This window comes from Pinus tabuliformis, chromosome 4_2 (genome assembly GCF_031772625.1).
Source record: "Pinus tabuliformis cultivar Carrire ecotype Pingquan chromosome 4_2, CPIR1, whole genome shotgun sequence".
Lineage (NCBI taxonomy): Eukaryota > Viridiplantae > Streptophyta > Pinopsida > Pinales > Pinaceae > Pinus > Pinus tabuliformis.
In genome coordinates, this window is record NC_142304.1 from 429,167,536 (window position 1) to 429,239,624 (window position 72,089).

The 72,089-nt window shown below is 33.8% G+C and overlaps 1 protein-coding gene and 1 long non-coding RNA gene across 2 annotated transcripts; both read right to left on the minus strand.

Annotated features, from left to right (window-relative positions):
• Positions 1-20,405: 20,405 nt before the first annotated feature.
• LOC149169793 (uncharacterized) lies at positions 20,406-24,024 on the minus strand. Its single transcript, XR_016259408.1, has 2 exons — positions 23,882-24,024; positions 20,406-20,651 (listed from the first exon to the last, which is right to left on the minus strand). It is a non-coding gene; the product is annotated as an uncharacterized LOC149169793 (long non-coding RNA).
• Positions 24,025-25,142: 1,118 nt separating this feature from the next.
• LOC149169794 (uncharacterized) lies at positions 25,143-43,216 on the minus strand. Its single transcript, XM_089425345.1, has 5 exons — positions 43,104-43,216; positions 42,693-42,930; positions 29,726-29,851; positions 29,516-29,593; positions 25,143-25,205 (listed from the first exon to the last, which is right to left on the minus strand). The coding sequence occupies exons 1-5, from the start codon at positions 43,214-43,216 to the stop codon at positions 25,143-25,145; spliced, it is 618 nt and encodes a 205-aa protein (XP_089281471.1).
• Positions 43,217-72,089: the final 28,873 nt, after the last annotated feature.

The window sequence follows — 72,089 nt, forward strand, 5'->3', positions numbered from 1 at the left end:
AGTTGGGTCAAGTATAAGGACAAGAAGACAATCTATCAAAATTTTGGAGCTACTCTCTCTCTGTGTCATGCCCTAATTTGGGAGATCAAAGTCTTGTAAGTGTTGTTGCTTTCAGTTGCTTCCTGATGCCGTAAGTTGTAGCATAGTCAAATTTTTTGCGATGGAAGTTCTGCTGCAAAGGGGTCAAAGATTTAGAAGGTTGACGCGGTGTAGAGGAAAGGTTTGGTATTTGTCTAGGTTGAAAAGTCTCAAAGAATACTATTGAAGGAAGAGAGTTTTTGATGGGGTTTTCCCCTTGAGGGGGTTGTTGTCCTCTGAGATAATTCTAGGTTAGGTAATTATGCTAGAGCATCTAAAATATTTTGGTTGTTTTTAAATTTGTGGAACACCAATGTTTTAAGCTTATGTAAACAGGTATTCTGGATGTTTCTTTACTTCCAAACAGTAATTTAGCTTTAAAATATTTGGAATGAATAATTCAGAGAAAATATGAGTTTTGAGTATTAAGATAGAATATTTAAAATAATCATAATACAAATGTTGGTAAACTATGTTCACTAACCAACAAAAATGAAACCAAATTCTTGGTATCTTTTGCTGAAGAAGGAACATTTTCTAACTTCAACTGAAACTCTACATTGTCTAATGATTGTTGAAGTTTAGATGTTTCCATAGTTGAACTTGTAAGGGAAGAATAGATCATTTTACCAGATTGCTCATGTAGGTCAATCTGGTCAATAGGATGAATCAAATTTGTATCAAAAGTAAAGATAGACTTAGTATAATCATCAACACTCCTAGGATGAGTGACTTTGGGCTCTAGAAAGGTTATTTGCATATTTCCCTTCTCAATGTCAAAGGAAGAAAGTAGCTTGTGTTTTATAGAATCATGATGTCTGCTTCCAAAACTATGTGTAGGTGGAAGCCTTCAAAGCTTCATTCTGTTGCTTGGTTTCTATGTAAACTGTGAAGATACTCTTCTCTTTCCGATTTTGCGGCAATTCTCCTACATGAGATGATGACACATTTGGACTGGATGAAGATAAAGGAGAGCCTAAAACCATTCCTTCACTGCTAGAAGATGATGACGCGAATGGGCCTGTTAGGATAATTGGGCACTCTTGTGTAGTGTATTCTGAATGTGTATCACTTGTACTAGTCGTCTTTTGCCTTTTACTGTATCCACTTTTACTTCTCTTAAAGGAGTTTGTGACAGTGTAGATGTTATAAGTTTTTTCTCTGCTTCCTGAAGTGTGTTTTCTTGCCATTCATCCTTGTTCACAGATTGTTCTATCTCAGGCCTAGGAGTCTAAGCATATGGGGTAGTTTTTTGTTCTACTCTTAGTTTTGAAATTACTCCTAGGGGATCATAAGACCAAGTGAAACTAAGCTTAAATTCCATCTATCTAATGAGATATTCTGATTCATTTCATGCTACTCTAGTATTACAAATAAAAGGCTCTACTTGAGTTTTAATCTTAAACTGAGTCTTTTTATTTGCTACAACAAAATTTAGTTGATCCATGTTGATCATTTTTATGATATACTCTAATGAAAATATATGAATAGGAACAAATTTAGGTAATTTGAATGAGGGAAGCTCACATCCATATATCCTAATCTCTGTATAATTTTGGTATAAATACCAATCTCCCATTCTAGTATGTTCATTGAGATGAAGGATTTTCCTGATCTTAGTCTCAATTGTTGTTTATGTATCACTGTTGAATAAACATGTAGCAACATATAGAATTGATCTATAAAATTACGGAAAGTGAATTGAGTGGTGTTATTCCTCACCAGGGAAGTCTAATGGATGATTGAGTGTGCATTCCCTTGACTGTCCATCTTCTGTAGGGGAAAAGAAAACCTCTCTAACTAATTAGAAAAAACAAGTATACTAAAATAGAGGCATACTTGAGCGCCCCTTCTGTAGGAAATTTCATGAACTGATTAAGAATTGACACGGCTAAGTATCCATTATAATTGAAAATCAGAGAAGGATTTTCATTTGTTGAGAACACTGACAGAAAACCTATAAAGATCTCTTCGACCCACTCATGAGAAAGATAACCTAACAAACATGAGGCAATGGATAAGTTGATGTGATATTGTATTTCTTCACTCCAATATTAACATCATTGATAGTTTTAGTGTCATGCACTAATTTCAACGCTAATAGGTCCATTTGAAATTTTAGTACCATGCTTTGTGTGCCCACTCATGCTTGTGGAAATATTGAATAATTCCACAAGATATCATACATGTATAAAAATCATGAGTCAACAAAACAATAACTATGAATTAAAGGATGCTTATGGGACATTTTTTAGGTTAACGTGATAACATCCTTCCTCACTCGTACCCTTATGAGATACAATATGACACAAATATTCCACTTCTTGAACCTTAAAGGAACACTTCGAAGTATTTACATATAATTGTTGATCGTCCAATAGAGTTAAGACTATGTCCACTTGTCGTACATGCTATTTTCAATATTTTTTGTATATTAGTATGTCATAAAAAATTATTGACACAAATTTTCTAGGGAAGGGTTAGAAAATAGAATTCATCGCGCTTTGAAATGTTGAAGGCACATTAGAATGTCCAAATGGCATAACCAAAAACTCATAGTGACCTTCATGTGTTCTAAAGGGTATTTTGGGGATGTCTTCTTGTATCATTATGATTTTGATGACATATATAATAAAGATACAACTTAGTAAATAAAATTACTCCATGTTCTTTTTCTAATAATTCATGAGTGATAGGAATAGGAAATTTATATCTGATTTTCATTTTGTTGAGATATCTATATTATGGATATATAACCCATGAACCATCCCATTATATAACCAACACCATTGGTCAACGGAGAGCACTATGACTAGGTTGAATGATGTTAATGGTTCATACACTCAATCTCACTCTTTTGTACATGTGGATAACGATAATGCATAATGTTAATTGGGGCACTTCCAAGCTGCAATGAATAATATTTTCATGATCTTAAGAAGGTGGAAGACCCTTAGGCATCCAAATACTAGAATGATTGTTAATAACTTTCTGGAGATCTAGCAGAGTAGAGGATATAGATGTCTGAAAATTTCATGAAGAAAATTGTGTAATTACACCACATGTTTGTTTTTTATTATTTTTTTCATGGTATGAGAGCCTATAAATTTAGAGGATATCCATTGGAAACCTCTAAGTTTAATTTCCTCGCCTTCTGAGGAAAATCTCATAAAAATATATTGAAAATTAATGGACACTATTCCCAATGATTATAAACATCAGACCTCTAATACAACATTAGAAATACCCATTTGGATCACAATCATGGTATTATCCAATAAATACCCCCACACATTCAACTTGATACTGTGGCACTTCCTTGAGCAATTTATGGTACCTCCTTCTGCAATCATTTCTTAACATTTTAATGCTAATTATATAATGCAATTAAGTTTTTAGAATTTGTAATTGATGATGTTATGGGTAGTACCTAAATCAATCAATAATGTCGCCTCTTTATTTTTGATAAATCCTTCTATCTTGAAGCTTTGTGCAGTATTGATGCCAACCAATGCATGGCCAGATATTGTTGGAGTAATCTACTCTAAATCTAAATGTTGCGATGGTTCCAATTATTGATATACTTCCTCTTCAAATTTTATGTTGGATAATTTATTCTCATGGAATTTATTCCCCTTACTATACTCATTATCACAATTGAGACATAGTCTCTTTTATCTTATTTCATACATTTATTGAGGTGTTAGCCTTGTTGGTTGAGTGAGGTTAGGAGAGGGAGCATGGTTTTCTCTGTAGTTGTTATTGACCACTCTTCTAGTAGCCATATTTTTACTTACAAATTTTCTTGCTAGAATAAAAGGTCTGACAAATTATTCTCTAAAATATTCTTTACGCTATGACTAAACTTTTGGAACCATTGAATGTGCTCTCTAGCTAGACCTTTTGAGTCAAAGATTTCCAAAATGAATAAATAATGTATTTCTCTTAATATCCCTATAATGTACTATCAATTCCTCTACAAAAATGGACCAAGATACAAAAAATACTTTTCCATTTCGCAAAGCCATTGATACTGTTAGGCCAATAGGTAACTCCTCTAAATGAATTTCATCTTTTCATTAAGATTTCTCATGGATATATACAAGGATGGAGAGACTCCTAGGCTTCACCTCCCAGTGTCTCTTCATATTCCTATTCTCCATTATTTACTATTTACAGTATTTACATATATTCACCCAATACCAATGATTAGGTGTCAACATTCCCTCCCTTAATTTGAAGGGATGTTGATGAGTCCAAGAATCATTATGAACCTTTCAAAATTTTCTCTTCCAAGCTCTTTGGTGAAGATGTCTACAATCTTCTCATTAGTGGAACAATGGCGTAGATGGATTTTCTTATCCTCAACATGATGTCGAATCAAATGGTATTTTTTATTGATGTGCTTCGTTTGATCATGGAACTTTGGGTTCTTGGTCAACTTTATTACAGAGGTGTTTCTAATCATGAGTGGAGTTGAATGCACTTGTTTCACCTTCAAATTTTCCAGAATTTTCCTGAGCCACACAATTTCCTTTGTTGCTTCAACTGCTGCCACATATTTCGTCTTTGTTGTGGAATCTGCTGGAACTGATTTTTTGTGTGGTCTCTAGGAGTTAACACCTCATTCAAGACTCATATAATAACTTGAAGTAGATACCCCATTTTCTTTGTCTCCATTGAAGTCTGAATCAAAGTATCCAATCAAGATGAATTCGCCCACCTGTGTATACTTTAGTCCAAAGTATTGAGTTCCCTTCAAGTACTTTAGAACTCTTTTTGCAGAAGAACAATGTCCCTCACAAGACTTTTTCATCAACCTAGGGAGGATTCCAATAGCAAATCAAATGTCTGCTCTGGTAGTAGTCAGGTAGTTGAGACTTCCTACAAGCTGTCTATACTTTGTTGCATCCTCAAATTCTTTTCCTTCAATGGATATGAGCTTCAAGTTCTGTTCTATTGGTGTAGTCAAAGGATTTCACTCAACCATGCCAAAAAAATTCAACAGATATCCAATGTACTTCTTCTAAGAGAGGAATATAAACTTCGGATGTTGAGTTACTTCAATACCAAGATAGTATTGAACATAGCCCAAGTCAGTCATTTCAAAACCTTTCCTAAATTCCTTCGTTATGGATGCAATGTAGCTCACATTGTTCCATGTGATCAAAAGATCATATTCATACACCACAAGATATACAATTGTTTTACAAACTTTCTTGACAAACAAAGTTGCATCATCAAGATTATAATGTCTGAAGTTGAGTTTCAGAAGATTCTCAGTTAACTTTTCATACCAGGCTCATAGTGCTTGCTTGAGGACATACAAGGATTTCACAAGCTTGCATACTTTGTGTTCTTGGTCCTTCACAACAAATCCTTCTAGCTAGGACATGAAAACATTCCCTGTTAGATCTCCATTCACGAAAGCAATTTTTACATCCATTTGATGGACTTTCCAACCATTCTGAGATGCCAATGAAAAGAGTGTCTGTATGGTAGCACATTTTGTCATGGGGGTTAAAGACTCCTCATAATCTACCCCTTCCTTCTGTGAGAAACCTTGTGAGTACTTGGATCATACATTTTATATGTTTTTTTATCAGTACAATATCCAATAAAAATGCATTTAATAGCTTTGGCATGTCATTTTCTCGTGTCCTCTTTAGGAATATGAGCAAAGGACGTGCATTCAAATATCTTTAAATGACTAAATTTAGGTTTAAAACCATAAAATGCTTCAAATGGTGTTTTGTGCTCAAGATATTTTGTAGGGCTTCTATTTTTGAGATATACAGCTATATTAATGGCTTCAACCCAAAAACTACTAGAAATTACTTTACTTTTTAATGTACTACAAGCACATTCAACTCATGTTCTATTCTTTCTCTTAGCTACTCCATTTTGCTAAGGTGTATGTGGTACTGTAAATTGTTACATAATTCTATTTTTGTTGCAATATTTGACAAAATCTCCTAAAGTATACTCACCACCTTTATCCAATCAAAGAATTTTAATGCTCTTTCGTGTTTATTTTTCGACCATATTCTTAAATTATTTAAAGTATTCAAACACATCACTTTTATTTCTTATAAAGTACACTCAAGTATCTCTACTGCTATCATTAATAAATATGAGAAAGTAATATGCTCCACCAAGTGACTTAGTTGGCATTGGACCACATACATTAGTATGCACTAGCTCAAGTATTTCACATGTTCTTCTATTTTCATGCATGGTAAATTCTTCCCTATGTTGTTTTCCTAGTGCACAACCTTCACATTGAAAGTGTTCACCCTTAATATTTGGAAGGCCCTGTACCATCAATTTATTTTGTAGTAACATTAGGTCATTATCATTTAAGTGTCCATACATTTGATGCCAAAGCTCTATATTTGACATGCCCATTGATTGCAAATCTTGATTCCCATTCTTCATTACATCCAACTTGTATAATGCTCCAACTCTCATTCATTTTGCAACAACCTTGTAGTTGTCCTGCACATCCTTTACCAAATAATGTGATTTCACAAATTTAACTTTTAAATGTTGATATTTAATAGTAGAGATTGAAATTAAATTCTTCTTTAATCCTGGAACATACATCACATTTTGAATTTATTTTGCTTGTCCATTAGGCATCATAACACTTATATCACCATATCCTTTAATTTCATGTGATATATTATATCCTAAATAGATGTGTGCACTGTTATTAACCTCATCATAAGTTTCAAACCATTCTCTTTTGCATGCCATGTGGATTGATACACCAGAATCTATAAACCAATCATTATCATCATCAGTTTCCACTGATAAAGCAACATTAGACACAAACAAATTAAGATTGCTAAAGTCATAACTAATTGCTTCATCTCTATCAACATAATTTCATGAATTCCTTCTTTGTTTAAATCGATCAATCCTTCTTTTCATACAATTCTTAGCAAAATTATCAGGTTTTCCACAGTAATAACAGACAAGATCTATATATGATTTGTCATTTGCCCTTGGTGAAGGTGTACCTTGAAATGATTTTACCTATGGCCTTTTTCCTTTATTTTTCTCCCACATTTTGCCTTTAAAAGTCTGCTTCCCTTTAGCCATCAATGCTAAATATGAATTGGGAGATTTATGTTTAAGACTTCTTCTCTGCTCTTCTTCCTGCATCAGTATACCTTCCAACCCATCAAAACATAGGAGTCTTCTCTATAGCTGAAAGACCAATGATAAACATTTGATATTCATCAAAAATTCAATTTAACCTAATTTATCCTTTAGATCTTTAATTCTAGAAATAAAATCACTAACACTTTCATTTTCTTCCATATTATTGAAAGAAGTTTACTCTTTAAATACAATATTCGATTCGTAGTCTTCATCTCATAATTTTTTTTGAGAATGTCCAATGTCTCCTTCAATGTTTTCCACTCTCTAATGTGTGGAATACTGTTGTCCTTGACGACATCCGCAAAAGCACCTTCACTTTGTTTTCTTGTTGCCCCCAATCTTGAATTGCAACATTTGTGGCTTGAGAGGGCACTATCTTGACTTCAGCTCTAGACACAATCGTCCATATATTATATCCTTCCATCAAAATATACAGCTTAAACTTCCAATTTGCATAGTTTTCACCAACTAACTTATTAGAATTTGATAGCTAAGACTATGATAATACATTTTCCATAATATTTGAAATTATAAAATAACTCAAATATAAACCCAGCTCAAATAATATGTCTCTCTTCCTTTTTGTTTTCTCCTCCTCTCTTTTTATTACTATTATTATTTTTTATTTATTTTTATTTTTACATTAAGAAAAAAACAAACCCAGATTTCACCACTCCACAACCTTTATGAGTAGGCGACTCATCTATTGCTTAAAAAATAAAGCTCATAAGAAGCATAATGTCAATTAAAATAAACCTAGCCACGTACAACCACCATAAACTATGCAACTTAGAGCTCTTAATTCGAACACATATCATTTAACTGGGAGCAAAACTATTCTTCAAATTTTAAACTTTATCACTCACCAAAAAAAATATGATTTTACCATACAAATCCTATCTTCTAAAATGAAGATGCCCATTTCCATAAACTTACAAAGAAAACAAACCACAATCACCAACGACAACTTATTTTCAAAGCTTTGGATGAATAAACACTAACTCATTCAATAACCACACTCTCGGCAAGAGGCAGGAGCTACAACTACAGACAACCAAGCTCTCGGCAAGAGGCTCCTTTGACTAGCACTTTTGCACAGCAAGCAGCTCCTTTAGGAATCTTCAACTCAGTTTCCCAGACAGCAAACAATTAGCTCCCTCCAAAGAGCCTCACGAACCCCTGATCCTCCTCCACACAACACACTGTTGTGCACAAACAGACTTCTCCACGTGGACTGCAAGTTCACAACTGCTCTACTTGCAAAAAAACTCACACACAACGATGCACTGCACACATACTTCACTGAGACACATCCCTAATTCTCAACGCATCGGTCCCTTAAGAGCTCACACAACAATTTCTGAGACTGATCGCTCACATAAAACCTCGCACAATCAATGCTGAACCTCGCTCTGACACTAAATCAGAGTAACACAGACTAAACACAACTTGAAAATTTGATTTCCAATGAGGGACATTTATACATAGAGAAAAAGCTTTTGGATCACCTAGACTGTCAGTGGCCACTAGATAGACAAAAAAAATAAAAAAAGAGATCGAAAGGGGCCCATAGATTATCTAGTGGGCAAGGTTTCTTCTAGTCTAGGAGCAGCCATGGTTTGCTTATCTGTCTCGGTCAACTCTCACCAGATATGAATGATCCCATGGTAGTATTAGACCGGGTAAACAATTACCAAATTCAAATTTCAAATCTATACTTTTAAGCCCTCCAATATTTCAAATTTTAAATTTGAATTAGATTGGATGGATACATGGATGTGTATGGATGGGTGTCATTGGTAAACGGTGGGAAGCGGAGACACACTGCTGATGGGAAACATAGTGGGTTAACATGACTGCACCCACGGTCCGTCTGTAGGTCGAGATTCTGCCAGAGCAGCTCGATGAGTCGACGTGTAATCCGAAAGGTAAAATGTCATCTTATTAGACTACTCCGCAATCTCTTTCCAAGTTTTAAACTAAAAAGAAAGTATAATACATTGCACTTTGTGCAAGTACACCTTCGAGTCAATAGATTGTTTTCGATCATTTTCTCAAAAGTCGTGAAGGCATGAGAGGAAATGGATGCAATGGGTGGCTGATAATAAACCCAACTTATTTTTATTTTTTTTTAAGATAGGTTGCAACCTATCTTTTTATGTATTTTCTAACTTAGAATCATTTTTTAATGTTACATCATCCCCTACTTATAATAATAAAGACAAGTTATTAATTTTGAGATTGATAAGAATAGGGATATGGCTTATTCATCTCGAGGTTGATAAGAATAGGGATAGGGTATTTTGATATCAAGTAAAGTCAAAGACTTTGTTTTGTAGTGTTAGAGGTTTTTTAATTTTAAATAATTTACAATGGATTAAAGTTTAAGATGGTTAAATTTTAAGATGGCGCCGAGGGAGGAAAGTAATATTTTTTAAGAGACAATAACTTTAATTTGTAAAGATTATAGACTTAATGTATTTTATAAAACTGATTATAGCTGTGTGAATGTAGTGATCTCTAATACTATTTGTATTGCAATGGTGGCAATGGGACAAATAAGCAGAATTAATGGCTTTGCATGGATTGTTACTTTTCTGTACTTTCATGGACATCAGCCCTATCAATGTTTATGGAGACTCTAATTTTATCATTGAACATGTAAAAGGCAATCATCATATAAAAAATGATAATCTTTCAGGATGGCTGGACAGGATAGCTGCACTATGGAAGCCTGATATATTCCCTATTTTCCACATAAAGCGCAAACATAATGATCTGGCGGATAAACTTTCAAAGGAAGGAATGCAAGCTCCATATGGGAAGTGGCACCTCAACATCACTATGGAATCCTGCTCATTTGACATACAGCCTTTCTCTATGCCCGACATTTAAGATCGACAATATTCTGGTATGCTTCAGGCTCTAATTTTTGGATAGATAATAACTCCGACCTACAGGTATATACACAGTTTTGAAAGTCTTTTAATCTTCTATGATGATGAACTATATTTTGCTCAAAATTTTTGTATATGTAAAAATGAAAGATAGATAGATGAAAACTTTTTTTGAAGAGGAGAACATATCTGGGAGCCATATTTTATGTATATTCTGATCTCTTTTTTGAACATAATATATATACTCAATATTGCTTTTTCTTCTGGAAAAAAAAAAGTATCTGATGATTCAATAGTTGTTAGTAAAATGTGTAGTAGTTACAATTTGAAGAATTTGATATTGCATCTTATTTTTCAATAGGATAAGTTGACAAAGATTTTTCTTATAATATTTCTTATTATTATGTCCATAAAAAACTCACTAACACTTATTCAAAGGAAACATCAGAGTATGTAGCTCATTTAAGCTTTTGGATGAAGTATATTAATAGAATATAATAAATGTTTTGCTTGAGTTATAATTTTATTATATGTTAAAGACAACCAAGGGAATATTTATAAAGTAGCATAGACCTTGTCTTTACCACCAATTAATTTATTAAGGCTTTTAGGTACATGCTTCTCATTTTCGTACGTCCTATTGTCATAAATTATTAGTTCGCGAGTCTGCATTGCTTAATGATTAGTACTAGCATTATATTAATGCAGACCATTCAATACTAGGACTATAATAAGAGTATAGTAATGAGACTATAGCATTAATATAATACTATTAATGCTATCATATATTGAATTAATTATCGTAATGCATAATAACTTGCAACTAATATTAATGATTTATTAATTGTTAATTTATTATTAAGCTAATAATTACATTGTTACTAATATTACTATATTTTATTCATATTAAACCATTATTAATTCACTATACTAACAATGATTTTATCATAAATATGAAAACTCACAAAGAGTTTGGCAATATCATTTAAAAACACTAGATTTATACATAGATCAAGTTGGTAAATATACAGAGGAAATTGCTATATACTTCCTACCTAAATTTCATCGACTATTAAATTCCTCGCAGAGTAACACCACTACTCGTTGTCATATGGATAGGTGTGATTATTATTCTAACACCTCCCCTTAATCACAACCTTTACTTTAACTTTCCCAGTGGTTTAAGTCTCAGCTAGGCTTACAACGGTGCATAAAAAATTTGATAACGGTCCATGCTTGTTCATTTGCTGGTGCAATTACATCTTCACCATTTTTGCCATAAGATAATGATGGAGCTTATCCTCTCTTGATTGCAGGTTAAGATTCTTTGTATTCAACATTGCTGCAGGTTCTTGGGACTTGTCCTTAATGCTTGTTATTTCTTCAAGTTTTATTGCTTCTTCCTCACTGTCACTACCTCCACACTTAAAAGAAATGTTATATTTACATAAAAGATCATGAAAAGAACCATTTCCATCCTACTCTTTTAAGAGAGCTTTCCTTTCTTCATCTTTTTCTGTTTTCATAGTTGGTTTTTTCTTGTCTTCAACCTCTTTAATCAACTTTGTCGCTGCAAACATGTTGCCCTGCATTTGATTTGTATATGGAGGTAGACATGTCTTCTCACCAAGCAACAACTCATCAATAAGATGCTTTTCATGCATCAAATTGAACCACTCTTCATGAGATACATAATTCTCATCAAATTTAACTTCATACGTCTTTGCATCACAAGGATTTTCCTCACTATCACATGCTAGGATTTTGCTCACTATCACATGCTACTCTATTGTCAACTACAAACATGCTTCTAGTCTTGATCCCAGTTATGATGTTTTCAAAACAATCACCATTTTCAATAGCATTTTCATCAACTTGAGTTTTTGCACTCCACTTCATGTTGTACTTCATTTCAAGAATATCCCAAAACATTTTTGCATCACATATTTCACCAAATTCATACAAAATGCTAGACAAAATGTTTTCAGTGATAGTTAATATAATAAGAAGAAATTGTACTGCACCTCTACTCTTATCATGGGCATTTATCAAATTTCTTTGAACAAATTTCATAAATCTACCAAATCAAACAATCCCTCCAATTTAATTGCCCAAAGTTTAAAACTTTCACATTGTCGGTAAAATGGACATTAATGGCTTCAATATTACATTGGTGTCTCCAAATTCTCCATTGATCTAGTCCAATTTTGCGTTAGGTATAGATTCTTCTGCCACAAACTTTTCATAGTTGTATGCGGCTTCCATTAGCTATTTCAGTTCTCTCCGGAACTTCCCTTAGCTATTTCAGTTCTCTCCGAAACTGTTTAATTTTCCTTTGTCATCCCATAACTTCTTTGCATGCTACTAGTCAACTCCTACAACTCAACTCAACTCCACTGACAACTCCTAGGCTTTGACGCCTCTCACTTCACATCACAACAGGCAGCAACAACCTAGTTCAATTGACAACACCAAAATCACCTCCCATGCAGCGAAAATCTCGGTAACTTCTGGTTGTTCACTAGCCTCAACGAGCATCTCAATGGATTTTACTCACCACTCAATCACACTTAGACACAAAAATTCGCTTAAATCCACAACAACAAGCACAATAATCATAGACATGAGTCTACGCCACCTCATCAACAGATTCTGTCAGGAAACGACCCCAATGACCACTTCACGCACATTCACGGACTACCTTCAAACAATACAAATGTGTAGGGAGGTGGTCCCTCTCCCTCAAATCTTGATGGATCGAACATTTCAGGGTCGCTGAAATACCTGATAATTCTCCCACACTTCAATTCTTCCAACGCTCATACAACCCGCAACAGCCATACCAACATGACCCTTCACCAATGCGATCATACTAATTGTTGGAATTTTCTGATAAATTCCATAACAAACAGACAAAAAAAAATTTGCTCTGTTTTTGCACTCTGTTTTTTGCACAGAAAAAAACAGAAAATCACTTTGCTGTAACTGGTGTTGCAGCAACGCAGTTTTTTTTCAGTTGTTGTAACATGTATTGCAGCAACACTGTTCATGGTGTTGCAGTAACGTAAATTTTTGACGTCAAGTATTTTTTGAGTTACGGTGTAACAGCAACGGTGATTTGACGTCAACCACTTTTGGTGTAACAGCAACGGGGATTTTTGACGCCATAACTTTTGGTGTAACAGCAACAGGAAAAATTAACTTGTGTTTATTAAAAATAAACTAATTATTACAGATTTGTCTTCCTCATACTGAGGGAATTTCACAACTTCTATTACAAAACAGATTCACCAAGGAACGCTTCTGTTCCACACAAATAAACATCTGTTAAACAAATTTCATTCAAATATCTGCACTGCTGTGCATTTTTCCCTTTCTGCTCTCTGCTGCGCTGTTGCATCTACTCCTGTCGTGCACTGTTGTGCGTTTCACTATCTGGCATGTATTATCTTCACGCTGCTGCGTGCTCCCCTCTGCTCTCTATCAATCTGCTGTTAACCTTAAAACAGAACTGTTGTGTGGTATTTATATACTAAAACATATCTGATTTAAACAATAAAGTATTACAAAATATCTTCTAATGTTTATCTCTGTATTTAATGCAGCAAGGCGGTGATGCTTCTATCAAAAACAAGTCGGCTGTCTGCAGGGGAAATCAATTGAAACTTTAATGCATATTAATGTGCAAAAATATCGGGCTTGACTTTAAGGCATCGAACAGGCTGGAGTATTTACTGCAAATCCAGTTGTTCATTGTTGCAGTTGGAATTAAATTCCAACACTCCCCCTTAATTTCAACTGCTGCATACCCAGGCATTTCCTGAAATGATCAAAACCTTTCTTTGCTAATGGTTTCGTCAAGATGTCAGCTAGCTGATCTTCTGTTCTGCAGTGCTGCAAAACAATCTCACCATCGTTAACCAATTCACGTATGAAGTGAAATTTGGTATCTATGTGCTTTGTTCTTTTATGAAAAACAGAGTTTTTAGACAATGCTATTGCTGAGCTATTGTCATAGTAAATGGTTGTGCCCTTTTCTTGTTCATGACACAAATCTCTGAGAACTCTTCTCAGCCACACTGCTTGGCATGTTGCTACTGTTGCTGCCACATACTCTGCCTCTGCTGTTGACAAAGCCACAACTGGTTGCTTCTTGGAAGCCCATGAGATGGCTCCCGATCCTATATGAAACACATATCCTGATGTGCTTTTCCTATCATCAACACTTCCAGCCCAATCACTGTCAGTGTAACCTGTCAACATCAAACTTTCAGAAGAGGAGTATAAAATACCAAACCCCTTCGTTCCATTCACATACCTTAGAATCCTCTTGGCTGCTTTCCAATGAGTCTCTTTCGGTCTTTCCATAAATCTGGAAATTAAACTCACAGCGTGCATAATGTCCGGCCTAGTTGCAGTCAAGTACATAAGGCTGCCAACTATGCTCTTGTACAGTTTTGGATCAAAATATTTGCTGCTGTCTTCTTTGGTTAATTTCAGCCCCACTACTGTTGGAGTCACAGCATCCTTGCTGTTCTACATGTTAAATGTCTTCAACACAGCTTCTACATATTTATCTTGAGAAATGAAAACACCATTTTCACTTTGGTCTACTTCAATTCCAAGAAAATATCTTAAGAAGCCCAAGTCAGTCATTTCAAATTCACTTTTCATGACTGCTTTAAAATTAGCAATGAAAGAAGCATCATTGCTAGTAAAAATCAGATCATCTACATATAAAACAACAATAATAATCTTACCGTCATTCTGTTTTATGTAGAGTGTGGGTTCACCATCACACTTATCAAACCCATTCTCAATCAGATAAGCATCAGTTCTGTTGTACCATGCTCTTGGAGCTTGCTTCAGCCCATCAAGAGCCTTCTTCAGTTTACAAACTTTATGCTCTTGGCCTTCAACTTCATAGCCCGGAGGTTGATCAACATAAACCTCTTGTTTTAACACTCCATTCAGGAATGCAGATTTAACATCCATCTGATAAATCTTCCATTTGTGTTGTGCTACAATAGACAACACTGTTCTCACTGTTTCCATCCTTGCTACTGGTGCAAAGGTTTCATCATAGTCTTTGCCTTGTTGCTGCTTGTAACCTTTCACAACAAGTCTTTCTTTGTGCCTGTCAATCTTACCTTCAGCATTGCTCTTGGTCTTATAGACCCACTTAACTCCAATGGCATCTTTGCCTTTAGGGAGGTCCACCAACTCCCATGTTTTACTCTTCTCAATTGCACCAATTTCTTCATTCATTGCTTCAATCCATTTATCTTCATTTACAGCATCTTCAAAATGGATTGGGTCATCAATATGACAATACAAAGCGAATAATGAATTCAGACCGATATTGTTACTTACCTCTCCTTGTTCATAAATCTCATTCAGATTTCTGAATCTTGGTCTTCTTGGTGTGCTTGGAGTTCCATCCGAACTTGAGGGTATTTCTGATCCCTGTGGTGTTTCAGCAGCAGCTGTTTGTGGTGTAACAACAACTGTTCTTCCTTGACTTCTCAAGGCTGTTCGAATTCCAGATTGTGGTGTGGTTTGTTGTACTTGTTGTGGTGGAGGAGGAGCCACCAAGGAAGGATTATTTGCTGCTGTCCCTTCCTCTTGTTCTTCATGAGACACAATTGTCTTCACATTCACTGTTTTTTCCAAGCTTCCATCGCAAGCTTCATCTTCAATGAACTGCACATCTCTGCCTACTATTAATTTCTTGGTGGATGGATTATAAAGTTTGTATGCTTTTGACTCATCACAATAGCCAATAAAGACACACTTCTCCCCCTTACTATCAAGCTTTTTCCTTAGCTGATCTGGTACATGTGCATATGCTACACAACCGAATACTCTCATGTGAGTGACAGTTTGTTTGACCACTCCATGCCTCTTCTGGTATTCTGTTCATGACATCTTTAGCTGGGCATCTATTCAAGATGTAAACTGCGCAAGTAATAGCTTTTGCCCAATACTTATGCGGCAAATGTTTTGCCTTCAGCATACTTCTGACCATGTCAAGAATGGTCCTATTCTTTCTTTCAGCAACACCGTTTTGCTGAGGTGTATACCTTGTGGTGAACTGCTTTTGTATGCCATTCTCTCTGCAAAAACGCAGAAAGTCTTAGGAGATGTACTCTCCTCCTCTATCTGTTCTGAGCACTTTGATGTAATGCCCCCACTGCTTTTCAACAAGAGTTTTGAAGTGGCGGAATTTCTCAAACACTTCACTCTTCTGTTTCAGCATATACACCCATGTCTTTCTGGTGTAATCATCAATAAAAGTTAAAACATATTTATTTCTGGAAAATGATGGTATTTGCATCGGTCCACACACATCAGAGTGAACAATTTCCAAGGGTGCTTTTGCCCTTATACTCTTTCCTGCTGGAAAGCTTTCTTTGTGTTGCTTGCCCAAGATGCAGCCTTCACAAAGGCTGTCCGGTTTCTCAATCAACGACAATCCCTTTACCATTCCCTTTCTGTGCAACAGATTCAGGCCTCCAAAATTGAGATGTCCAAATCTCAAATTCCACAACCAATTCACATCTTTCACTTGTTCCTGAAAGACTTCTTGTGTTACAGCCGCAATAGTTCTGCCTTCCTTCAAATCTGCCCTGAGTTTGAGAGGAAACATTCTATTACTGGTCATCTTCACCTGTGCAATGATCTTCTTACTTGGAGGTATGTCTTTGATAGTACACAAATCATCTTTGAAGAACATGTTGTAACCTTTGTCTATGAGCTGTCCAATGCTCAAAAGATTACATTTCAGACCAGGTACATAGTATACCTCTGGCACAATCATCTGTTCTCCATTTTTTGCTCGAATACTGACTCTGCCCTTACCCTTGACAATTATCTTATCATCAGTCCCCGTTGTTACCTCAGATTTCACATTTTCATCCAGATTGGCAAACATTGCAATATTTCCAGTCATGTGATTACTACAACCTGAGTCTAAAAACCAAAAATCTTCTTGTTTGTCTTGTGCTATGTTACATGTTAACAACACGTTCTTTGGGTTCTTATCTTCTTCATTTACAAAATTAGCATTCTGCCTATTATTCATGTCATTTTGTTTTTTCTTGCATTCATTGGCGTAGTGCCCAAATTTTTTACAATAATGACATTGGACTTGGGATTTGTCATACCTTTGTCCATGAGCTTGCTGTTTGCTTGAACCTTCAGCTTGGTTCTGATTACAGCTCCTTCCGCTTGTGCTAGCAGGATAATTTCTGCCTCTGTTTTGGCTTCTTCCACGACCTCTGTTATTTGCTCTGCCTCGGCCTCTTCTTTGGCCAAAAGACATCTGAGTCTTGAATGCTTGCTCAAATGAGGAATCTGTTCCTCTACTCAGTCTGTGTTCATGAGACAAAAGAGAAGCACTCAGCTCATCTACCGTGAACTGTGAGAGATCTTTTGTTTCTTCTATTGCCACCACAATAGATTCAAACCTTGAGGGTAAACATCTCAAGATTTTCTCTACAATCCTTCTATCTTCAAGAATCTCACCATGAGACCTTACCTAGGTTATCAAGCCAATAAACTCAGTGAAGAATGAATCTATTGTATCAGATTCCTTCATGCTGAGATTTTCAAAGTCTCTCCTCAACATCTGCAACTTTGCAGTCTTCACCTTCTCCATGCCTTGATAGGCAGTTTTGAGAATATCCCATGCCTCCTTAGATTTTGTTGCTGTAGCAATCCGCGGAAAAACACTTTCATGTACTGATTGGAAGAGGAAAAAGAGGGCTTTGGCATCCTTCTTTCCGTCGCCCTTCAACTGGTCTCTTTCTGCTATTGTTAAAGCAGCCAGTGCTGTTGCATCTGCAGGTTCAACATAACCAGTTTCAACCAGCTCCCATATTCCTTGAGAAGCAAACAATGCTTTCATTGTTATGGACCAATAACTGTGATTTTTCCCATTAAACTGTGGTAGTTGGGAATTTGTCAAACCTGTTCCAGCATCTGCCATCTTAACCAGTATTGGTAAAGAAAAGATACTGACTGTATTTTGAAAACAAAAAAAAACTTTCTCTGCTGGAAAAATCTGCTCAACAAGCTTCTTACAGCTCCTACAGTGAAAAACAAGCTCTGTTTTTGACTCACTGAGTGCCTAGACCAGCTTTGATACCATGTTGGAATTCTCTGATAAATTCCATAACAGACAGACAAAAAAAAAAAATTGCTCTGTTTTTGCACTCTGTTTTTTGCACAGAAAAAAATAGAAAATCATTTTCCTGTAACTGGTGTTGCAGAAACGTAGTTTTTTTCAGTTGCTGTAACTTGTGTTGCAGCAACGCTGTTCTTGGTGTTGCAGCAATGTAAATTTTTTACGTCAAGTATTTTTTGAGTTACGGTGTAACAGCAACGGTGATTTGACGTCAACCACTTTTGGTGTAACAGCAACTGGGATTTTTGATGCAATAACTTTTGGTGTAACAGCAACAGGAAAAATTAACTTGCGTTTATTAAAAATAAACTGATTGTTACAGATTTGTCTTCCTCATACTGAGGGAATTTCACAACTTCTATTACAAAACAGATTCACCAAGGAACGCTTCTGTTCCACACAAATAAACATCTGTTAAACAAATTTCATTCAAATATCTGGACTGTTGTGCATTTTTCCCTTTCTGCTCTCTGTTGCGCTGTTGCATCTACTCCTACCGTGCACTGCTGTGCGTTTCACTATCTGGCAAGTATTATCTTCACGCTGCTGCGTCCTCTCCTCTACTCTCTATCAATCTGTTGCTAACCTTAAAACGAAACTGCTGTGTGATATTTATATACTAAAACATATCTGATTTAAACAATAAAGTATTACAAAATATCTTCTAATGTTTATCTCTATATTTAATGCAGCAAGGCAGTGATGCTTCTATAAAAAACAAGTCGGTTGTCTGCAGGGGAAATCAATTGAAACTTTAATGCATATTAATGTGCAAAAATATCGGGCTTGACTTTAAGGCATCGAACAGGCTGGAGTATTTACTGCAAATCCAGCTGTTCATTGTTGCAGTTGGAATTAAATTCCAACACTAATGCCCCCCATAACAGCTTCTAAAGCCATGATTGGCTCCTTCAATTCACAAAAAAAATAACGCATGCCAAACATAGGTCTCCTGCCACCATCGAGTAGCTCTCCCTTGGATTTACTCCACACTGGGTTGTCGTCTTCTCACACACAGGTCAAATGTGCTTCTTCAATCAATCAACGAATAACAAGGGCTCTCCAATCCACGCATCGTGCTCAACGTCAAGGCCGCAAACTCCTCCTCACTGTAAAAAAAAACTCAATCATAGGTGCAAATAATTCTTGAAACAACTTGCACAAAAATGCGTCACCACTTATGTTCACAACAACGCTCTGATCCGTGCTCCACACTAGTCTTCACACCAACAGTTAAAAATAAAGACAAACATCCCATAATCGGATAGTGGTTCGACCCACAAGCATCCAAAAACAACACACCGCGAGGACAACCAGACGAGTGCCATCGTGGTTCTTTATTTTCAGTCTCTTGGTGACAGATCAACTCTCAACTCTCTCATATCTGTAGAGTTTATCGTCGGCTTGAACAACTAATCTAGCAGTGTTGCCTTCAAACGTTTCAAATACATAGAAAACTCAAAAATCGAAGGAACAACTCTTCAATGGCTCTTCACACACTAAGCCCTAAGCTCTTCACATCATTGAGCCCACAACCTGCTCAAACCCTTGGCTCAAACTCACAAAACTGATGTAAAAATACATCGGTAGGGGATCATTCCGCCTCAGAGGGAAGCACTGGCGCGAGCAGGTGTGGACGAAGCAGAAGCGAGAATGTCCTCTCCTCACAACTCACCTAAGCTCTATCTCCTCACAACTCACCTGAGTTGTGATACCATATCAGAAATATGAAGACTCATGAATAGCTTATCAATATCATTCACAAACACTGAGATTGTAAATCTATAGAGGTTTCATTGACTGCCTTTTACTTCCTACCTAAATCTGCGGACTATCATTGATTATTAAATTCCCCACATACTAACACCAACTACTCATTGTCATACAAATAAGTGTGATTAATTATTCTAACAAATTTTACACTACGCTAATTGAGAGTGAACGTGGAGAAGTTGATCGTATAGAGAGTGCAGACAATTATGTTTTCTCTATACTGTCACACAATCAGCTTCTTCACGTAAAAAAAAGAACAATTCATGTGCAAATTATACAACACAATCAGCTTCTCCACATAAAAGAAAGAACAATTCATGTGCAAATTATACATAAAACTAAAGAAACAAATTATATATTAAACAAGGATGGCTGCCAAGCAGCAAGTCCAACGAAGGGAACGATTCAGCTTCATCTGCCCGAGTATCATTCATTCTGACATCTCCAGCAACTTTTTGAGCAATGATACCAGCGGACATCTCCAACAACTTCTTGAGCAATGATACCAGCTGCTGCTACCAAAGAATCAGTGAGAGTGGATTTTCCTGCCACACAAAAAAGCACCAAGCTCATAGTCGGACATTTTGAAAAATAAGATGCTACCAAAGAATCAGTGAGTCTGCAAATACAGTGAATTTTCAGGTGCTCAATACAGATCCTATTGCCAATAACTTAATAATTTTTATCATTGGAAATTCAAAAAAAAGAATGCTATAAAAGTACGACTTATCCCTATGTTCCCAGACAATACTAAATCTTTCTACATAAGCAGCCCATAAGAATGATGTGTGTGGGTGTCGTGATCATACAGATCAAAGTAATAGAAATATGTGAAAAGCGTACACAATATATTGTTTGCACTTAATAAGCAGCAAATCATTTCAACAAAAAATTTTAACGCCATATACATTACTTTCAACTCAACGCGGTATTTCCGTCAATCGCAGCTCCATCCAACCAATCTGGAGTAAGTTAAAGGGTTAGTAAATAAACAAGACAATTAACATTATATATTGAAAGTAGTGACTGTGAGGGCTCTAAATCTTCATTAGGTCTACAAGAATGTTTAGCTAGTTGTTTCTGTACATTATATGACTTTTAGAAAGGATCCAATGTCTATGCTTTATTTACTATTTTAAAATTTGTATTACTAATGTATACAGGAAAACCCCGGGACTAGTTTTACAGTGTAGTTTATGTTCTCGGCGAGTCTAGATTGAGAGAAATTCATGCAAAAAAGATGGTAGTCTTGTTGTTAAAACAAATTCACGCAAATACACTAAAATATTGGTTAGAGTGGTGATTTAAATCTTAAGTACTATGCCCAAAATCATGTGACTATCTTTGTCTTTTTTTCATATGATCTATCTGGTTAATGACCATGCTAATGTTTGAACAAACTCTTCTATTAATACGTTATAAATACATTAAGCCTCAAAAGGAAACTAAGCTCTAATGAGTGGAACGCCTGGGATTGGGATTGACTTTTGGTTTACATAAGTGCTGAAGAATATGTTTTCCATATTTGAATGTCCCAGATTCCGCCCTTGGCATGCACGACTCCATGTGAGAAAGGGTGATCTTGCTGCTCCACGCTCCGATGACAGGTGGCAAAGAAGATACCTCATAAAAGTACCACAACCCTCAAAGCACGTTTAAGAAATCACCTTCAACAAATGTCATATATTCAAGAAATCACCTTCAACAAATGTCATATATGGCTTGACACTTAGTCAATAAGCATTCAAATGCCCATGCAGGCTGGCAGCAATGCTTAGTTTTATACTTTTGGTCACGTTTCAAGTCTTTTAGTTTTACATTCATATCTGAGTGGTCTCATAGGAATTAGATAACGGGAATTGCAGGGCCGTGAGATGCACTTCGTAAATATCCAGATATAGTGCTCTGCAAGCCCTCTCGACTACCTGCCTGATGTTTATAGTAAAAGGAATGGCGTAAAGAGGATTGAGAACATAATTCCGTTGTCTTACTCCTATCTCTGTCAAGTTGAAATATTATATCTCTCGCAGGCCTAACTCCCGAACATATGTAATATATAAACAGCTTCTGTAGAGGGAAGCATGGATATTTGGTAGAGAATGTGGTTCCCTCTGCTGTAGTTGGCCGTAAGCTCATTCCATCTATGCTCGTAACCTTGTACTGCCTTTCTTCCAGCCCCTGTAGTTACGGCCGGTTATTGCCATGTTTCTGCCGCCGGAAGGAACCTCTTTAAAAGCAAGGAGAGGACCTTAGGGATCCGAGGCCCTTCTATTGAGTCGGTGAGAAGGCCTGTTCTTGTCCAGCATTAACAACCCAGTTGAGTTTCTCTTGCACAAGGAGGCTGTTAGGGCTCTTGAGATAAATCAAAACGAAGTTGAAATTTCCAATGTGAATAAACATCAGGTTATTGACCAGAAAAGCTGGTTGAGGCGGTGTGTGATGAATTATTTGCATGGACTGGGCTACAATGCAGGCCTCTGCAAATCAAGATGGGAGCACATTGGTGGATTCCCTGCAGGGAATTATGAGTACATAGATGTAATAATTGATGGAGACTATTTCTTTGTGGACATTGATTTCAGAGCACAGTTTGAGATAGCCAGACCCACAACTGTATTCAATGCCTTATTGCAGGGTTTGCCCAATGTATATGTGGGCAAGGCCTAGAGATTGAAGCATGTCATTGAGATCATGTGTGACTCTGCCAAGAAATCCCTCAAGAAGGTGTCACTGTTATTGACAATTTGCAGAGCAATCAAGGGAAGTGTGAGTGATCACTGTGCTTAGAACGCTACCTGCCTAGTGGTGGTCAACAAAAAGGTCCTTGAAGGGTGGAGAGGAGCAGTTCAGTCTTGTGCCTCTGGCTTCCTTCCGTGGCTGAAGGAAGGATTCTGAGCCTTTGGCATGCGGAAGTTTTGTGAAGCTTGAGATTAAGTAGAAGGATCTTTAAAAGTAATTGGAGTATTGTAACTAGTCTAGTGATGTATGATCTCTTCAGCATGTAAGGAGGATTCAAGTTGTTGCGGGGAGGAAAGAAGGGCAGCGCCTATCACTTAGTCTTGACTGCAAATATAGATGAGTAGAGTAGCACCGCACAGCTAGAGCGAAGGTAGAGTAAGCAATATCTGTATATCTTAAAAATTCAAATTATAAATATCTGTATATCTTAAAAAAATTATTTAGAGCTGAATTTATGAAATTTAAATTTTAAAATCAAAAATAAAACCCAATTCATTCATTTTTAATATGGCCTGTCTAGTGAAGCCAAGGAATTACGAGGACAGCGCAGAGTAGCCAGAATCCGGGGAAAAAGTATTTACTATGCGGAGTCAAAAAATGAATTCGGTGGGGTAGGAGAGGAGGGAAGCCTGCCATTCCACTCAAGCAGGCAGGGCTCTATGAAGCTTTGGAATAAACGGCAGCCAGCAGAATTCATATTAGCAGGGGCTACCAAAGGAATGAAATCCTCCTAGTCTCTTCAAGGATTTCTGACAGGTATTTTGCATTCGCTCAGTCTTTTCAAGGTTTCTGTCAGGCATTGTGCATTCGCTCTGTAGTTATCCATAGTCAATTTGTATCCCTGTAGCATCCAGAATAATTTTAGGTTAATTACAAGTGCTATATTTTGTTTAACTTAATTACATGCGCTATATTTCGTTTAACTTGAATTACATAAATATCCATTGTCAGCATTCAGAGTTCAAAGCCGGTTTCCCACTGAATTAGTATCAAAATGAATTTTAACAGCTTTCTCTATTTCATTAATGCTACTTACAATTTCTGTAGACGATTCCTGTCAAAGTCGCCTACAGGTCAAAGTCACCTGGTTCTTCTTCCATCTCTAGACGATGAAGGCTGAACTGGGATTCCTATCAAAGTTGCCTGCGGGAACCGAGCAGCTTCTTCCATTGTGGCATAGCCGAGATAGTCTCAGAGATGGCTTACAAGAGGGAAGAGATCCTAAATAGACAACGATCCCAGCACCCCCATATGGGCATCTTCATGCAAGGCCTCCTCTCGCCACGCCCATGAGCGCTCCTCTCGCCACACTCAACTTCATGCAAGCCACCTGTCTTTCCATCTTCATGCATCTTCCTGCAACAACCAAAGTTTATAAAACCTTTTTATAAAACGTAGGCAATGAAAAAATAATAAACATTAAAAGTTACGGAATTAATGTTAGCATTAATTCAATTGTTAGTTTATGGGAAGTAAACGGGAATAAACTAATGAATATAACCTATGTTTCTGCCTCCCCGCCTCGGGAAGAGGCCAAATAAGATGGTGGAAGAGGTTGCAGTGTAAAATATTATGAGCTTGATTACAAACTTTGGTTATTGCGTATTGTTAAGCAGCTGAACTAATGCTTATGCCCGACATTCGGAGACTAATAAAACCTATAGTGAAAATATTTTGGGCCAAAATAAAAAAAAGCTAAAGTCTATAATATATAATTTTTTTTTCACTGAAAATAAAAAAAAAAGCTAAAGTTTATAATATATATAAAAAAATTTCACTGAAAAATTTGTGCCGAAGTTTCAATGGGCGTAAAGCTTCATACAAGCAAAGCTCCACATTCTAAATAATGCATGCTAGGCCAATGCTCGTTTCATGATGTTGAGAATTGTATAACATGCCGCAACAACGATTTCCAATCAACATCTAAGAAAGACTTGCTCAACTATTCATGTAGCACGCTTCTTCCATGCGAAATAATTAAATAATTTAATACCAGATTTCTCACTTCGAATATATTTTAATGAATTTTGGGCTATTATTTTATTGTAATAATTTAATAGATTAAATGGTTTTCAATAAAATGTTCATGAATTTGGGATATTGTTTTATTGAAATCATTTAATATATTAAATGGTTTGTACCAGCATTTTGTGGATGCAATTTCAAAATATTGATAAGTAATTTCATTGTAAATAAGACAAAATATGTTGACAAAGATTTTTTTCACGAGGAATAACGAGAACATGTCTAACTGCTAAGAATCGGTTTTCCATGAGCAAAAAAACGTTCTCGCTGGCTTAAGAATTATATGCACGTGTGTGTGGAGGAGCAAGTGCAGAGGTATGCGGAGATGCCAAGGTCTGCACAATAAAACATAGCATCACATTCCGCACAATGATAATTATTGTAGAATTCAACCTGATGAAAGAGCTCGATCCATTAATAGCAAGAGTGCCATTATCATGAACACTGCCTGCACGAGCAGCATCGACGTACAGGCAAAAGGTTCTTGGAAAATGGTTGGGGTGTCTAAAAGTAGTAAATATTGCGGAACTTAGGTCAAAATATAGCATTCAACTAAGATATTTAAAGCAAGCCCCTCACCATCAGGAACCTCGATTTCCTCCTAAGCTTGAGATTGACAAAAAAAAAAAAGAGATCGTAAGGGGCCCATAGATTTAGTGGGCAAGATTTCTTCAGTCTAGGAGCAGCCATGGTTTGCTTATCTGTCTCGGTCAACTCTCACCAGATATGAATGATCCCATGGTAGTATTAGACCGGGTAAACAATAACCAAATTCAAATTTCAAATCTATACTTTTAAGCCTTCCAATATTTCAAATTTTAAATTTGAATTAGATTGGATGGATACATGGATGTGTAAATTTCAAATCTATACTTTTAAGCCTTCCAATATTTCAAATTTTAAATTTGAATTAGATTGGATGGATACATGGATGTGTATGGATACATGGATATGTATGGATGGGGAAACTCTTATTTTATAGACCATAGAAAAGTAAATGCTGCCTGACATATAAAGCAGATAGCTTTCACCATTTTAGTGACAGCACGCGAATCCAGATAACAACCTGGAAAGAAAGACGAAAGCTATCTGCCTTGCATGTTAGGCAGCATTTTCTATGTTCTATGCTATGGATAGGTGTCATTGGTAAACGGTGGGAAGCGGAGACACACTGCTGATGGGAAACATAGTGGGTTAACATGACTGCACCCACGGTCCATGGTCGAGATTCTGCGAGAGCAGCTCGCTGGCGATGAGTCGACGTGTAATCCGAAAGGTGAAATGTCATCTCATTAGACTACTCCGCAATCTCTTTCCAAGTTTTAAACTAAAAAGAAGGTATAATACATTGCACTTTGTGCAAGTACACCTTCGAGTCAATAGATTGTTTTCGATCATTTTCTCAAAATTCGTGAAGGCATGAGAGGAAATGGATTCAATGGGTGGCGGATAATAAACCCAACTTATTATTTTTTTTTTTAAAGATAGGTTGCAACCTATTTTTTTTTTTTTTTAATGTATTTTCTAAATTAGAGTCATTTTTCAATGTTACATCATCCCCTACTTATAATAATAAAGACAAGTTATTAATTTTGAGATTGATAAGAATAGGGATATGGCTTATACATCTCGAGGTTGATAAGAATAGGGATAGGGTATTTTGATATCAAGTAAAGTCAAAGTCTTTGTTTTGTAGTGTTAGAGGTTTTTTAATTTTAAATAATTTACAATGGATTAAAGTTTAAGATGGTTAAATTTTAAGATGGTGCCGAGGGAGGAAAGTAATATTTTTTAAGAGACAATAATTTTAATTTCTAAAGATTATAGACTTAATGTATTTTATGAAACTGATTATAGCTATGTGAATGTAGTGATCTTCAATACTATTTGTATTGGAATAGTGGCAATGGGACAAATAACAAAGCAGAAATAATGGCTTTGCATGGATTGCTACTTTTCTATACTTTTATGGACATCAGCCCTATCAATGTTTATGGAGACTCTAATTTTATCATTGAACATGTAAAAGGCAATCATCTTATAAAAAATGATAACTTTTCAGGATGGCTGGACAGGATAGTTGCACTATGGAAGCCTGATATATTCTCTATTTTCCACATAAAGCGCAAACATAATGATCTGGCGGATAAACTCTCAAAGGAAGGAATGCATGATCCATATGGGAAGTGGCACCTCAACATCACTATGGAATCTTGCTCAATTGACATACAGCCTCTCTGCCCGACATTTAAGATCGACAATATTCTAGTATGTTTCAGGCTCAAATTTTTGGATAGATAATAACTCTAACCTATATGTATATACACAGTTTTGAAAAGTCTTTTAATCTTCTATGATGATGAACTATATTCTTCTCAAAATTTTGTATATGTAAAAATGAAAGATGGATAGATGAAAACTCTTTCCAAAGAAGAGAACATATCTTGAACAAAAGCCTGCCATATTTTCTGTATATGCTGATCTCTTTTTTGAACATAATATATATACTCCATATTGCTTTTTCTTCTGAAAAAAAAAATATCTGATGATTCAATAATTGTTGTTAATTAAATGTGTGGTAGTTGCAGTTTGAAGAATTTAATATTACATCTTATTTTTTCAATAAAGTAAGTTGACAATCTCCATAAGAAACTCACTAATACTTATTCAAAAGAAACATCAAAGTATGTAGCTCATTTAAGCTTTTGGATGAAGTATATTAATAGAATATAATAAATGTTTTGCTTGAGTTATAATTTTATTATAGGTTAAAGACAACCAAGGGAATATTTATAAAGTAGCATAGACCTTGTCTTTACCACCAATTAATTTATTAAGGCTTTTGGGTACATGCTTCTCATTTTCGTACGTCCTATTGTCATAAATTATTAGTTCGCGAGTCTGCATTGATTAATGATTAGTACTAGCATTATATTAATGCGGGCCATTCAATACTGGGACTATGATAAGAGTATAGTAATGAGACTATAGCATTAATATAATACTATTAATGCTATAATATATTGAATTAATAATATATTGAATTAATTATCGTAATGCATAATAACTTGCAACTAATATTAATGATTCATTAATTGTTAATTTATTATTAAGCTAATAATTGCATTGTTATTAATATTACTATACTCTATTCATATTAAACAATTATTAATTCACTATACTAACAATGATTTTATCATAAATATGAAAACTCACAAAGAGCTTGGCAATATCATTTACAAACACTAGATTTATACATAGATCAAGTTGGTAAATATACAGAGGAAATTGCTATATACTTCCTATTTAAATTTCACGGACTATTAAATTCCTCGCAGACTAACACCACTACTCGTTGTCATATGGATAGGTGTGATTATTATTCTAACACCTCCCCTTAATCACAATCTATACTTTAACTTTCCCAGTGGTTTAAGTCTCAGCTAGGCTTACAAGGGTGCATAAAAAACTTGATAACGGTCCATGCTTGTTCATTTGCTGGTGCAATTACATCTTCACCTTTTTTGCCATAAGATAATGATGGAGCAGGTTAAGATTCTTGGGACTTATACTTGTCCTTAATGCTTGTCATTTCTTCAAGTTTTATTGCTTCTTCCTCACTGTCACTGTCTCCACACTTAAAAGAAATGTTATATTTACATACAAGATCATAAAAAGAACCATTTCCATCCAGCTCTTTTAAGAGAGCTTTCCTTTCTTCATCTTTCTCTGTTTTCATAGTTGGTTGTTTCTTGTCTTCAACCTCTTTAATCAACTTTGTCGCTGTCCTGCATTTGATTTGTGTATGGAGGTAGACATGTCTTCTCACCAAGCAACAACTCATCAATAAGATGCTTTTCATGCATCAAATTGAACCACTCTTCATGAGATACATAATTCTCATCAAATTTAACTTCATACGTCTTTGCATCACAAGGATTTTCCTCACTATCACATGCTAGGATTTTGCTCACCATCACATGCTACTCTATTGTCAACTACAAACATACTTTAGTCTTGATCCCAGTTATGATGTTTTCAAAACAATCACCATTTTCAATAGCATTTTCATCAACTTGAGTTTTTGCACTCCACTTCATATTGTACTTCATTTCAAGAATATCCCAAAACATTTTTGCATCACATATTTCACCAAATTCATAAAAAATACTAGACAAAATGTTTTCAGTAAGAATTAATATAATAGGAAGAAATTGTACTGCACCTCTACTCTTATCATGAGCATTTATCAAATTTCTTTGAACAAATTTCGTAAATCTGACCAATCAAACAATCCCTCCAATTTAATTGCCGACTTTTACATGACAAATTGGTAAAATGGACATTAATGGCTTCAATATTACATTGGTGTCTCCAAATTCTCCATTGATCTGGTCCAATTTTGCGTTAGGTATAGATTCTTCTGCCACAAACTTTTCATAGTTGTATGCGGCTTCCCTTAGCTATTTCAGTTCTCTCCGAAACTGTTTAATTTTCCTTTGTCATCCCATAACTTCTTTGCATGCTACTAGTCAACTCCTACAACTCAACTCAACTCCTCTGACAACTCCTAGGCTTTGACGCCTCTCACTTCACATCACAACAGGCAGCAACAACCTAGTTCAATTGACAACACCAAAATCACCTCCCATGCAGCGAAAATCTCGGTAACCTCTGGTTGTTCACTAGCCTCAACGAGTCTACGCCGCCTCATCAACAGATTCTGTCAGGAAACGACCCCAATGACCACTTCACGCACATTCACGGACTACCTTCAAACGACACAAATGTGTAGGGAGGTGGTCCCTCTCCCTCAAATCTTGATTTATCGAACATTTCAGGGTCGCTGAAATACCTGATAATTCTCCCACACTTCAATTCTTCCAACGCTCATACAACCCGCAACAGCCATACCAATATGACCCTTCACCAATGCGATCGTACTAATGCCCCCCATAACAGCTTCTAAAGCCACGATTGGCTGCTTCAATTCACAAAAAAAATAACGCATGCCAAACATAGGTCTCCTGCCACCATCGAGTAGCTCTCCCTCGGCTTTATTCCACACTGGATTGTCGTCTTCTCACACACAGGTCAAATGTGCTTCTTCAATCAACGAATAACAAGGGCTCTCCAATCCACGCATCGTGCTCAATGTCGAGGTCGCAAACTCCTCCTCACTGTAACAAAAAAACTCAATCATAGGTGCAAAGAATTCTTGAAACATCTTGCACAAAAATACGTCACCACTTATGTTCACAACAACGCTCTTCACACCAACAGTTCAAAATAAAGACAAACCTCCCATAATTGGATAGTGGTTCTAACTTCTACCCACAAACATCCAAAAACAACACACCGCAGGGACAACCGCACGAGTGCCATCGTGGTTCTTTATTTTCAGTCTCTTGGTGACAGATCAACTCTCAACTCTCTCATATCTGCAGAGTTGACCGTCGGCTTGAACAACTAATCTAGCAGCGTTGCCTTCAAACGTTTCAAATACATAGCAAACTCAAAAATCGAAGAACAACTCTTCAATGGCTCTTCACACACTAAGCCCTAAGCTCTTCACATAATTGAGCCCACAAACTGCTCAAACCCTTGGCTCAAACTCACACAACTGATGTAAAAATACATCGGTAGGGGAGCGTTCCGCCTCAGAGGGAAGCACTGGCGCGAGCAGATGTGGACGAAGCGGAAGCGAGAATGTCCTCTCCTCACAACTCAACTAAGCTCTGTCTCCTCACAACTCACCTGAGTTGTGATACCATATCAGAAATATGAAGACTCATGAATAGCTTATCAATATCATTCACAAACACTGAGATTGTAAATCTACAGAGGTTTCATTGACTGCCTTTTACTTCCTACCTAAATCTGCGGACTATCATTGATTATTAAATTCCCCACATACTAACACCAACTACTCATCGTCATACGAATAAGCGTGATTAATTATTCTAACAAATTTTACACTACGCTAATTGAGAGTGAACGTGGAGAAGTTGATCGTATAGAGAGTGCACACAATTGTGTTTTCTCTATACTCTCACACAAACAGCTTCTTCACGTAAAAAAAAGAACAATTCATGTGCAAATTATACAACACAATCAGCTTCTCCACATGAAAGAAAGAACAATTCATGTGCAAATTATACATAAAACTAAAGAAACAAATTATATATTAAATAAAATTAAAGAAACAAATTATATATTAAATAAAACCTATAGGGAAAATATTTTGGGCGAAAATAAAAAAAGCTAAAGTTTATAATATATAATTTTTTTTTTCACTGAAAAATTTGTGCCGAAGTTTCAATGGGCGTAAAGCTTCATACAAGCAAAGCTCCACATTCTAAATAATGCATGCTAGGCCAATCATGATGTTGAGAATTGTATAACATGCCGCAACAACGATTTCCAATCAACATCTAAGAAAGACTTGCTCAACTATTCATGTAGCACGCTTCTTCCATGCGAAATAATTAAATAATTTAATACCAGATTTCTCACTTCGAATATATTTTAATGAATTTTGGGCTATTATTTTATTGTAATAATTTAATAGATTAAATGGTTTTCAATAAAATGTTCATGAATTTGGGATATTGTTTTATTGAAATCATTTAATATATTAAATGGTTTGTACCAGCATTTTGTGGATGCAATTTCAAGATATTGATAAGTAATTCCATCACTGTAAATAAAACAAAAATACAAAGATGGATGCAATTTCAAAATATTGATAAGTAATTTCATTGTAAATAAGACAAAAAATGTTGACAAAGATTTTTTTCACGAGGAATAACGAGAACATGTCTAACTGCCAAGAATAGGTTTTTCATGAGCAAAAAAACGTTCTCGCTGGCTTAAGAATTATATGCACGTGTGTGTGGAGGAGCCAAGTGCGGAGGTATGCGGAGATGCCAAGGTCTGCACAATAAAACTTAGCAACACATTCCGCACAATGATAATTATTGTAGAATTCAACCTGATGAAAGAGCTCGATCCATTAATAGCGAGAGTGCCATTATCATGAACCCTGCCTGCACGAGCAGCATCGACGGACAGGCAAAAGGTTCTTGGAAAATTGTTGGGGGTGCCTGAAAGTAGTATACATTGCGGAACTTACGCCAAATTGATCAAATAATATATGGTTTTTTAAGTATCATATCACATAGGGCTTTCGCTCCCCCCAGCCGCGATGGAATCCTGCGCCGGTTGGTTGTGGACCCCGCGTATCTGCTGGTTTCGGCCTATGACGGTTATGCCGTCTGCGTTGGTTATCTGTTGGCTTCGGCCTATGTTGGTTATCTGCTGGCTTTGGCCTATGATTTGTAACGGCTATGCCGTAATATTCTGAATTCTGCTGGCTTCGGCCATATGTTGTAAATATCTGCTGGCCTAGGCCATATGTTGATTTTCCCTCTGAATAATATTATGTGGTTTTTAATTGTTTTGCAGAATTTAATCTAAATTGATTAACTAATGTGTAATATTAAATTTTAATTTTAGATTTTTGTGATACATATTAGACCAATTAATGTAGTTCAAATATGGTTCATTTTGAAGATGAACTTTCCAAATATTAATCCAATCTTAAAAATATGATTAATAAAAAAAAATCCTATTATTAATATGTAATTCTTTATATTTATTATATGAGTATTTTGCAGTAAAAGTATTGTTAAATTTTATGTTTAGAATTCTAGAAATTATGTTAAATAACTTTATAAATTTAAGGTGGTAATTATAATATATAAATAATACTTTTCAATGTTGAAATTTTATATTTATAATATATAAATAACGCTTTTTAATGTTGGAATTTTATATTTAGAGTTAAGGATATCATATTAATCAATTATTTGTTTAATTGTTTTAATAAATGATTTTGTATAATTATAATAATAGTTTGAATTTTTTCCTAAACAAATTTTTTTAATATTTTAATGATAAATTATTTTTAAAAGAATATCTTATATTTTATTTTTATTTTTTATTTTGATAATAAAAACAATATAAATAAAGATTGTGGAAACACAAACTTGTAAATTTTTTATTTAATAATAATAATTATATTTTCGTGGTATGGGAGTGTAAACATTTTTTAATATGTTTTATTATTAAACTGGTGACAAAAATTGTAATGTCTTTGTCAGCGCTGGATGGTTTGGCATCTCTACAAATATATCATCCAATGCTTTTGAGCTTCATAATCCAATAACACAACGTTGTAATGGAGGATACTTTACACGTTGTAATTTAACGTTGTAACGTTGTTGAGGAGGGCATAATTTATACGTTGTAATGGATGATGCAAAAAATGCTTTTAGCAAAGGGTGGTAGGATAAAGGGAAAAATGCCATCCTTCCAGATATATGTCAAACTATCCGCATTCCCCATTCCGCACAACGACTCGAATGATTTATTAGATGCAAAACAGTTTAATGCCTTGAGCTTAATTATGTATAGCAAGTACCCGCTTAGGGTATTTATTCTAGTTTATTCTATTAACTAGTTATTCTATTAAGTAGCGTGAGGATGTCAAAGTTTAAGCTTTGCGACGATGAGAACGCAAAGCGGAAGATGGTAATAGTCAAAGTTTAAGCTTTGCCAATGACTGGGGTTACAGAGGACTCCTTCGAAGGAAGACAGATTTTGCATCTTTGTTCAGTTTACCAAAGCGGATATCCTCAACGAGCATAAAGCGTATACCTTATACTCCAACTCAAATCTCCTTATCTTCAATATTCGTAAGGTTGACATTAAAGGACAAAGAATATGGCACAACAATGTGGATCTTCCTTCGTAACAAATTCTCACATTTTGATGCCTCTATGGTGAGTGGAGTTTTGCATTATTAAGGCATATAAGTAATGATGTTTTTAATTGTTAATGTCTCGCATAAATTTGGAAGTTCAGATAATGGTATTGTGCGAGGATGTGAAAGTTGTCCAAAATTAGTTTGTGTGAAGAATTCTAATGAGCGTGATGGTAGTGTGTAGATTTTGTTTTTTTAGAAATGTGTGGAGTTTACTAAAAACCGTTTTTCATAAGAAGAATTATGTACTATAGAGTGTTTTGAATTAATTCAAATTTAGAAATAAGATTTCCAGAAAATTGTAAAATTATATTTGAATTTATAGTAAAATAGAAATATAGAGCATTTTTATGAAACTTTGATTAAAATTATAATAAACCAAGGTAAAATGTTGAGAATCAATGCACGTCAACTCAATAAATTAATAATCTCTAATAAAGGATGCTTTTAAATTTCTACCATTTTCATTTTTATTTATTTACAGAGAAGAAATTGTAATATTTTGAAACATGGAATATATAAAAAAGTCCATAGATTTATGAACTTTTAAATTTTGTTGTTTTTATATAAATTGTATCAATTTGATAAATTCCATCAATTTGATAAATGGAAAATATTCATGCTTCTCTTGGCCAAGATCTACACATTGTTTTTTTTCTTTTTATGAATGTTTTTTTTTATATCATTGAGGGTTGAATATATGACAAAGTTAGTGAATTTATTGAGGGTTGAATATATGACAAAGTTAGTGAATTTATCACACTTTAGGAAGAATATAAATTTTTAAGAATGTTTAAATAAATTTTATATATTTTTTATTTTTTCAAAAAAGAAATATAGATTTTAAAGATGTTTTAATGAGGGAGCATTATATCAAAATATATGTACAAGGAATTGAAGAGTGTGAAAGTCCAAAGGTTCGTGTACGGGTTCGTGTAAAGATTCGTATATTGATCATAGAGAAGAGACTCAACGAGAGCAAGCTTCGCGTCTGAAGCCCTTGCAGAAAATTGGTATCAAAGTGAGTAACATTTGGTTCATTACGGTTAGTACTCAAAATCTATAAGTCTCTAAAATGGATAATTCTAGAAGATCAATCTCTTTCAGAGAGCTTGAAGCTGAAGAACAAGCTGAAGAAAACCCATTAAGAGAGATGTTTTCTTCATCATCTAAAACGGTTATAAATTCTGCAGAACTTGAATATTTTGAAAGTCAGCCTGCACCTAAGTGGTGTCTGCCCAATATCTCCTTGTCAGAAGTGTATGTTGACTTATCTATGTTTCATCTTAAAGTTGTAACTAGAATATCTATCGAAGAAAGTATTAGTCAAATACAAGAGAACTCAGATTTTGTACAAACACTTTCTCTTCTTGACACTAAGAAACTTCAGGCTGAAGCCAAAAGACTGGGAACCAAATATTTGCATCTAGGGTGCATAAGGGTAGGGATCAATCCCTTAGTCCATAGAGGACTGAATACTTTTGTTCTTGTCATAGTCAGAGATCTGACACATAACAAGTATTCAGATTCATTGATAGGAGGAATGGTTGCTCCATTATCAAATGGACCAGTATACTTTGATTGCTATCCCAAATTTTCTATATATACATTTGATGAGCACATCAAGGATATTTTACAACTATAGATTCAAACAACAGGGTTTGATATGAAGAAAAAGAGAAATAATATTGCCATTCAAACTCATGGTTGTTTTAGACACACAAATACACTCTATCCTACAGTTCTCCATGCTCCCAACAAAGAATCCAAATCTAGTGTGGTTGTTCTAACAGATATATAGAATCAAAAGATAGAACATCAGATTATTAAACGGGAGGACCTAAGTTTCCCAGAACATTGGGTTGTTGATAACCTAAAACCTCCAACATTGCAAAAGATTACTGCTGCTGATATACAAGAAGGACTATCATCTGCTGTAGTATCCATTCTTAGAAGATCTACAATAGATCACAAAAGAATTGATTTAGCTTGTAAAGCATCATCCATGTATATTGATCCACAAGTAGTAGATACTGCCAGTTCTTTTACACCATCTGTAAATTGCCCTCATATAGATCTATTGGAATATGCCCATATTGTAAATTTTTCATCCCTGCAAGTCATTTGCCCAAGCTGTAATCAAGAGATAAATCTCAGTAGCCTTGCTGATTCTGTCATACATTAGAACCACCATCCAAGGATAGGAGTATCTTCTCCTACAACTTCTGTCACTCCATGTCCAAATCCTAAGTGTTCTGAAATACGTTTCCCTCATGATACTGATCATGTATTAATGATTCATGAGCTTCCATCTTTGCAAGATGAAGACGCCCGCCTCAAAGAGATGTTTAGCAAAATGCGTCCTACTGGTATGCCTCGCTATGGTCTAGGATATCTGAAACAACTTGATTAAATAATCCCTCAATCCAGATTTGACAACTTTGTGCCTTCTAATTGTAAAAAGTCGTCAAAACCAGAAATGCACAAGTTCTTTTTGGTTATGGAAGGATGTAGGAAGCATACAATTGATCATCAATGGATGAAAAATATGCTTAATTGGGATTTATACACTCATCGTGAGGCTGAAAGTTTTGACCTTACCACTCCATACCCAGAAAAAATCAGATTATCCCATGAATGGAAAACATACATGCAGAAGAACAATGTCTTGTTATCTTTTCATGAATGGAAGAGGAAGCAAGAAAATACAGATGTACAAATGGAAGATGTTGAATCATCCTGAGTAAAACATTCTTGGACTACCATAGATGATAGTCAAATTGAAACTCCTACCACCTTCCCTCCTTACAAAGGCATTGTATTAAGAGAAGCACAGAACAGTGCTAAAGCCATTCCACTGGTCATAAAAGATGACAGTGCCCTCGACATTGATGGTAGGATACAGAAAGCTAGTGAATATATAAACTGGACAAATACAACAGTTAAAGGGCTAGAAATGAATTGTGCAAAGTCTATTGAAGTTAAAAAAGATTTTGATAGTATAAAAGTCTCTGTAAATAGTATTAACAGAACTCTGAATGATGTGAACTATTCCACTACTGTATTGAAAGGTTTTGTTAAGGAATCCTTAACAAGGATAGAAGATGTTGAAAGGAGAGTAGATATGGGAAAACAATCTACTCAGGAATCTATTAAAGAACTATCTGAAAAATTTGATAAACTTCATAAAGCCCCCAAAAATAAACCGATTCATGTTTTTTCTCTATTCAAGAGATATGTAAATATTCAGCATCCTGTTAAGCATGTTGATAGATTTCCTTCTCTCTTCCCTAAAGAAATGGCCGAAGAAAAATTTGAGCCAATGACTATCTCCTCACTGTTTAAGGAAGTAGGGAAACCTGAAATCTCAGAACCACATATGTTCCCCATCTATGAGCCTCTCCAAAGTCAATCTACCAGGGATCCAACACCTAATCTCAATGGAAAAGGGAAACTTCTAGAAACACATAACTTCCATCCTAAATCACACAAAGAATGGAATATTGACAATCTGAGTGTTGCTCAGATTCGACAAATGATAGATCTTATGTTTATAGAATACAAGATCATGTGACTGAGGGGAAAAAATGAAATAGAAGCTTGTAAATCTATTGTTCAGTGCTTTACTGGAACTATTGAGATGGTGGGAAACAGAGTCATCACCAGCAATAGTGGACAAAATGGAAAATGAAATCTTGAAAGATGGAGTGGGAGATATCATTCATAATGTTGATGGAGATCCACAAAGCAATATGATTGGGGCACTAACTTCATTCATTTTATAACATTGGTGTGGAGGAGAACTTGAACTTGCCAATAAGCATGAGATAATTCTCATGAATATTAATGTAATAAAATGTCTCATTATGAAGATTTTCATAGAGACTCGATTCAGAGAATATATGAGGTTAAAGATAACAAAAATATCTTGTGGAAACAAATCTACTTAGTAGCCTTGCCTTCAAAATTTGTAGATTATCTAAGACAACAAGATGCTTTTTAGTTGCCTTTTGAATCCTTTACTTGGGGAGAAATATACAACATCATAACAAAAGTTTTGGTAAGTTTATAAACTATTATGAAAGTTAATAAATCTCTACAGAAGATGTCAAGATTACCTGACAACAAATCTATCTGTAACAAGTATTGTCTTGCTATAGATGACCCCATAGTAAAAAGAAGAAAAGCTAAAAAGAGGGCCAAGAAAGAAAAAAAGACAAGAATACAGAAAATATCCACAGAGGAAAAGAAAAGGGACCAAGAAATGATACTATAGATATGTGCCAAAAACACATTACTATGAACCCAAGGATATTCATTTGCAGATACATAAGAAAGATTAGTGGAATAAATTGATTTTTTGGCTCTATGGCCAAACTCGACATACCTCCAGTCACTGTCCTTTATCAGAAGAATCGAAGAGAAATAAAGGAAAGAAATCCTTTGAAGCTACAAAGAAGAAAATTAAAGTAAAAACAAAAGTCATGGTTCCAACCCTATGTTATAAATGTGGTTCTAAGAATCACAAATCTGATAATTGTCCAAACATATCATTTAGAGAACAGATACAACAACAACAACTCTCTTCAACATCTGAATCCTCTGAAAGTTCTTCTTCAAAATGCTCTGATGAAGAATTAAACATGCACATGAATGAATGTGACTGCACTGATTTAGACAATTGTCAATGTGAATCAAGCATTGAATCAGAAATCTCATCTGATGAAGACCATGTTTCTCAGCCAATGGAGAAGGTTCTCGTGGCACAAACCATGGACGATGCAGAAACAAAGCTACTTGCCTAGATCAAAACATTGTAAGAAGGAGAAATGAAGGAAAAGTTACTAAAAACTTTTCTAAGCACAATGCACAAAAATCAGGGGAACTATAGCAAGACTGCCTCTAAAACTGAACCAAAGGAATTATTCATTGATGCCTCATTTGGAAGAAATACAATATCTTTCGAAAGAAGCCAACAGAAATCTAAGACCAGAGCCCTCACATTAGGAGAAGTCAACCAAGAGATTCATCATCTCAAAAAAGAGATTGTCTCTCTAAAAGCACAGGTCTATGAGTTAGAAAAAGGGAAGAAAATTGAGGATGCATATGATGTATACTACACTAACCCAAACATTGAAATATTTGAAGGAAGAAAAGATGAAACTATAGGATTCACCGACATGAGAGTAATGTCTATCAAGTATCAGCAACATCATGTTATGCTAGATATCTGTATAAATGGTGAAATGTTTTCCCTAAGAACACTTATTGACTCCAGGGCAGATGTGAATACTCTGAATTCAAAAATAGTGCCTGCAAAGTATTGGATAAAATCCTTTAGACAAGTGATTGAGTTAGGAAACAAAGATCTACTATATGAAGTCCCTTGGACCTCTATTTGCTTTAAAGAGCATTGTATCAAATTAAAATTTGTTGCTGCAGACATTCCAGTTGACTGTATTTTGGGGAATGTATTTTTAGCAGCTGTGGAGCCACATGGATCAGCAATATTGAAAAATGGCAAGACTGGTTATTTTATATATGTACCAAGATCAAATGGAAAATTACAAACGATCAAGTTACCTTTTGTCTCTACTCCCAGAGCCTCTACTATGGTACAAGCAATGTAGCAGATCGAAAAGACAAAAAATAAAATTGAAGAGCTCAAGGAGCTAAAAACCACCATAAAGATAGGAGACTATTTTCAGACTCCTCTAATTAAAAAAAGGGTCTCAACTCTGAGATCACAGATAGAAAAAAATGTTGTGTTGAAGAACCAAATGCGTTTTGGCATAGAAAACAACACTGTGTAAAATTTCCCTACAAAGATAAGTATGAAGGGAAACCTTGCAAGAGCAGAGAAATCCCTATGAACAAAGAATATAGAGATCTCTATCAAAAAGAGATACAAATCCTCTTGGAAAGAAGATTGACTAGAGAATCCAATAGTCCTTGGAACTGTTATGGTTTTTATGTTAATAAACATTCAAAACAGTTAAAAGGTACCCCAAGACTGGTCATAAACTATAAAACTCTGAATATTTTCTTATCAAATGATACTTACCCCATTCCTCACAAAGGAAATCTTTTCGCAAGAATATTAGCGACTAAAGTATTTTCTAAATTTGATAGGAAATCAGGATATTGGCAGGTGGAAATTAATGAAGATGATATGTTTAAGACTACTTTCAGTGTCCCAACAGGACACTATGAATGGAACATCATGCCTTTCGGACTAAAGCATGCCCCCTCCAAATTCCAAAAGGTTATGGATAATATTTTTAGGCCATATTTTGATTGGTTACTAGTATACATTGATGATATACTTATATTTTCTAAAAACGTCCATGATCACTTTAAACATATCCATAAATTTATACAACTTGTCAAAACCAATGGATTGGTTCTTAGCAAGAAAAAGATTGGATTATTTCAGACAAGTATCAAGTTTCTTGGCCATACAATAAAAAATGGGCAGATCACTCTGCAAAATACATGCTCTGGAATTTGCTAATAAATTTCTAGATATTATCACTGACAAAACTCAATTACAGAGATTACTGGGATGTTTAAACTATGCAAGCAGCTTTTACAAAGATTGCACCAAAGATAGATTATTACTCAACAAAAGACTGCAAAAACATCCAAAATCTTGGTCTCAGGCCCACACTGAAGTTGTCAGAATAATTTAAATGAAGGTAAAAACTCTTCCTATTCTTCATATCGTTGATGAGGATTCTTTCAAAATTGTTGAAACAGATCCCAGCAATGAAGGGTGGGCAGGAATTTTGAAGCAAATGAAAGAAGGAAAAGAACAAATAGTTCAGTTTGTCTCGGGGAATTGGAGCCCACCTGAGAAAAACTATTCTACTATAGAAAAAGAGGTCAAAGTAGCATGGAACTGCATTGATAAATTTGATATCCACCTGATACACAAAAAGTTTCTCTTAAGAACAGATGCCTTTGCATTAAAGAAAGTCCTTAGTAAAGCTATAAAGAAAGCAGGAGAAGCTAAGTTCGTAAGGTGGTAGGCTCTATTTTCAAAATTTGACTTTGAAGTCGAACACATCAAAGGCGAAAAGAATTGTCTGCCTAATGTTTTAAGTAGGGAATATTTAAATCAGAAAGACACTGCCATGGTGATAGTAATAGAATGGGACCCTTCCCAACATACAGAGACTTTGAGAAGTATTTCTAAAGCAAAGAACTAGGAAGAATATTGTTCCAAATGGAAACCAACATGCCAGCTAAGAAACACAAAAATGCTCGATGCAAATTTGCAACCTCATTCAGATATTTAGCATTTAGTACATGAAAGGAAAGTCTACCCCAAAGGTAGCAAATGGATATACGACATGGTGTATTAGAGGAGTATGATGGCCGCACATTTGGCTGAAGAATAATTAAGTGAAAATTTTAGAGATATCGCTGTGATCTGGAGAGAAGGAAGCAATTAGAGGAGAATCTTCCAAAAATGTGGCCAGAAATGTGGCCACAGGGTAATCCAAGAATTATCTCCCTGATACTATTTACAACTTTTTAGACTACAAAAAGTTGTGGTGAGACATCATGATTGTAGATGGAAAAAATGAAACTAACTACACGAGTGAAATTTGGGGCCACAGGGACCACACAAAGAGAACGACAAGGGGAATGGCTTCAACAATGGTGGAACGATTTCAACCTCAACAAGACTGCTATGGATCCTCTTTTCTTCCAACATGACTTTTGATATGAATGTGACACTTGTGGATTTTTAACTGAATGCTAGCATTCTCCATGTAAAACTGTTGGAGATATCAATAATTATCAAGATAGTCAAATTCTTGGTTATTTTATGAAATGAAACCATGAATGGCTAGTCATGACTAAGATTAAACACCAAATCGTCTTAAGAATGCCTATGATTGTACAAATAATTTATACAAAGGCTTTGGATTCTTGTAGATATTCTCAGATAAGATTTCCAGGGGCCACACCCCTGGGGGACTAATAATTCTTGTGGGCTTGTCCTTAAAGCTTCCATAGTGTAATAATGATGTCTAGTCACAAGAATGAATGTGACTAGTTTTCTCGTGGGTTTTTTTTTAAATATCCACTATGTAAAAGTTATTTACAGTACAATGTTTTTTGTGGGATTTGTTCAAATCTTCCATAGTGTAACTTAGTACGAAGATTCTTCAGTCACGAGGCTCAGAGAACTTTTCTGACTTTTGGTGAGCTTTGAGCCACATCTCTTCGACTGACGAAAGATAGTAATGGATCTGTCTCTTTGACTGTCAGATGTTTGTCCCCTCATTTTCCTATATAAGGAAGGAGTAAGGCTCATTCTGGGCATTCGGAGTGAGAGTGTGATTTTGGTTATGTTTTTGAGTTTTTGAGTCTGAGGAGGAAGTTCTTACTTCCATCTCTTTAGAGTCAGATCTGAGAAGCTTGTGCATCAGAGTGGGAGCTCTCGTGAGAACCTAAAGTGACGAAATTCTTAGGTTTTTGAAGTCTGTATCTTTTCAGAAGAATTCAAGTTCTGAGATAGAGTCTGTGAAAGGCCAGGAAGCCTTTAGATAGCTTCTTGTTTGACAAGTCGCAACATCTAATAAATGCCTAAATAGTATATCTTTGGAAAGGAGCTTAAGAAATTCTCTCTGAATTTGTAAAAAAACTTCTGCATAAATATATGACTATCCATTTTCTGAGCATGATACATTCCGCTTCAGTACAATTTTTTTTCATGTGTTAAAACTGTCTATTGAGGTAGTACCTGTGAGACGAGGTTCGCTTGAGGTTCATCGATGTATGAGGAACACCAATAAGTTAAAGGCAAAAGGCCATGTGAAAAACACTGGAGTGTGAAAGTCCAAATGTTCGTATATGGGTTCCTCTAAAAGTTCGTGTATATATATATATATTTGCTTGTAATATTGCTAAATACTTATTAATAACCCTAATTGTAAGTAAGTTGAAAATGGAAGCCGTTGTATAAAAATATAAGCTATACCGCATGGCTGAGTAGAGTGAGAATCCAGGCTGTCATGGCAGCTGATGCAGCAGCGGCCAAACTCTGCTCTGACCATAACCTCATATGATGCATCCCCGAAATGCAAGAGGCCGCTCCCACCACGCTTGCTACCAGCGCAAAGATGACGAGGAAGCCCGTAGCAGCGTTTCCCATTGGAAAATACACCGCCCACACGGGGTTGGGTAACGGAATTCCAACGCCTACGTGACCACCATTACATTATTCTCATTTGTTTTAGCGGTTAGCTTTCGTTGTATTAATAGAAACCAGATGCATTTTACAATCGAGAAATGCGACATAAACTATTTTACAATTTACACAACGTAATCTATTCTACAATTTACAGAAAATGTGATGCGATGAATATGCATTCCGGTAGTAATGTCATTTTCAATTGCTTCGTTAATGGCCCATCCCGCGGTTCCACAAACGATTGCATACATACAGAAATTCAATACCAACAGAAGCCCTGCAATTGGGTTGGCTCCTTCTACCTTACCCATAATTAATTGATTAACCCACAAACACAGAGAGATATAGATGTGAAAACTAACTTCAACTCAACTCGTAGTCTACGAAGAGAATGAATGGAAGACAAACCCGTTCAAATTGTAATGAAAATTGAAGGGGAAACTGCACTACTTAAAGAGGCCATGCAAGCAGGGAAAGGGAATGGAATATCTGACCATTCAAGAAAACGAATGAGCAGACGTGGCGTCGACGTAAGGATAAATGGACGCTTTTGCTTTCTTTTTGGATTCAGATATTTCATATAAAACGTCATCATGTGATATTCTTAAATGTGGGGCAAAGGAAAATGACATTGGAGGGCCATCCAACCTCAACACAATTTCACAGAGCTGGTGTCACATCCGCTAAACTAAATTATCACCCCATGTTCGAATTTTCGAACTTTCTACACTGCAGGTTTCGAAAAGTACTAAATATAGTATATCATCTCTTGAAAATTATAATATTTAAAAGTTTGGAATAAAGTAGAACCATCATAATAGGTGTTCTTAAAATTCAGATGACAGGACGTAGGCGGTCCTTTGAAAAACTGTTGAAAATTCGATTGTTTACTTTATTTCATATTATATTGTATTACGCCGAAATTTTAACTTAAAAACTAAGCTCATTCTTATTCATCATATTCGAGAATATTTAAGAAACCTGCAATTGAGATGAAGATGATACTTGTTGAATACCGATTGAAGAAACCTGCAATTGAGATGAAGATGATACTTGTTGAATACCGATTGAAGAAACCTGCAATTGAGATAAAGACAAGACGATACTCTGACTCATCCCAAACTCTGACCACCGCACGTCGGAAATGAAATGTGGGCCGGGCGTGCGAAAGTTGTGATTCACATGCTAACAAACGAAAATGAAAGGTATAACGTTATAAACTTCTGTAACTGCCCTTCGCTGCGGGATTCCATTTGAGGAATTAAACCTTTTGTGGAATCCAAAGGATTTGTATTTAAAAGGAACAGGATTTTCCAAGACTATAATGTCAGTACAAGGAAGTTTAAATGTACCATAAATAGCCATGAGTTTAAAATGGATTTAAATTTATTGATATCCATGAGTTCCTTTATTTTTCAAAGAGAACGTGTAATATAGCTGAATGAAATTTCCTGGATATGTTTATTTTATATTAGAGATGAAGTAGTTATGAGATATCTTTATTTTATAGAGAAAATAGTTTCTATAAAATAGTTTGTAATAAGAAATATTGTGATTTTTGTTGTTATGTTTATTTTATATTAGAGATAATTTACTGAATATGTTTATTTTATATTAGAGATGAAGTAGCTATGAGATACCTTTATTTTATAGAGAAAATAGTTTCTATAAAATAGTTTGTAATAAGAAATATTGTGATTTTTTTTTGTTGTTGTTTAAGATATATTTTTGAATGTATAGATTTACCATGAAAAATCTAGTGCAATTGAATTAAACAATTTTAATTCAAATTTTCTAAAATGCCATGTACTTAGAATACAATGTTTATTTGTAATATTATTGAAATTTATTGGATATTTTTATTTTTATTTCTATCATAAAATAAATATTAAGAATCACTATATGTATAATACCTTTTGTATAATCATTAATGCATATATATATATATATATATATATATATATATATATATATATATATATAGATATATAGATATAAGTTTAATAATGGGTGAATAAGTGTATTTATAATATTTTTTGTATAATCATTAATTCAAAAATTTTATATATATCAATTTATACCAGTTTAATTCTCTCTTTCAATAAGTTAGATTTCACATGAATATCATGTTTCAATATTATGGATTCTCATAAAAGTGGAGCTTAGATTCCCCATGAATATCATGGTTCAATATTATGGATTCTCATAAAAGTGGAGCTAAAAAATGAGGGGTAAAGTCTAACCTAATTTATTAACAAAATAATATAATAGAATTTTTATGGGGTCTCCAACATAGTATGGTAGAGATATTGTAATATCCTTTAAATATTTTTAAGTGGTATGTAAAAATAAAAACAACTTGCAACTAAAATAATAAAAATAACATTATTATTATTATTATTTTTTGTTTAGAAGTTAAAGTAAATTTGACTTGACTTGGTCAAGTTTACTGTATGAGAAGCCTTGGTATTCATGTAGAATATAACTTGTTTAAAAGAAAAATTAAACTAACCTAGATTCATATTAAGACATAATCTACAAGTGGAGAGGGATCAAATCTTTTGAAATTACTGTATGAGAAGCCTTGGTATTCATGTAGAATATAACTTGTTTAAAAGAAAAATTAAACTAACCTAGATTCATATTAAGACATAATCTACAAGTGGAGAGGGATCAAATCTTTTGAAATGCAAACATTTTTTAGAGTGAAAAGAGAATCGTTTAGAGCGAAAAGAGATTTGATCCCTCTAGGTGCTTGGTAGATCTGAAATTAAGATAGAGCTAGACTACTTTTAACATAGTGTTATTTTTATTTATTTATTTTTTTTGATATTTTTTTTAGTTTTTCATATTAAAATATTATGTCACTTAGTAATTTAATATATTTTATTTATTTTTTCTTTATTACTAACATTTATCTGGTTTTTATTTTTTATTTTTTTCCATATTTATTAGATTAAAATGAATATTGATTTTCTATTTTTTTCATATTGATTGTATTAAAATGAATATTGATTTATAAGTTTAGTATTAATTGTTATTTTTTAATATTATTTATCTTACATTTTATTTTGTATTATTTATCTTTGTAATAAGTAAAATAAAATATTTAAGTAATATGTCTAGTAACCTCATATGAAAATGTATGGAGTTAATTTTTTTTACAACATTTACCCTTCTGAATTACTTACCATATTGCTTCAATGACCATTAAATAAACCATCATCATTACAAAGAGTAATATTTAGTAAATGAATAATAAGTTACACAATCATTAATTGTGATTGTTGTATATTAACTCAAATTTCCATATAACCTTGAATAAATTGCATGTTTCTTTTAACTCAATTATTAATTGCATACTTGATAATATAAATGTCATTTCATGGAATGAAGTAACATCATAAAAATAACACAATAGGCAACCACATCATTACAAAACCCCATAGGGTGAAAACCGACAAATGTTTAATTTTATTATTAAACATTTGTGAGGGTGTTCACCCCTCGCTCAATGGATTGTAAAGGAGTCCATTCCTTATCAATTTTCATAAAATATTACATAGAAATATTATCTCAAAACAACATGTTTAGCTAGAATTTATTACAGTCATCATGATCCTATTTACCACAAATCCTCAAACATTATATCTTTGGTGTCTCTTTCTTCCAATCATTCAATTCTCCTACAACTAACATTCCTTCAATATGTATAGGCCACTAGTTCATTTCCTCCAACATGTTAAACATATATAATCTATCATTTTCATAAGTCACCATCTTCCCTTGCCATTGTTGTCATCAACAAACTTTATCATCATGATTAGATAAAGTATTAATCAACCAATCTTTATTAGTGATTCTTCAACATATATTCACGTGAATATATCAAACATAAACACATACCATGACATGATTTTTTGCCAACATTGCACATGCATTAATAGAAACATATAATTATCAAGCATGTCATATAACTATTATTCCCCTTGCATAAGCGCACATTTTTCCCAAAGAAAACCACATCAACTTTCCTTATTCATTTATAGAAATACTAACACATGAGCTATGGTCTTTCATGCTTGTTTCATGATAATTGTTAATCTTTTCTCAAAAGGAAGTTAACATAATCTTGCATGCAAATGCATGATTTTCAAGAGGAACACTAACATAATCTTGTATGTAAATGCATAATATTATCAAAGATAGACTGACATATATATTATATCTTTATGCTTGCAATGCATAACAATATTTCAATAAAACTAGTCCATCAACCATAATCTCAATGAATGTAAACCAATACCCTTTCAAAAAAGAAAAACTAGTGTCATAGTTAATGCATGCAATTATGTAAGATTTGTCTAAAAGAAACTAACCCTTAAATGTTTCTTTTTATATACCATTATGTAATATTTCCCAAAAGAATTAATACAATAGGTGTTATTGTCATACATGAAATTGCATGACCTTTTCCCAAAAAATTAACATAACAAAATCTTTTCCCAAAATGATTTAACATGATATCTATTCTTTTCATGTATGCAAACTACATTTCTTCCCAAAAAAATATATCTCAATATTTTTCCTTTCTATGCATTTAAAATTCATTTTTTCCAAGAAATCTATCTCAATCAACTGTTATTTCATGCATGCAAAACATGTTTCTTACTCTAGAAACTTGCCACAATTAGTTGTTCTTTTTATGTAAACAAATGCATACTTCCTTTTCTAGAGGGAATTAACACAATAACTATTGTTTCGATGCATAAGGATTCTTATTCCTCTTTCAAAATAGTTATATTTTCCCATGCATAAAGAGATTGATTACAATCAACTAATGCATAAAGAGATTGATTACAATCAACTAATCTTTTGTGCATATAAATACACATTACTTTTACCAAAGATCTAGAAAAATAGTTATTCCTTTGTTGTACAAGTTTCACATGTAACCCTTTTCAAGGAATGACTTAGATAATTTAATTCTCTTCCACACAAAAGCCATGAAATATTTTCCAAGAATTGTATAACAAATCTTTTCAAGAAAATTAATATATTTAACCTATGCTCAAGCACACAAGAACCGTGGCAGTTTTCCAAGAAATTCTAACACAATTAAAATGTGAAAACACACATTTCCTTTTCAAGAGTTAATAAATGAGTTATTATTTATGTGCACAATTCCTTCCCAAGAAACTAATACAATGGTTATTAGTTATGTGCACAAATTCATGTACTTTCCAAGAAATTTGACCAATAGCTAGTTTTTCATAACTTTTTTATCTTCTTGTATTCAGGGTTTAATATATTCTTTTCAAGAACTAAAATACATAGTAGCTATTTCTCTTACATGCAAACTTGTATTTTTATTTTTCTATAAAATTCAATGCACAACAACTATTTCTTTGCATGTGAGGATGTACTTCTTTTTCCAAAAGAAAACTAACTCACTAACTAATATTTATGCATGCATATATCTGATCTTTTGTTTCAAGAAAATCCAACTTGAAATTCCCATCATTTCACACACATTTTTTTGCAATATTTTCAATGAAATAATATGATTTCTTTATCTTTTACAATACAAATTTCTTTAAAGAAAGTAATATGCTCTATCTATCTTTTACTAAATAATTTTCTTTCACTAAAATAATCTGATTTCTTTATATTTTATACACAATGCCAGTGAAAAGAATGGTTACTTATTATTTGTATGAAATACCCTTTAAATATTTTCAAGAATAGTAATATACAGACACATAGCTGAAATTATGACTAACCTCTCATTGGTTCTCATTGGTTATCCTTGGAAGTGCACAAAATCTACAAGATTACGGCATCCCTCTATGAAATTTCCCATTGTAATGTAACGCCCCCTCAAACATTCGCCTCAATGACTCTAATTCTCCTCCTACCATTGCTTGAAATATTTTTTCTTGCATGTCATAGGACACGCTCCACACGACATCCAAAAGCAATAATATATAATGTGGCTCCCCTTGGCAGCTTGAGGGTTGATATTATAATCCTTCCAATGGATATTGCGAGTTCATTAACCATTACAACTTACGAAACACCAATTTCTGTCAAGAGTTTGATTAGCCATAACACATCAAGGGTAATGAATTTTTGTTCGTTAATGCATGTGGATACTCCAATCCATGCATAGGATCTTTTCAAACCATGAGGAAACGTTCGTGTGCTTCCAAATCCTATTCTATAATCATTTTAGTTTTCACGGATGTTAAAATGAGTTGTACCTAATTCTTGATAGATTGGCTAAACAAATCAACAAAATTCCACCATAATAATTCCAAGTTAGTAAAACTATTACCCAAGGGTGTATTACAATTTATAAGTAATTGTCTTGTTGAATATTAATTGTTATTTTTTAATATTATTTATCTTACTTTTACTTTTGTTTTATTTATCTTTGTAATATAATTCACTTCTTTTTAAACTTTTAATAATATAAAAATAAAATAAGTAAATGAGTTTAATTTTTTGTTTTTGTTGGACACCCGAGGGTTTGTGTGGTGGTTATAATTGCGTTGAGAAGACAACCCAATATAAGTGAGATGTATAGGTGTAATGTAAGAAATTTTGTCAAAAATTTTTACATGTCAAGCAAAATATGTATAGAGAAAAAAAAATATAGGTTTGATATGTTCAAATTAAAACATATATCAATATAAAATGTAAATGTAAATGAATGTCAAATAATTCCAAGTGACAATAATCTATATCAATTATCTTAATTTATAAAATAAAATTTAATAAACAAAAATTAATAAGTTGGATAAATATAAAGTACAAAACCACGAGCTATAACAAAACTATGGACAAAAACTAATAGATTAAATAAATATAAGTACAAAACCATCAGCGATAACCAAACCATGAATGATAAAACTTTTATAAAAATGTACTTTAACACAATAAAATCTAGCAACTAAGTTATAGACTCAAATGATATTTATATATGATATTTAATTTAATAGAAAAAAAAATCATAATTTAATAATATTTTTAAAATCAGTTAAGATTATCAAAAAATAACAAATATTAATGCACGATAGTTAAATTTGACCATAACAATTTAACATAGTAATAAATTTATTATATAATAATTATGTGTGTTGTCCATTAAAATAATTAATATAAAATATAACTATATACTAATTATTTAAAAGATGAAAATACAAAATGTGTGTGTGTCTTTCTCAATTTATAACTGAAATTCAAAAATTATAAATAAATGAATCAAGAATTAAACACTATAATTTATAAATGGATTAATAATTAAAGGTTATAACAATTTTTTATCAAGATTATGAATTAATTTCAAGTGGTCTAATTAATAGATGAAATGGTCCTTTTCATAGCATTTGTATTGGGCAATTTATTCGAAAATCTAGTATACATTTTTTAAAATAAGATGTTTAAGTTGATTAATTTGCAATGATCAAGTGTCTAGGGGATTTTCTAGGGTGAAAAATCCATTTACACATTCAAAAGTATATTTTAAACAACAAAAATCACAATCTTGCTATAAATTATATTGTTGGATTTAGGCCAAAAAGTCATTTCATCTATTAGTTAAGTACAATTGAGACATGAAATAAATACAATAAATTATATTATTTTAAAATAATTAAAATTTTGCCCCAATTCAATTGGCGATCATAATGTTACAAAGTATTTTGTGTCGAGAGGTGGTTGCCACCCCAATATGGTAGAGACGTTGCAATGTAAAGTAATGTCTTGTATTATATAAAAAAATAGAAAAAATATATATAATCAATAATTATAATTATAAATAAAAAAATTTGACAGAGTTAAATTGCATAAAAATAATATATATATATATATATAATAATTCAACCAACCTAGATTTGTCTTAACTCTAGATGTACCGAGTGTCGAGAGGGATTGAATCTCTCAAGATTCAAGCTTTTTTTAAGTGAAAAGAGTTTTGATCCCTCTCAATATTTGGTAGATAAATAGTTAAGATATATATATATATATATATATATATATATATATAGATTGATTGATTGATTGATTTACGATTATAATTAAACTAATTATAATTAATAATTCAACCAACCTAGATTCGTCTTAACTCTAGATGCACTAAGTGTTGAGAGAGATCGAATCTCTTAATATGCAAGCCTTTTTTAAAGTGAAAAAAGTTTTAATTCCTCTCAGTATTTGGTAGATCCATAGTTAGGATGGATCTAAGATGATAGTTATTGAAGTCCAAGAAACCTCTTGGAAGTTGAAAACCAAGGGTCATAATCACATATATTAATATGTACATCTTGGTAATAAAATGTATCTCACATTGATATAATTTCCTTCCAGATGTGTGGGTGCTTTATTTTCCATAATTTCATCAGTTCTGTCAATTCTGGGATTGAAATGTTCTAGCCCATCAATTCTTGCAGCAGGAGCATGATACAAGTTCTCGAGGCATAATACTGCCATTGAATTATCTTTGTAGTTCACATCCCAAATGCAATCGTATTATTCCAACTATTAGAGAATTCTATTACATCGATGATTACGTGGTTATTGTTGACAATAGTTTCATCCATTTTGTGCCTATCAAATTTGTGCTTCTATGGTTTGTTATTTTCTGAACGAACACCTATAGTTGCCTGGGGTTTTTGGCCAAATTATTTGTTCAAATTACGCACGTTGTACACCCTTTCTACCGAGTCCACTCTAAAAGTCTTGTTGTTGCATTTTCTCTCTAAGGATGTGTTTTGATTGTTTCCATGTATAAATTTCCTCTACGTGAGCAATTTATTACTTTCCTTGAATTTTTGAATTTTTTTCAATATAGAAATGCAATGTCACTTGTGAGTCCTTATATCAATGATATTATAGTAATTCATATACATGGGAATCCATGAATTTATCTTTTGGGAAGCACGGAAGACGTGACCTAAAGCATTCGTTCCTAGTTTTTCCTCATTAAACGAAAACTAAAACAACTCCTTGTTGGCATCAAAATTGGTAAAATTCCTTACATATTTTCTCGCTATGGACTTATTTATCGATGAGATTGATTTTTTTTGTTTCTCATTTTCAATTTTGATGAACTACGACGAGCTATGTTTTGGATCCATTATAACATCCCAAGTAAACCTCGTGTAAAAATAGATAGGATTATATTATTTTTTTAACAAAATTTACTAGCATGTAACATTTTTTAATCACTTATTCCATAATTCTTAACTGATCATTAGATAACATCATTTTCATTACATAAAATAACTTTAGAAACATAATAGTAGTCCACATAATGTAATAACCATTTATGAAACATATTAACATAAAGCTCCCGTTTGTAATGTTACGACATTATCATTGTTCATCTACTTATGCTAGTTAATCACATATTTGATGATGTAAGCGTAAATTTCCATGTAAAGAAGAAATATCATTAGAATGAGACAATATGAAAACAAATCAATGGACACCAATATACCCTGGGAAAAACCAACAAATGTTTAATTTTATTAAACGTTTCGTGAGGGTGTTCACCCCTCACTCAATAGATATAAGGGAGTTCATCCCTTGACCATTGTTATAAAATATTACAAAGAAATATCATCTTAAGTACAATATATATAGCGAGAAGTTATTACATTAATCATGATATCATTTACCCCACAATTCCTTGAAAATTCTGTCTTTTTGGCATGGTTGTTCCATATGGTAGATTATCTTGTAGTTGACATTTCTTCAATCTACATGGACCATTAGTTCAATGTCTTCCATAATGTTAAGTATAATCTATCATTCATATAAGTCACAATCCTTTCCTGCAATTGCTACCATAAACAACTTTGATATCATGAATTATATAAAATTCTTATCAAATCAATAATAAATATTTACTAATGATGCCTCAAACATATTTTCAAGTGCATAAATAAAATTTGTACAAAGTATTGAGACATGCCTATTTTATTGACATTGAACATGCATTAATTACAAACACATAACTACCAAACATGTTTGTTTTCCTTGACATGTGTATGGTTAGGAAACATATCTATCCATTTAATTCTCAAATGTATAAAGTAACATACATAAATAATACCAAGGCATGCTCATTATCACTACTTCACATGTATCATGAGAAAAGGAAATAGTTACATTCTACTTTTACCCACAAGTACATGGTAATATTTAAAAGCACCACCATAGTTATCACCATTTGTTAACACAGGAAGAGGAAAATATTTTCAAAAATAAACACCACACTAACTATAATTTACAAGACACATTCTTTTTCAGAGGAACAACCACTATAACTACCTATATTCAAAAAAAAAAATTAACAGGTTAGCTATTATCATGGTGCATTCAATTACATGAATTTTATACAAAAGAAACTAGCCCCTCAACTTTTATCTTTGTGCACCCAAATATGTATTCTTTTTCCAAAATAATGTTGTGTTGTGTTATATTCTTTCCACGACTAGCCCACGTAGTTAATCGGGGGGTTAGAAGGGAGGCGGAGCCCCCCTTTGTTGCGTCGATTGAATAACAGGGGGAGTCATAGGGGGTTTGAGGGGTGTAGGTAACCCCACTCTATGGGGTCCAGGGCACCACCCCGAAAAATTTTGGTGCGGACGTACCTATAATTTTGTCCATGTTTTTTGCACATGGTTTTGGAAGTGATGGTTTTGGATCCATGGTTTTGGACGCGATGGTTTTTGGTCCATGGTATTGGATCCTTCGACATGTATAAATATGTATTGTAACATTGAAAGGAACATAATGTAAAATCAAGCTGGTAGTCCCAATTTTGGGATCTAGTGTTTTATGTGTTATGCTCTCACATTATTTATTTTCTATGTTTTAGAATTTGTATGCAGGTAATTTCTGTACAGGGTTAAAACCCACATTTGGTATCAGAGTTGTTGTGGCTTCAAAAGGATGCCTTTGTTGCCGAGGGGTTTTTCTCAGGCCTGTAGTAGACCCTATTCAGTAGGAGATCTACGAGCTCGATTCTCGTGGTGTAAGAATATGGCGAGCAATGGAAAGATAAAGATCAAGAAATTTAATGGTCAAAGTTTTGAGTTATGGAAACTCAAGATGGAGGATCTGTTGGTGGATAAAGATTAGTGGATTGTCGTAGATCCAAGTACTAAACTAATGGGAGTGTCCGATGAAGAATGGAAGAAGTTGGATCGGAAGGCACATAGCACAATGATTGTGTGTCTAAGATTTCGTATTGCTGAATGTATTAGGGGAAGCTATGGTGAAGGCTTTGTGGAACAAGTTAGGGACTTTGTACCAATCTAAGTCTCTAGTGAATAAATTGTTCCTATGGAAATAGTTGTATAACCTGAGGATGAAAAATGGATACTCAGTGACTGAGCATCTGAACGCATTTAATACTGTGGTAATTCAGTTATTATCTATTGATATTAGAATTTCAGATGAAGATAAGTGCATTAGCTTGTTGTGTTCTCTACCAGATTCGTGGGAGAGTCTAGTTATTGCAATAGGTAGCAATACAACTACCTTGTAGTTTGATGAAATAGTCTCATCCTTGCTGATGGAGGAGATGAGACGAAAAAAATATGGAGAGCCAGAATGGTGATGCCTTTTCTGTACGAGGACGGTCCCAAAATATAAACAAAAATAAGTCATTGAGTGGGAGATCTAAATCTCCAGGAAAACCTATAAAGGTGGTTTGCGGAAATGTGGAAAGGAAGGGCACTACAAAAGGGGCTGTAAATCTAAATCTCCTTATAAAGGAAAGGGATCTGATGATGTTCCTTCTACACAAGCGAAAGCCACCTTAGATGAAGGTGGGGATGTGTACTTGGCTTCTTCAAGTACACATGTAGATCATGAGGCATGGTTGATTGACTCAGGTGCATCCTTTCACTTCACTCCCCATAGATAGTGGTTATACGAGTATGAGAAATATGATGGTGGTGATGTCTTCTTGGGGGATGATAGGAAGGCTAGAATCATTGGTCATGGAAAAGTAAAGTTGAAGTTGAAGGGTGGAAGAGTTGGAACACTTCCGAGTGTTCTACATTTTCTGCATTAGCCAGAAATCTAATTTATGTAAGCAAGCTGGATGATGCAGGTGTAAAAATAGTTTTCGAGAAAGATACTTGCAAGATGGTTCGGGAGGCACTAGTATTGATGTTGGGAGTTCGAATTGGAACTCTGTACAAGCTGTAAGGTAGCACTGTTGTTGATGGGTGCAATAGTTCTATGGTTCCTGAAAGTGGAGCAGAAAATCTAGTGATCTCTGGAGAGAAGACCATGTTGTGGCATCAAAGGCTTGGACATATTGGAGCGAAGGGCCTTCGAATACTTCATGGTAAAGGTATGGTAGAAGGTATGAGTAATAACTCTCTGGATTTTGATTTTTACAAAAATTGTGTATATGGGAAGCAGAATCGGGTGAGTTTCCCCTCTTGTGGTAAGAGGGCGAAATAAATATTAGAGCTTGTGCACAGTGATGTGTTTGGACCTATGAAGGTTCCATCACTGGGTAAGTCTGTGTACTATGTATCATTTATAGATGGCTTCTCAAGAAATACATGGATATATTTCCTTAAGAAGAAATCTAAAGTCTTTGACAGGTTTAAAGAATTTAAGGCTGGTGGAGAATCAGACAAAGAAGAAGATAAAGGTGCTGAGGATAGATAATGGTGGAGAGTTTTGCACTAAGGAATTTGAAGAATTCTATAAGAAGTGTAGTATAGCACGATAGAAGACTACTCCATATACACCTCAGAAAAGTGGAGTTGCAGAAAGAATGAACAAGATGTTGATGGAAAGGGCAAGAAGAATGCTCAATGGTTCCGGGTTAGGACAAGAATTCTGGGTAGAGGTAGTGGAGACAGCATGTTACTTGGTCAACAGATCACCTTCATCAGCGTTGGAGGATAAGATTCCACAAGAGGTATGGACTGGTAAGAAACCCTCTCTTTCACATCTGAGGGTATTTGGATGTGATGCATATGTACATATTCCAAAGGAGAAACAAACTAAGTTGGATAGTAAATCTGAAAAGTTCATCTTTATTGGGTATAAGGATGGTTTAAAGGGTTAGAAGCTTTGGAACCCAGTAACAAGGAAGGTTGTGTACAACCGAGATGTGGTGTTCAGAGGGGTAAAAGATGTTATTAAACATGAATTCCAACTAAAGGAACCTGAGAAGATAGAGTTTGAGCTAAAGGAGGAAGAATTAGACTCTACAACAGAGGAGGAATCAGAAGATGAAGAGCCACAAACTTCGCTCTGAGAAGATCAGTTCAAGAAAGAAGGCAGCTAGAAAGGTATAGTCCTTTTGCTTTCTGTTGAAATTTTTCTTTATCTATTATTGATGATGATCCCAAAACTGTGAAGGAAGTGGTAGATTTAGAGGATGGAAAACTCTGGAAAGAGGCCATGGTTGATGAAATGGCATCTTTGCACAAAAATGGGGCTTGGGATCTGATGGAGTTTCCAGCTGGAAGGAAACCCATTGGTAGGAAATGGGTGTTCAAGAAGAAGACAAATGTAGAAGGAAAGGTGGAGAAATAAAAAGCTCGGTTGGTAGAAAAAGGTTATTCCCAGGTGTCGGGAACTGATTTTGGTGATATTTTTTCTCCTGTTTCCAAGGTAGCATCTATTAGATTAATTTTATCTGTTGCTGCTGCTTTTGATTTTGAGGTAGAACAGATGGATCTGAAGATAACTTCTATTAGATTAATTTTATCTGTTGTTGTTGCTTTTGATTTTGAGGTAGAACAGATGGATCTGAAGACAACATTTCTTCATGGGGATCTGGAAGAGGAGATGTACATGAAGAAACCTGGAGGCTTTGCGGTGAAGGGTAAGGAAGAACTGGTATGCAAGTTAAAGAAGTCTCTATATGGGTTAAAACAATCACCAAGGATGTGGTATCAGAAATATGATACATTTATACGGGGACTTGGCTTCACGAGAAGCAAAGCAGACCACTGTGTGTATTTTAAATTAATTGGTGACCGTGTTATTTATCTGCTCTTGTATGTGGATGATATGTTGCTGGTTGGAAATGACAAAGAAATTATCCAGGATTTGAAGACCCATTTGTCCTCCAAATTCGACATGAAAGATCTTGGTACTGAAATCTATATTTTGGGCATGGAAATTAAAAGAGATTGGACAAAGAGGAAGCTCTAGTTAAACCAAAGGAAGTATGTCGAGAAGATATTGCAAAGGTTTAATATGCAAGATAGTAATCCGATGAAGGTTCCTATTCCTGTAGGTGTAAAGTTATCTATTGAATAGTGTCCCAAGACACAAGAAGAAGAAGAGGACGTGTCTCGTGTTCCATATGCAAGTGTAGTCGGTAGCCTAATGTATGCAATGGTCTGTACTAGACCAGGCATTGCACATGCAGTGGGAGTATTGATCAGGTTTATGTCAAAACTAGGGAAGGAGCACTAGACAGTAGTGAAGTGGGTTGTCGGGAATTTGAGTGGCACTAGTGATTATGGTTTGTGCTACCAAGGAAGACCAGGATTGGACAGAGTGTTGGATATTCATGGCTTTGTTGATGCAGACCTGGCTAGAGATCTGGATCAGAGGAGATCTACAAGTGGGTATGTGTTCAACCTATTTGGAGGTGTAGTCATTTGAATGAGTAAGAAACAATCTGTAGTGGCACTATCAACTACAAAGGCAGAGTACATGGTAGCCACTCATGCAAGCAAGGAAGCAGTTTGGTTGTAGAGATTGTGGTCAAGTATGGGGTTAGTATAGGGGGCTATAAGGATAGACTGTGATGGCCAAAGTGCAATTTTCTTGGCAAAGAACCCTACATATCATTCAAAGAAAAAGCACATTGATGTTCAGTATCACTTTGTGAGGGATATGATAGAAGAAAAAAAGGTGTTGCTAGTAAAGGTGGACACTTTGAAGATGCATTGACAAAATCTATGAGCTTTGAGAAGTTCCCTTGATGTAGAGAAACAATGGGCATTGCAAGGCTAGATAAATGACTAAGCTCTCTTGTGGTCCCTTATGGAAAGAAAACAAAAAGTGGGAGAATGTTGGGTTGTGTTATATTCTTTCCATGACTAGCCCATCTAGTTAACCAGGGGGTTAGAAGGGGGTGGAGCCCCCACTTCATTGCACCAATTGCGTAGCAAGGGGATTCACAGGGGGTTTGAGGGGTGGAGGTAACTCAACTCTATGGGGTCCGGGGCACCGCCCTAAAAAATTTTGGTGCGGACCTACATATGGTTTTGTGATTGTTTTTCGCACATGGTTTTGGACGCGATGGTTTTCGGTCCATGGTTTTGGACACAATAGTTTTTGGTCCATGATATTGGATGTTTCGGCATCTATAAATATGTATTGTAACATTGAAAGGAACATAATGAAAAATCAAGCTGGTTATCCCAGTTTTGGGATACAGAGGAATATCTCTGTGTATATGTGTTTTATGTGTTATGCTCTGGCATTGTTTGTTTTCTATGTTTTAGAATTTGTATGAAGGTAATTTTTGTACAGGGTTAAAACCTACAAAGAACCTAACATAATAGCTATCATTCTTACATGCAAATAAGTAATATTTTGCAAAAGGAAGCTATCATAATAGTTATTATTCTTGCATGCAAATACATAATCTTTTCCAAAAGGAATCTGTCACAATAGTTATTATTCTTGCATGAAAATACATAATATTTTCTAAAAGGAAGCTATCACTATATTTATTATTTATATGAAGATATTCTTTTCCAAGAAAAACTATACAATAATTATTATTCATGTGCACAAATTATTTTCTAAGAAACTATTATAATAGCTATTATCTAGGAGTACAAGAATGTTATTTATTCTTTTCCAAGAAAGACCTATATCTTATAATTTCAAAAGGGAAGCACATAAGTTAATTATCTTTACACATAACTAAACATTCCTTTCCAAAAGAAATCCAACAACTTATAATCCCTCCGCGCGACAAATTGTGGAAAAAAAAAAAAAGAAACAAAAACCTTCAACATGTTAAACTCATTTTACCTACATCCCTATGCCTAATAACTGATAAATTGTTTTTCCAAAAAACATTAACTAGTCCCTACTCATCAAAATTTCATGGTATTTTTTCAAGGAAATAATTCTATGCACAAGATTTCATGCATTCTTTTTCAAGAATATAATTACGAAAATAAATCCATGCATTGGGTTTGTATGCATGCTTTTCCAAGAATATAATTAAATAAATAAATGTACGTGCAGGTTTGCATGCATGTTTTTCCAATAATATAATTATGGAAATAAAACTATGCTCAAGGTTTCACGCATGATTTTCCAAGAAAGTAATTAATGCATACCTTAAATGTATTCTTCAACTAACCTCTTCACTTCCTTGTTTTGTGGTTCCTCGTGGCAGTTTTCAATTACAATCCTCCTAGTTCTACAATGGATACACCACCAATTTTGATGCTTGCATGCTTACAATTCATTTTGTTTATTCACACTACAGATGTCTTCTATCTTTCTTCAGAAACACATTATTAGACCAACGTCATTCTCCTCTTATAATATGTTCATAATATTGTTCTCTGCAACATTGATTTGTGCAAGCATTATGTCATTAATGAGGTAACATAACAATATGTGAGTTATTGATCCACAAATCTTGACATTAGCATCCAAACTATGATCTGCCTTTTTTTCTTCAGTATCCATCTAGATAGTCGAATGCATACTATTCCCCTAAGTAAATTGTGCAAAAGGTGCATATAAAACCATTACCATACATGCAGATTCTTCTTGGTTTGTAGTTACCAATTAATTACAAGAGTTCTTGATTTCCAACTGTTTCATCGTATGTTAAGCATGGTAATTAAATTAGAATCTTTCCAATAAAATTGTAAATTCCAATGGTTTATAGGGATATTACATACTCCCCCCCTTAAATATAGCATCTTCCTTGGCCTTCATCATCACAATCCTACTTCATTTATGACATAACAAATAAACCAACCAAAAGGGAATCCTTCGCCTTCAAATTGAAGGATTTTATTTCCTAGGGATACCAATAAGTAAAATCAATAATGTTTTGAAAATAATCATAAATATTTATTGCTACAAAAATATTCAATTTCTAGTTTCAATCACTTAGCCATTATTCGGTTTCATAGAAACAAAAACAAAGTCTCTCTATCGACTTATTGTTACCTCCCAATTATTCTTGGAAATCATGGTCACTTTACACAATAATTTCAATTATAGGTGCTTTATCAGTTGTGACAAGCACTCCAAGAGTGGTTTATCACCCTCACAACAAGCGGTTAAGGTGGTTTAACAACCTCCATGGAAAGAACCCAATAGTGTATCACCAACAAATCCAATATAATTACATTAATCCCAACATTTTCAATCAGATAATATTCATAATACTTTAACTGCCAATCATTATCATAACACTTCTACAAGTACTCAGAGAGCACCTAGCTCTCTAATCATCAAAATGATCAATAACTACTCTAAGTCCATACTCTCTTAGACGCTATCAAATACATCCATAAGATTCGTAATGCAATATAGGAACTATACTTCCAATAATTCATTTCCGAGCACTAGGTTCCTTTCTTGTCAAGATGTACATGAAATTATTACACAATCATATAGAAAATTAATTTTTAGCACATCACTTACTTGGTTATTTAACTTATTCTTCTATGAAAACCATAGTGGCTAAAATAATTCTCCTCCCAACTAAGGGAAACTAGTTTCCACAACCAAATTTAACCAATGTCACATATAAGACAATTTCCTAACAATGATTGTACTTGGTCCAACATAGGATTCCTCTTGGAAGCATCCTACCTATTCTTCATATAATTTCCTATTATCAGGAATTTAGAGCTTGACAAATCACTCTTTTGGACCTCCTCTAACGGGCTCTAAAACCAACAAGGTTGCCTCACACTTTTCTCATCTTACCATCTTGTCCAACCCTTTTCCCTTATTGAGATCGTCTCTCTCTAGGGAGAGGAAATCCAGGTAGGAAGCTGCCTTTGCCCAAGGCCCTCCTAGGAATTTCCAATTGTCCTATAATTGCCTGGGATGTGAAATTCTCTTTTAGCACATTTTCCCATTGTAATTTACATAAATGACCATATGCACATTAACATTAAAGCAAAAGGAAAATTATGTACATTATGCATTCATATTTGACCCTCAACACGGGTCCCATAATTTGTAAAAGTAAATTGACAGGAAATCATGAATGACATCACATGTCATATAGGTGTTATTCATTTCAAATTTTCCACATAATAACCACCACACAATTTAGAAAGAAAAATGTTACCATATGTTGCATATCATATCATTATAACTTCTCATTTGAAGTTGCAAATCACATGCGACAATGTTTTACCTTTCACAGGCTCTTATGATCCATGTCACTGGAACGTCACTATGCTGCACTTAAGCTACCCCTACTTAAATAAACTAGCAACATTAGTCACAAAACATCTTTTCAAATATATTCAATATGTATTTCACTTTCACATGCATCAATGTTCTCAATATTTCAACAATGTAGAAAGGTATAAACCATTTCCATGCATTAAAAGTAAACATAACAAATAAGGATACATCTTCCGTAAGGATACATCTTCCGTATGCTACATCCAAAGAAATTTAAACCAATGTTTCCATGAAGTTGTTTTCCAACAACAATAAAAAAAATAGGACCTTCAAAATGACACTAATTCATGCAAAATGGCACTTCTTTTATGCATATATATCTAATCAATAGTCATGAGCATTAATAAATTAAATTCAATCACACAAAATTTTCTTGATTAAATAAATTAGTAATTCCAATAGATTCAAAATTCCATCCATATCTTTGTTTAGTGACATCAACAAAGACACCACATGTCCATAACACAATGGACTTAACTAATTACATTTAACATGTAATGTCACCACAACATTGACATCCACTGGATGGATTTTTAAAGTATGAAATTAACATATTTTTTAGATGTAGTATGGATACCAACTAACATCATCATTGAATCATCAATTTGTAATGTTTTAAAGTTTGAACATGTTATCACAATTTTAGTTGTTAGTTTTTAAAAGCGTTGACAACTTCAATCCCAACGTCGATTTGTAATAAACAGGGTTCAAGTGCTGACAATGGGAGTGTCATCATTATTATGTGTTTGGAAATTAAAAAAAAAGGAAAATGTATTGACAATGGGAGTAACAAGGTATTTTTGTAAAAATGGTCTGTTAAAATTGTGTTTTCTCCTTTACAATAAAATAATGTCGGGCATGTTTTTCAAACAAATGAGAACAATTTTTCCAAAATCGAAAGAGGTTTTTGTCCATGACAAACATATTTAAAAAAAACTCTCTCTTTTCTCTAACAACTATCATGGCTTTGGAGTTTCAAAGGGATCACTGGACCCTTTCTTTCAGGAATTCGTGAGGTAAATGCTCATTGACAGTTGTTGACTTGGATGCCACCTCATCAAATTTGACTTGGTGATCCTTATCTCCATCCATGACTCTAGCAACAACATGATATTTAGATGCATATAGGGTTGTAAATATGCTTATGTGCATGCATTTGAGAGATACACTTTATCTCTTTTATTTTAGCAATTCGTAATTATGTATGAAGAAGAAACTTATTTTTGTTTGTAATTTTCTTATAAAGAAAGGCTATGTAATGTAACAGAGGTTGGGTTATGAAGAATTTGGGGCCTCGTATTCTTCATATTTTAATTAATTGAGAATGTAAGATGATAATTACTTATTCTTTGATGCAAATATTCTTTTGCCAATAATTTCTTGTATGTTATTATTTTTCCTTTCTTACTTAATTCCTTTAATGCTTTAGCTTTAGTATTTGAGTAGAGATCAATGAATTAGAATTATTCACTGCTCTGTTTCAATAATACTTAGATATTTGTCACCATTTTTCTCTAAAGTTTCTTTTGGATTCATCTTGTATGCCCAACTATAGTGGATTGTTTCCTTCCTTCAAACTTTGGCTACAATGATAAATTGATGTCTAAGAAATTGTTGTCTACCTTGCCTTTTTCAATCATTGACCATATAATCAACATCTCGCAGATCTTGGTTATGTCATGTGCCTGAATCCATCACCCAATGGATTGTCTTTATTTCCCAACTGAACTCTTTTTTTCAAAACCCCTCACTCTACATATGATCTAGCCATCGAGCTCATCCAATAACCAGTCAGTTTTGGCTGAGTTATAGAAGGTATCCCCCTTCAAATTGAAAGGGATAACTTTCAATTCAAGAGATTGGTTAGAGGTTACCTTAAATTTTTTTCCCGTAGCCACGGTTATTTTCTAAGTGATAATAGTTTGGATTCATTTCCAAAGATATGAAAGCTTCAAACAAATATCCCAGATGAAAAAAAATGATCAGATTTGACTTCTTATGGTGAATAGATGTCAAACACAAAGTAGTTGTGCACCATTCACCTACCAACTCCATTGTCAAACAATATAGAGTTCATGACGACTCCACTTTTCGAAGAATTTGAAGCTTTAAGAATGTATTGATGAGCCCACTACTTCAATATGGATCACAAATCTGTAAGAGATGTTCTAATAAATCACTCTCACATTCCTGGTTTTCCAAATCATATTCCTTGAATATATTGGCAGACATATTTGCCAATATTTAAAGATGAAGAAGGAAATGATGTTGCTCTACATCTGATTAAATTTCATATACATACACAAAAGCTTGGGGTTGAATTGCATGAATATTGACTCATGAAGATGTTTATGGTCACCCTACATGGAGAAGCAAGATCATGGTATGAAAAATTACCATCTTCTAGTTTAATCTCTTTAAAGGATTTTCATATAGTATTTTATGAAAATTATAGAGAATGTTATCCATGTTTATTGTAGGTTGAAATTTTTTGTGAAGATTTTGAAAGTTTCATTGAATACTAGAAAATATTTATGGTGATTAAAAGCTTATGGATGAAAAAAAAATAGATTCCTTTTGTGAAAAACATCTTTAAAAACAAGAAGAAATAGTAGAGGATAATTTCCATCATATTCAGCAAGATCTCCAATAGAACATAGTGTCTTCCTTGATTGTAAATGAATAAAAACAAGACCTTAGTATTCAAATTTTATCCACTGAGAATGATGAAACTTTTCAACAGTCCCTTCAAACCTTAATTGATCAACAAAAGAAAATGGATAGTCACCAAGTTTATTCATCTTCTAGGTCAGCGATTGAAAAAGAAAGGATCATAAATTATTTTGAAAACTCTTATTCTCAACAACATGAGGATGTATTTCGAGACAATAATAATGAAAATGAATGTGACAAATAATTCCATCTTGATTTTCCAGTTGTTGATGAATTTATTAAGGATAATCTTTTTCAAATACCTATTGAATTTGCTCCTCAAGAAATTCTCAATTCGTGTTCACATAAAAGGTTACTTGTGCACCCATTGTTTAAATATGATGTACATGATGTTTTGGATTTTTAGGATCTTATGCTACAAGCTCAATAAATCATCCCTTATTTGCAACAAAATGACCATCATAAATTGCAAGAAAATATTGATAAAGAAATTGTTTTAGACCCTTATGGTTTTTCTATTGAATTATGTGAAGGGTTCCCTTTAGAAACTCCATTTTTAAATGATGTGGTTGTTGCATTTGAATATTTTAAGGAATGTGCAAATCTTTTCTCTAATATGAATGAAATGTTTCTTAAGGATCAACCAAACAAAATACTTCTTGACATAGAACAACCAATAGTGAAAGATGAAGGATATTCTTATCCTTTTGTTGATCAATAAGATAAAGAAATAGTCCATGTTTTTGAAGACCCTTTTTCAAGTATGTTCTAATCATCAGGAAAAGATAATTTTGTGGAATTTTTGGAAAAAGTTAGTGGAAGTTTTTCTAAATGGATGAATCTTGCAGATGGCTTTATTTCTAATGTTGAGTTGTCATTTTTTTTTATTTTTTCTTTCTAACTGGGGACAGTCCAAACATGTTGCAATCAAATGGTCATTTACTTGACTAGTTTCACTGGAAATTTGAGATCACTTGACCCGGCGGTTGAGTAGTTTGAATAGGGTATGAAGTTGTACATGAATAAGCTCACAAGTTTGAGCATTATTTCATTTTGGAATTTCAACTTTTAGTTTTGAGTAGTTGGTGTAGGTTGATACAAAAGTTTGAGTGTGGATTTGATTGTAGTAAACAATTTTCAACTTTCACATTGCAGTAAAGGCTTCAGTTGGTTTGGTTCAGTTTCAGTTGAGGATTGGACTGGGTTAAAGAGAAGGTCACAAAGTAGGATACATGTTGAAATGTATATATTTTGAGTTGGGACCAACCCAATGGATCAGGCCTCTAGTATATGGGGGTTCTTGTTTCCATCTATAATTGACAACATCCATGTCAAGTCAGTTGCTATCAAAATTTTAGTTTTTATTTTTTAAAATCACTAATAATTTTAGTGTCAACGTTGATTTGTAATAAATAGGGTTAAAGCACTGAAAATGGGAGTGTTAGCATTATTGTTTGCTTGAATAAAAAAAGGAAAATGTGGGAGTAGCAGTGAGTTTTTGTAAAATTGGTTATTTAAAACTCTATTTTCCTATACAACACAGTAATTTCGGGCACTCTTTCCAAACAAATGAGAAGAAAGTTTTCATAAGAAAAACATGTTTTGTTTGTAATCAACCCATTTAAAAAATTGTCTCTCGGTTTGCTATCATCTATCACTATTTTGGAGTTTAGGAGGGATCAATGGACCCTATTTTTCAGGAAATCATGAGGAAAAAACTCATGGACAACTATTGACTTGGATTCCACCTCATCAAATTCGACTTGGTGATCCTTATCTCCTTCCATTACTCCAGTAACAACATGATATTTAGATGGAGATAGCATTGGAAAGATTTTTATATGCATGTTTTTGATAGATATGCTTTATCTCTTTTATTTTAGCAATTTGTAATTAAGTATGAAGGAGAAAATTGTATCAGTTTGTAACTTTATTACAAAAAAAGGCTATGTAATGTAAGAGGGGGCTGGGTTATGAATAATTTAGGGCCTTTTATTCTTCATATTTTGATTAATTCAGATTGTAAGATCATAAGTACTTATTCTTTGATGCAAATATTCCTCTGCCAGCAAATTCCTATATGTTTTTTCTTCTCTATGATTGTTTTCCCTTTCTCAGTTAATTGATTTAATATTTTAGCTTCAGTATTTGAGTATAGATAAATGAATAAAATTTATACACTGCTCTATTTCAATAGTACTTAGATATTTATCACCCTTTTCCTCTAAAGATGATTTTAGATTCATCTTGTATGCCCAACTGTAGTGGATTGTTTCCTTCCCTCAACCTTCAGCTACAATGATAAATTGATGTCTAAGAAATTATTGTCTACCTTGCCTTTTCCAATCATTGACCATATAACCATAATCTTATAGATATTTGTTTTTTCATGTTCCTGACTCCATCGCCCAATGGATTTTCTTTATTATCCAACCAAAATCCTTTTTTCAAAACCCTTACTCTACATATGATATAGCCATCGAACTCATCAAATAGCTAGTTAGTTTTGGCTGAGTTATAGATGGGATCCCCCTTCATACTGAAAGGGTTAGCTTTCAATTCAAGAGATTGGTTAGAGGTTAACCTAGAGCTTTTACCGCAGCAGGGGTTTTCTCTAAGTGATAACAAAAGAAACAACATAATCAATAACATCTGATTACCACTAGTTCTATTATTAAGCTACTAGAACATGCATAATATATGTCATGCACTTCAGTATATTATAATACTATCAAATATCATTGCCTACTCTCATCCTGCCAATGCTTATTTATGTATATTCATACACAACCCTAAAATCCTTGACATAGAAATGCATTTATATTAAAGCAGTCACTTTAATGACATCATTGTATCATGATGTAAGTTCTTTGTAGCCTTCAAGAACATGCAATCATATTTATGCATTTCTATACAAGTATCCACTTTCACAATAATTATAGTTTCTTGCATACAATATTGTTATGCGTAAAATACTATGCAACCTTTATTGATACAAAAAACTAATTTATCATTAATGTGTAAGTGTTGATAACAATTATGGTAATAATCCAATAAATCCCAAATTCAACAGTGTGTAACATGAAGTGAACTACCACAATCACTTTGTTTACAACTTGTAATAATATTCAATAAAAACCAATTGATGCATATAAGTTTAATAGTTAGTCTTGCAATACTAATTAATTAATGCTACCAACCATCTTACATTTAATCAAAATCAACCACTAGACTCAATTTTCAATTAGAAATTACAGTCAAATCCTACCACTTGACTCATTGTTTATGTTTAACATTTAAAGGGGTCCTTCCAATGTATTTTAAAACATTCTATTGTTCTCGTCAAGGAAAACCCCCACCTTCTACATATTTTCATTATCATACAAAACAATACATGCATTCATTCTTTTCATATAAGCAGTGCATTGTAACTTGAATAATTTTTCTTTAAATGAACCATTAACATTGTTATAAGAGTATGCATGCAAAATTTGGAAATTAACCCACACTATTACTAATGAGTGCTTGGGATTGTCCATAATCATAATTAAATGCAACATAATTGCAAAATATATTTTATAAAGACTCAAATTCCATGACTAAGTTATTCTTTAAAGCTTACATTAACACTTATCATTCTTGAATGTAGTCATTAACATTCTCATGCATTTCATATAAAATGTAGTCTACTACATATATATTCATTTAATCTCATTAGAGTCATACCTGAGCTTATATCTAAAATGATTATACCTACACTTCTTCTCTGCTTAACAAATCCCAAAACGTGTTAGTGTTGCGAACGCTTGGTTGGGTACCACTTGTAACATCCCCCAGTAAACATTGTGTAAAAGGATATAGGATTAGAAAAAAAATATGGAATTTACCAGCATGTAACATTTTTGAATCACTTATTCCATAATACTTAACTAACCATTAGATGAAATCATCGTCATTACATAAAATAACTTTATAAATGTAATAGTAGGTCACATAACGTAATAATCACTGATGCAACATATTAACATAAATATCCTTGTTGTAATATTATATCATTATTGCCATTCATTTTGTTAGGCTAGTTAATAACATATTTGATGATGTAAGTGTTAATTGCCATTCAAGGAAGCAACATCAATAGAGTGGCACAATAGGAAAAAACACCAATGCACACCGATATACTCTGGAAACTACGTGGGGAAAAACCAAGAAATGTTTAATTTAATTAAACGTATTATAAGGGTATTCACCCCTCACTCAATGGTTGTAAGGGAGTTCATCGCTTTACCATTTTCATAAAATATTACAAACAAATATCATATTAAATATACCATATTTAGCTAGAAAATATTACTTTAATCATGATATCATTTTCCCCAATATTCCTCGAACATTATGTCTCTCTGGCCTGTTTTTTCCCTACAATATATTATTATGCAATTGAAATTTATTCAATCTACATGGACCATTAGTTCAATGCTTGCCATAATGTTAAATTTAATCTGTCATTCACATAAGTCACAATCCTTTCCTGCAATTGTTACCATCAACAACTTTTATATCATGAATCATATAAAATAATTATCAAACCAATAATAAATATTTACTAGTGATGCTTCAAACATATTTTCACGTGCATAAATAAAATGTATACAAAGTATTGAGACATGCCTTTTTTATTGACACCGCATATGCATTAATTAAAATCACATAAATACCAAACATGTTTGTTTATCTTTACATGTTTATGGTTAGGACACATATCTATCCATTCAATTCTCACATTCATAAAGTAAAACATATAAATATTATCAAGGTATGCTTATTATCCTTTCCTCACATGGATCATGGTAAAGGGAAATAGTTATGTTCTACTTCTACCCACAAGAACACAATAATACTTAAAAGAACCTCCATGGTTATCACCATTTTTTCACACAAAAAGAGGGAAATGTTTCCAAAAATAAACACTACAGTAGCTATTATTTACAAGACACATTATTTTCGATAAGAAAAACCACCACCATTACCCATATTTTTAAAAGAAACTGATACATTAGCTATTGTCTTGGTGCATGCAATTACATAAAGTTTATCCAAAATAAACTAGCCCCTCGGCTATTATATTTGTGCACACAAATATGTATTCTTTTTCCAAAAGAACCTAAAAAACTAGCTATCATTCTTGCATGCAAATAAATAATGTTTTCCAAAAGGAAGCTATCACAATAGTTCTTATTATTTGCATGCGAATACATAATATTTTCCAAAAGGAATCCATCACAATAGTTATTATTCTTACATGAAAATACATAATCTTTTCCGAAAGGAAGGTATCACAACGGTTATTATTTGTGTACATATTCTTTCCAAGGAAAACTATATGATAATTATTATTCATGTGCACAAATTATTTTCCAAGAAATTATTATAATAGCTATTATCTATGAGCACAAGAACATTACTTATTATTTTACAAGAAATACCTATATCTTATAGTTTCAAAAGGGAAACACATAAGTTAATTGTATTTGCACATAACTAAACATTCATTTCCAAAAGAAAGTCCCACAACTTATAATATATGCACATGGGAATTCCTGGAAAATCTTTCCAAGAAATATAAATAGATAGGACAAGAAATAGAAAAAAAAAAACCTTCAATGATGTAACCTCATTTTAGCTATGTCCGTGTGCCCAATAACTCATAAACGTTTTTTTCCCAAAAACACTAACTAGTCTCTAGTCATAGGAATTTCATGAAATATTTTGAAGGAAATAACCTTACGCATAGGAATTCTTGCATGATTTTCCAAAAATATAATTATAGAAATAAACCTTCACACATGGTTTCATGCATCCTTTTCCAATAATATAATTACATAAATAAACCTATACACAGGGTTTCATACATGATTTTCCAAGAATATAATTATGGAAATAAACCTACGCACAAGGTTTCATGCATATTTTTTCAAAAAATAATTAACGCATACTTTAGACATATGTTTCGAATATCCTCTTCATTTCCTTGTCCTGTGAAATTGGGGCAGTTTTCAATTACAATCCTCTCGATTCTGCAATGGCTACACCACCAATTACAATGTTTTCATGCTTATATTTCCTTTTTTATATTGACACCATAGATGTCTTATATCTCACTTTAGAAATATGGAATTAGACTGACATTCTTCTTCTCTTTTAATATGCTCATAATACAATTCTCTACAACATTGGTTTGCACAAGAATTATGTCGTAAATGTGGCAAAAGAGCAGTATGTGAGCTTTTGATCCACAAATCTTGAGCCTGACATCCAAACCATGATGTGCCTTTTTTTGGTTCAAGGTCCATGCACACAGTCGAATGTACATTATTCCCCAAAGGTAGCAGTGCAAAGGGTTCATATCAAACCCTTACCATACAAGAAATATTTTCTTGGTTTAATTCTATTTAGTTACCAAATATTCACAATGGTTCTTGATGGCTAATTATTTCATTAGACATTAAGCATGATAATCAAATAAGAATGTTTCCAATAAAATTGTAAATTTCAGTTCTTTACAGTGATATTACATCAATACTCAAACATAATGTTGGCATTACAGAAGGCCAACATATTTGGGCTCTTGATAAGATTATTCCAACACTATCTACAGAGAAATAGACATGGGAAGAATTTTTGAGCATGTGCAATAAGCTATGAATATGGGGATCTTGGACTACTTTGAGACCAAACTCGATGATAGTAGGAAATCATGCCCAGTTTATTTGTTCTCACCATTCTCCATCATCGCTTTACATATTTTTTTCCTGACATGTGATCTGGTCTGAGAATGCTTTGATAACACTAGGTAAATTTATCTTTATGAGCTTATATTTGACATTTGATTGAAAATTCAAGTGGTACAAGTAGTTTTTTATGACATTGTAAATATGTTTTTTTAATTAAAAAAAGAGAAAATTTTATGTGTGTTATTATTCTTCAAAACATATTAAAGGTTATCAAGTGAGAGATTATACTTCTAACTCCCAAAAAACAATTGGAATTAGCTATTCCCATGAAGGGCAGAAACAAAGGAAGAAGAAATTCTTTTTTGCCAAGTAGTGGAATAGTTGGCTGAAGCATACCACCAAAGATTTCATGGCTTTAGATAAATGTCATCGACGGAAATTTGTGGAAAGAAGATTGTAGGAGATAAAGGAATCCATAATTAAAGAAAAGGCCAATGGATCAGAATACTAGACATGAACCCATAAATTAGCAAGGTGTTGCCAAAGGGATAAGGAGGTGAAGATGAAGAAGAATTCATGCATTGATTTCCTAGCAGGGAGGAGCGGATCTAGGGGGGAACTATTGAGAAACATAGTTCATGGTTTGGAGGAATATGGCAACCTTTAATCTATTTCTAGGGAAAATCTAGATAAATATATGGATATTTATGTAAATCATGTGTGATATATAATACTTTTGAAGTTCATAATTATGAACCAAATAAATAGGAATTCATTTATTTGTGTTTTATTATGTGCATTCAAGATGATGAAGGATTAAAGTCCTATTAAAATTATAAGAAATAAACTTTTATGTATATGTGTGGATTTGGATTCGGTATGTTGCAGGGAAGTTTTTGAGTAAAGGTCAGACGATTTAACCTAAATGTTCCTATAGGTAATACAAAGAAAATCCTTTTTTGTGGAGAAATTGGGGGAAGAGACCGTATCCAGGAATCAACCATGCCCCCACTGTACATATGGGCATGAGAAGAAAAACATATAGGATCTAATTAAGAATTTGAATTACCAACTAGAAAAAGAAGCAAGAAATTACAAAAATTTAGTTAAACAATAATATTTAGTTTATACTAAAACTGAAATCTTGGAAAATGTAAAGAAACAATTATAATTTTATGTTATGGAGAAATTGGGGGAAGAGGCCCTATCTAGGAATCAACCATGGTAGCCGCTATACATATGGGCATGTAAAGAAAAACATATAGTATTAATTAAGTATGAGAATCACTCGGTAGTAGAATAA

Coding starts and splice junctions, on each gene's coding strand:
- LOC149169794 (XM_089425345.1), bottom strand. CDS start 43,216: ATGGGTAAGGTAGAAGGAGCCAACCCAATTGCAGGGCTTCTGTTGGTA. Junction 42,931..43,103: donor GCCATTAACGAAGCAATTGA/AAATGACATTAC, acceptor ATGAGAATAATG/TAATGGTGGTCACGTAGGCG. Junction 29,594..29,725: donor AAGTGTGGGAGAATTATCAG/GTATTTCAGCGA, acceptor GTTTCCTGACAG/AATCTGTTGATGAGGCGGCG.